Source organism: Pinus tabuliformis, chromosome 3_1, assembly GCF_031772625.1.
Source record: "Pinus tabuliformis cultivar Carrire ecotype Pingquan chromosome 3_1, CPIR1, whole genome shotgun sequence".
Taxonomy (NCBI): domain Eukaryota; kingdom Viridiplantae; phylum Streptophyta; class Pinopsida; order Pinales; family Pinaceae; genus Pinus; species Pinus tabuliformis.
In genome coordinates this window covers 859,998,826-860,070,914 of record NC_142301.1, presented here as the reverse complement: position 1 = coordinate 860,070,914, position 72,089 = coordinate 859,998,826, and positions in this window count along the sequence as shown.

Below are 72,089 nucleotides of genomic sequence, written 5' to 3'. Positions count from 1 at the left end.
TTAAGTAAAACTTAAAATAAAAAAATAAAAGTTGTATGCTGACACATGGAATGTGTGCATGCGGTTCCATTTCCAATGTTTGGTCTATTTAATAGAGGATGAGGAAGATGAGAGATCATTCCATCATTTCTTCCCCCATTCTTTGGGGAGGAGATCATTCCATCATTTCTTCCCCCATTCTTTGGGGAGGAAAGTGTTGTGAGACATAGGATTCCCTGACAGTAGTATGATTCATGGCTTGGGGTGGCCAGTTGTAGAAATATTATGTGCAGCTAAGTACGGTTGGGTGGAAATTCATCCCCAAAACTTTGTTGCAGTTGGCGAGATTCAAATAACAGAATATCATCCCTACAGGTAAGTTGTCTTTGCTCATATTTGTCAAAAATTCTATGCTAATTAGTTGAATATAAGTGTTTTGATTGTAAATAGCAATAATTGATCTAATTAATTGAATATAGGTATTTTGATTGTAAATCGCATAATTGATCTAATTAGTTGCATATTTTAATTTGGCGATTGTTATGCAAGTTTCCACTCCAAATAACTTCAAAATAAAATTTGAAAAAATTACTTCATTAAATTTGTCAATAATTTTGTTTCCCATAGCATAAGAATTTAATCAAAATAGATTTAAAAATAAATACAATTTCTGTCTACAATAATCATTAGATAAAGTATTAAATTTCTTTTAAAATAAAATATATTTTTTTTTTATTTAAATCAATAAATATAAAACTGTGATTACTTTTAGTTTGCATGCAATGGTATGTATGAACATGCTATTAGCACTTATTATCTTTTTAAAGAATAAGTTATATTAAAAATAAACTTTACACCCCCTTTGTTTCCATTCATCATAAGTGTTTATAACATATTTATTTTAACATCATAAATATGGTATCATAAATATTTCTGTTACTTGGATTAAACACATGTGGGTGGAAAATATTTTGAATTGTTAAGACAATAACTTTGTACGGCCTTGGGAAAATATGGTGCATGTATCACCACTATTTATGGAATCGAACCAAGCGTAATTAAAAGCCACGGCTCTACTTTCTTACATGAAAACGGGAGATAAGGAAGGTTCCCGTAAAATAGAGATGTAAGACTACGGTAAGATTAAAATTGCTATTATTTTTAAATAAATAATAAGAGTTCGCGTAAATTATGCTTGAGAACTTATGAAAGATAGATATGAATTAGAGAATGCATAAGAGGTGGTTGCACTTTATTATTGGTTGGTACATAAAATGTAAAAAAAAAATAAGCAAGGTTATATAGCTAGTGTTTTCGGTTAGTTTAATTATTGAATTTTGAAATGTATGAGTTAACTATTGTATTTGAACAAGGGCTACTTTGTAGATATTCTTGCTTATTTTAAGTATCTTTAAATTAGAGTAAGAAACAAATAAGACATACATGAAGGAATAAAGTGTTTTTAGTAGCCATGAAATACTACTAATGGCCTGAGACTTACTTGAACGTTGAAACCAAAATTCTAGAACCATACTTCCAAACAAAAAAATGTTTTTACCAAAAGTGGTAAAAAAATTCTAAAACTATACTTCCAAACGAAAAAATGTTTCTACCAAAAATAGTAAAAAAAATTATTGTTATCTTGCGTTGGAAATCTGCTAACTAAATTAAAAAAATATTGATGTTGTAATGTTTTTTGTAATAAAGACACAATTACCTTATTAATTTTAGGTGATATAATTTTTAACAAAATTATGATATATATTTTTTTAATAATGTGTTCTTGAATGCATAATAATTTAAAGATATTTCAATTAATTTTTATTTGATTTTACGCAAAATTCACTAGTGACAATTTGACCATGGCTTACATAACTAGATTCCAATGTATTGTAAAAAATATAAAAGATTTACATTTGCATTAATTACCTTATGACATTTCAAAATGAATAAAGTATTTGACAAAACTCATATTAAAAATGTCATTTAAACAATATAAAACTATAATTTCACTAACCATTGTATCAAAGGTTTTGAAAATAAATATGATTAAAAACTTCCTTAGTGAAAAATAGGTATTTCAAGGTGTATTCCAAAAACCAATAGATTAAAAGTTATGTAATCTAAATATTGTAAAAAAATAATTTAGCTAACTATATTTCTCAAAATGAAATATATTATTTATTATTTGATAGTTTATTTTTTATATGATGTAATTTGTTATTTTATATGATGTCATATGTTATTTGATAATACATATGGCAATTTTATATCATTTTAGAAATTGAAATTTAATATAAATTTTAAAAAGCAAAACAATTATATAAAAATTCGAAAATACAAAATAATTAAATATATCAAAAACTAAAAATATAAGACATTAAAAATAAAAAATTCCAAAATATTTCACATGAATTTGAAAAAACACTTTAGCCCATTGCACTTTAGCCCATTGCACTTTAAACTCACGTGGGAAATCTAGTGAGTGTATCCAAAACTATGCAAAGACAAGGTTGACGAGAGAATTAATGGAGACCTTGGGTGAAATAACCAAAGTACGGTCAGACCACATTGAAAATGTTGATCTCAGAAACATTCATCGGAAACACCAAATACCTACTAGGTTGCCTCAATGGCAACCTAGGTATTCTGGATATTTATAAATTATGAATTAGGCCGACAGGCTTAGTCGAGGTTTTAATTTTTTTTATATTTTGAAAAGTCAAAGAAGCATGAAAATAAATAACACGGAAACAGATCTTAAAAGCAAACGTATATAATAAGTGTTGGAGTAAGTCCGGAGGCCGTAATGCATGGAAGTTCCTATTTCGTATCCTATAGCATAGTAAATGCCCCCTGACATGGGGCCGATATAACACCATATAACACGCCGCGCGGTGATGAGAGAGAAAAAAATGCGCGGCGTGTTATATGGTGTTATATCGGCCCCATGTCAGGGGGCATTTACTATGCTATATGATACGAAATAGGGACCGCCGTAATGCATTTCACTTCCAGTTCTCCATGTTAAACCAGCTCCTATTGTTAGATATCAATATCAATTAATTCCACGCTTTTGATCTCTAAATGGTTCCACGTACTCCCACCTCCGCTTGTTGTACATGGCCATTAATATGTTAAAGTACATATTGCTCTAAACAATTTAGCCAATCAGAATTTAAAAAAAATAGATTTAAAAATAAAAATAAAAATATTTCTAAAGTAAACATTAGATAAGATCATTTAATTTTTGGTAAATTTAAAATTAATGTCAACGTCATTGTTTTTTTAATAAGTTATTACCCTGCTATGGCAGGAAAAGGAATAATAAAATAAAGGTAATGTTAATGGAGATAAAAATTAAAGTAATAATTATTATAATTAATTTTGTAAGTGTTTTTCATATTTTATTATGTTTTACGTTTAAGTCATTATATATGAAAAACTATAAGTGATTTTATTTTCTTATCTTGAGAAAATATTTTATTATTTATTTAAATTGTTAGGATGGACTTTTTTATTTAAAAAAAAAAAAACAAAACAAAAAATATTGCAATATTGTAGATACATGAAGCACACCAATCATTCTCTAAACAAATTGAGGTACAAGTTAATTTTTATTTAGTTTTTTCATAAGTTGACCCATAATAATCATAAGAAAAACTTAGAACAACTTTAGTCGTAGGTGGATTAAGCATGACAAAAGACTTAAACAAGGCTGACCGAGTGTATGTGTGCCATTGGATAAGCAGAATATGTATAGTGACCATGGAATTTTAATTTCATATTGATGATTTAAAGAATGGTTGTACAACCAGTAATATCTTAACAATGAATTTCACTAAAATTTCCTTGAGGAAGGAATAATACATGATGAGAGATTATGGCTCCAAATGATGAGGCTCATTTAAAATTTAATGATGTACTTAAAATGAGTATACCTATGGTGTAAATGGTCAACTTAGTTGTTGGAAAAAGTGGAAATGATTATAAAAAAGTAATCAATATCTTGATGAAAACATGGCACTAATAAGATTGGTGAGATAACCTAGATCCTAGGGAGACATTGAATAATATTATTTCATAGTTGGTATTCATTGTTTATATAAGGAAATGGAATTGATTATGATAAGAATGATTATACTGTATTATTGTTCTATATTTTATGTTTATTGAGATGATTTTCATATTCATGGTGTTGGAATGAGGTTTCATGATACGATGGTATGAGGATAATGATGCACATATGGTTCTTATTTATTTAGTTGTTATGATAATGATGTTGTATGCTCGTGATTAATATGATATGCATAGGGATTATGATGTTATGATATGAGGTATATTGACATGTGGTTCATTTATTATGTGATGATATGTCTTTGATGTTGATATGTCAATGTTACAACTTATGAGGATATTACGATGTGAAGCATGTGGTAATTACATGTAGATTTTATGACATGCAAGAGTTGGCATATGGATTATTTTCTATAACTAATGCATTGGTTGCATTTTGAGATGTGGTATTTGACAGGAAATCCACGAATGGGCCGAGAGGGCTAGTTTATTTTATGATCTTGTGTGAGCCCATACCTGCAAGGGAGAATAATATGTAACACCATATGGGCTAGGGACAAACTCAATCAACACTACATATGTCAGTGGTTCCTTTGTCTTGTATAGCTCTTGAGGGGTTATGGGACCATCTTGAGGAGGCCAAGTGTCTAATATTGTAGGCTAGATGCCTGGTATTGGATTGGGATGCCAAAGTCTGGTGGGGGTGTAAGGATTTCGATGCTTGGGGTTGTGCACCTTAGTAGGTGTGGAGGGAGCGGGCCAACCTTGCGAGATGCCCAGAGTCATTGAGTACTGGGACTGGATGCTAGCCTTGGGACAGATAAGGTCTGAGCCAAGCGCGAGCCTTAGGCTAGGATACAGACCGATGAGGCTTATGTCTAGTTCCGAAAGTGGGAAAAATGACAGAGATTCCTTGAGATTTCTCGAGTGTTGTGAAAAATTTCGATGCCTGCTGGTTATACTAGTTCAACAGAGGGTGTAGAGCAAACATGAAATAATAAATAAATAAATAAATAAAATGTTAAATGATTCAATTTAACTTCGAGACGAAGTTCCTTAAAGAGGGGGAGTATATTGTAACGTCCCCTAATAATAATAATAATATAATATTAAAATATAAGCAAATAAATAATAAAGAAAAGATAATAATAGTAAATAGATAATAAATAATTAAGAAATATAATAATAACAAATAAATAAGATAGTAAATAACAATACTAGAGCTCTAAATAAGTATATATAAAAGTAAACTATAAAATAGTAACAATAAGTAAAGTTAACAAAAAGTAACGTAAAATAAGAAAGAGTTAGCTAAGAGAACTATAAAAATAATAAAAATAAGTAAAGTTATCAAAAAGTAAAAATGAATAAAATAAGAAATAAATAAATTAAGAGAAAATTTAACTTAAGTAAAACTTAAAATAAAATAAAAAACAAAAGTTGCATGTTGACACATGGAATGTGTGCATGTGGTTCCCTTTCCAATGTTTGGTCTATTTAATAGACGATGAGGAAGATGAGAGATCATTCCATCATTCCTTCCCCCATTCTTTGGGGAGAAAAATGTTGTGAGATAAAGGATTCCCTGGAAGTGGTACGTTGATTAAGGTCTTGTGGGTGGCCAGCTGTAGAAAGAGTATTTGCAGTTGAGCCTACAGTTGGGTGGAGAGTCGTACTCAAAACTTTGCTGCAGTTAGCGAGATTCAAATAATGTTCAACTCTAAAATTACAGGTAAGGAATAACGTCGCTACAGGTAAGTTGTCTTTGCTCCTATTTGTCAAAAATTCTATGCTAATTAGTTGAATAGAGGTGTCACTACAACAAAACAGGCAATTTGCGCCAGATTTAGCACCAGATTCTAGTGCATTTTTTTCTCAATTGGGATGAGCAAGCTGGCGCTAAATCTGGCTCTATTGTACAATTTTTAAAGCGCCCTTTTTTGCACAAAATTTTGCATCTTTTTTACGCCAAATTTTCCATCATTTTCTGCATCATATTTTGCACCAAGATTTTCATTTGGTTTTACAACAGGTTTTGCTTCTAGTTTTGTGCCTTTTTTTGCATCTATTTTTGCATCATTTTTTGCTTCTTCTTTTGCGGAATTCTTTGCTTCTATTTTTGTGTCATAATTTGCATCGATTTTTACACCATCTTTGACATCTTATTTAGCGCCTTTTTTTACATCCAATTTGTGCCAATTTTTGCATCTGGTCTTATGCCATCTTTTGCTTCTAATTTTGTACTTATTTTTACATCTATTTTTGTGCCTTTTTTTACACCATCTTTTCCATCCAATTTTGCACCATATGTTGAATCTGATTTAGTGCCAAATTTCACATGCATTTTTGCACCATTTTTTGCATCCACTTTTGCATTTTATTTATCTCCCTTTTTTGCATCCTATTTTGCACCATATTTTGCATTTAATTTTGCATCATTTGTTGCATCCAATTTAGCATCATTTTTAACACCATTTCTTGCATCCAATTTTTCATCCTTTTCAGCATCTAAATTTGCATTCTATGTTGAACCATATATTGCATCCACCTTTGCATCCCATTTTGTGTCTATTGTTACGTTCACTTTTGAGCCATTTTTCGTCTACTTTTGCATTTGTTTTTGCACCAAGTTTTGAATGATTTGTTGCATCATTTTACATCCAATGTTGCATCTCAATTTGCATCCAAAATTGAGCCATTTTTATGCCCATTTTTGCACCATTTTTTCTTCTTTTGTGTCCAATTTTGCACCATTTTTTATGTCCAAATTTGCATCCTTTTTGGTATCTAGTTTTTCATCCTTTTTGGCTTCCAAATTTGCATCCTTTTTTCTGCCACATTTTGTGTCCACATTTGCATCTCATTTTGCACCTAGATTTTAGTTGGAATTTTCATCTAGTTATGCATCATCTTTGACATCCTTGTTTTCACCATTTTTTAGTCCCATTTTGCATCTTGTTTTGTGTCTTTTCTTACATCCTTTTTGCATCCTAATTTTACACCATTCTTTGCATCCTCATTTTGGTGTCCATTTTTGCATCCTTGTTTGCACCCAATTCGGTATCCTTTCATATGCCCTATTTTGTTCCCTTCTTTGTGTCTAGTGTTGCACCCTTTTTTAATTTTACTTTAAAAACCTTTTTGTGTCATTGTTTGCATATTGTTTTGATGGCTAGTTTAACATCCAATTCTACTCCCAATTTTTCATCCATGGTTAAATCCACTTTTGGCTTCTTGTTTAGAGTTTTACTTTTATTTCCATTTATGACCACCTCTATGGGTTCATTTTACTAAGTTCATTTACATAGTGAAATATATTAAATTTTCTAAATATCATTTTGCTGTAGGATTTAATGCATGGTTAGATGAAAACAAAACCCTCTCAATTTATCTCAGAAACCTAGGACAAACCAATTAAGAGAAAGGTTGTTCTAAGGCTTAGGATTCTTAGTAGATCAAGACGTAGAGTATAGATTAAGAAAAACAGAATGAATTCTTGTGAGTCCTCGCATGCAGGTCTTCTTGGAGTTTTTCGTATAGCCAAGAAGCGCTCCTAGCTAGCTCCAAAGCTTGGTCCTACGCATAAGAGAGAGAATAAAGCAACCTTCACAACATAATATCTTAATAATCAAAACTATAAAAAACATATAAATATTATTGAATAAATAAATATAAACCAAAAACCCATGCATACATTAGTTAAATAGAAGAAGTAAAGAATGAATAGAAACATATGGAAGGAAGAACAAATGATCTATATGAATAAAGGAGTTGGAGGAAAGTTACAACAATCAGATATAGTTGCAACATCACCTCCCCCAACTCATAGCTCCAAAACTCTCCCTCTCAAGACAGATCTCAAGAGCGTGACAATACAAAATTCCCATCATTTTTTCAATGGCCAAGCCTCTAATATATAGGAAAGTGGAGGCTATGAAGATTTCCAAAATTCCTCATTAGTTCAATTTGGGAAAAATCTTTTGGGTGAATAATGTTTCCTCATATAAAAAAGGAATTTTCCACTTTTTAGATGCTTTTGTGCTTAGGAAAAAGCTTCCCCATGCTTTATGGCTCTTTCCCACTTTTGTATGCTTTTATTTTTTAGGAAAAAGCTAAAGATGAGGATAAAGAGATTACATTCCACCATATGTTTCCGAAAGTGACCAAGAATGTCAAATTCAAATTCTAGTTTGCTTATGTTTTAGTTTTTTTTTTAAATATATATTTAGTTTTAGTATTTTTGTTTTCTAGAAAAATATATTTAGTTTTTGGTATATTTTTCTATAAGAAAAATTATATTTTGTTTTTATAAAAATGGATTTTAAACATTCCATTCATGCTAAATTTGTGATTTTATGATAGGAGTTTAAATTATATATAGTAAAGTAACTTAATGTCATGTGTCGTGTTGCTGAGATGGGTGTTATACATCTCTTTCTTGCTAAGTTATAGAATGTGCTTGGGTTTTCTTAATGCAATAAAACTAATTATGTTCTTCATGATATCTTGAAATGTTCATCTTGAACCAAGCTAATAAAACAATAAAGTTAAAATAGGTTTTCCTTTGTCCTTTATAGATCTTTGTCCCCATTAATCTTGGTCTTAATAGATTAATTGTCTTGTGGTGGCCTTGAGTGGTCACTTCCATTAGTTGCATGCTTTGTAGTTTTCAGTTAGTGACATTTTTTAGGCTTGATAATATGTTATTTAATTTATCAAAATGTGTTATTGTCCATATTATTGTTAAATATTAATATTAAATATGTTGATTTTTAAGCATGTTTTAGCAAAACTTTCCCAAAATGTTTAGAGATTGTATTTTATAATGCAATTATTCTTTGCTTGATGAAATTGTTTTGGATATTTTTTTTAATGATTCATTGATTGATGAAATTGTTATGGATATTTTTTTTAGTATATTAAATTGTATGTGATAAAGTCAAAAATCACCTCTTTTTTAGATTTTCATTGATCAATTTCCCTTAAGGCCATCAAGTTCACCATTTGGTCCCAGGTTAAGGAAATATAGGAGTCATGAAGTGGAATTGTCCAAGCACTTAAATCTTGAGACATGTTTCTTTTTAGTCACTTTATACTTTCTTTCTATGTAAATTTTTGATGAAAATAGTCTTGGAACATGAGGGGCGTCAATAGTAAGCGAAAACAAACTCCTAAAAGAAAAATGGTATGCCAAGCACCCATAAATAATGTTGATATAAGAAGCAAAAATATTAAGTGAGGTTCAACCTCATATAATTAGAAAATGGGGGAGGAATTTCCAAGTAGTAGTGATTGATGCTTAGAGATACTTGGGTGGAATGGTTATTATTTGAAATGATTAAGACATCAAGGTTACCAATATGTTTACCTCTTTTCACATTATGGCAATACAATTTTAGTTAATTGACATTGAGGACTACTACCATGTATCCAATGTCTATGACTCCAATATCGCAAATGGAAAACCTCTATTTCTCAATTCTATTTCTAGCACAAGTAATTTATACTCCCCATCTCCATGGATTGTTGGGAGTGACTTCAATATTATAAGTGTCTCGAGGAAAAGAAAGAATGAATCGAAATGTTTAACAAGATATTTTGTAAGCTATACCATTAAAGCCACAAAGTAGTCTCCATTAAAGTTGTCAAGAAATGAGTCTCCAACCCACACATGTGGATCAATGAGATGTAATACATGTGTGTGTGGTTATGAACTCAATACACCTCTATAATAACTCCACAAACTTATGTATTTCACTCTGTCACATAAATTGACAGTAGTGTGACATAAGTAAACCAAGAGTAAGCCCCAAGAGTTAGCTCAATCGATCAAATCAAGTGCCTCGCCAATGGGAGGTCACAAGGTCGAATCCCGAAAGCTCTTGGGGTTAGGTCAGTAAATAGGCCGAGGGGTGTTGATGCCCTTCGGGTGGCGTCCACTCAGTGTTTAAAACCCTGGACGTAGCGGCTACCCACTGACCCGGGTATCCGTGAACCAGTAAGTGAAAAAAAAAAGTAAACCAAGAGTAGACATGAAAGCCTTAGGAAACAAACATTCCTTAGATCCTCAATTAGGTGCTTAAATGATGAAGTGAAAATGCAAGGAGAAAAGAAGAATTCATGATTTAACCATCACATACATGTGATCAAGTGTGACTAGGAGTGTATATATTCATATATTTTCCAAAGAGGGAGTGAATACATGAGTTACCATTTATTGGCCCTTATTTTTCTTTCTTTTTCATTTTCTTATATATAGGACTTAGGGAATAAGGTTTTCATAAGTTTGGCACAACTCATAGATATAAGATTTACATGAATTTTCACTTCAACCTTAGAGTTTAGACTTAGATAAATCAATATAGTGTATGTTTAATGATTTTGGCTTTCACTTTTTTATTGTATTCCATCACAAATACAAAAGGGGAAATATTTTGCCACAAATCTATGAATGCTTAATCATAAAGTCGTCATGTGATGAAAACAAATTAATGATGTTATTCTCTACGAAAGTGATGGGTATTCTTGAGAAAATCTTATGCTTGTGGATGTTTCCTCCCTGGTTGAGAGGGAGTGAGGGTAGACACCATGTTATCCATGTGTCATGTACTATGGCTAGGATTAACAATCGTAAGCCTAGTAAAGGCACTAGTAGGGATAATGGTGGATTGGATAAACATCTGGGACCAATATTCTTTGAGAATTTGGACATTGACTAGGACTAATCGCCATAAGTCAAGTACATTAATCCAAGATAAGAATAGTCATGAGGATTGACATTTTCTGGTGTCAAATATTATGATAGTGGATTAGGAAATGATCATGTGAGGACACACCTGGTAAACATCTTGGTGGGGTAAGTGCCTTGAAAGGCAGTGGTGTCCAAATTTATGCCTCCCAACATTGTGCTCTGATCTAATGGAGAGATAAACTTGTTAGTCAAGGCCTTACTATTTTGAAAATTTTGGCTATGATGATGTAAATCATCATTGATGCTTATCAATCTAGATCCCTTCTTATATGAATATTTCAACTTGAGAGTACTTTTTTGTCTCATTATGAGTACCTCGCTAGTTTAGAGGGAGGGTCATCATCTTCACTATTGCCATCATCACCACCATCAATGTGATCATTATTGTCATCATTTCATTATCATCATAATCACAATTCATGTCTTCTTCATGATCATCATCATCATCATCATGATTTTGTATATTGTCGTCAATTGTTCATAATTATAGGTATCATAAGAAATATCACCAACCTTAGGACACATGATATATGAAAGAAAAATAACCACTTTATTTTTTAGAAATGATTGATGATCATCAACATCACTACCATTATCATCGTTATTATAATTGTCATCATCCCCGTCATCATAACTAATATAAGTTTTATCATAATTTTTGTCATCTTCATCATGAACATCATAATCATCATTCATGCCATTATTGTTCTTGATTATGACCAAGATGAAAATAATGATAATGATGATCAGATGATGATGACTTGGAAGATGACGCCAAAGATAATTATTATGATTTTTACCATGATAACATTTAAAAATTGGGAGGAATGGCCAAGGTCATTAGCATCATCATCATTGTCATTGTAACTCCCATCGTCTTTATCATCATTGTCATTATCATAACAATCGCAATTCATGTCATCGTCATCATCTTCATTATCATCATCGTTATAATTATTGACATTGTCATCAGTTGTTCATAATTTTCAATGTCATAAGAAATATAATCAATGCAAAAGATATGATGTGTGTTGGAAAATGGATGCAAAAGTAAACAAAAAAATGGGGGTAAAAATAGACGTAAATTTGGATGAAGAGTGGACACAACATAAGTAGATGCAGAACAAGACAGAAAAATTGAACAAAAGTGGATGAAAAAGTAGATGCAATAGTTCATACAAACTTGAACACAAAATAGGACTCAAACATGGATGAAAAAGTGGAAGAAAACATGGGCACAATAGTAGGCATAAAACTTAGCATGAATTGTGGTGAAACAAATGTGGATACTCCAATGAATGTAAAAAAAAAGGGACACAAACTTGAATGCAAAAAGGAGGAAAACTTGGATGAAAAAAGGGATGTAAACATGGGCCAAACATGGGTGCAATAGTGAACACAAAATTAGTTGCAAAACTAGACAAATCAAAAGTGGATGTAAAAGTAAATTCGAAATGGGATGCAAAAAACATAAACAATATTTGATGCAAACTTGGACACAAAAGAGGATGCAAATATGGATGCAATAGTGGAAGAAAATGTGGGTTGCAATGATAGGCATAAGATATGGCACAAATAATAGCACAAAAAAGGTGGATGTAATAATAGACAAAAAAAATATGCAAACTTAGATGCAAGACAAGATGCTATAAGGGATGTAAAAGTGGATGCAAACACGGGTGCAACATGAGAAACAAAATTGGATGCAAAATATGGATGAAATGGAGGTACATGCAAAAGAAGATACAAAATGAGATGCAAAACCCAACACAAAAGTGGATGCAAAAATAGATGAAATATTTTATGCAAAAGAGGATGTGAAGATGGATGCAAAATTGGAAGCAAACGTGGGTACAACAGTATGTGCAAAACATGGAACAAATTTTGTCACAACAAAAGTAGATGTAATGATAGATGCAAAAAAAGAAGCAAATGAAGATGAAAAATAGGATGCAAAAAGGGATGTAAAAGTGGGTGTAAACATGGGTGCAACAATGGATGTAAAATAGCTTTTGCAACTTATTTGAAAGAGCAATTTTGTCCCAACAATTAGACTTGTAGCATAAAGAACATGGTTAATACATATGATTCGACCAAAAACTAGTTACTACCAAAATTCAACCAAAAAAAATATTACTGCATAAAAATAGAATTAAAAACAAAAAAAATAAAAACAAAAATTTCCCAAATTAAAAATAAATAAATGATAAACTTTTTTTTACCAAAATTTAGTGATTTTTTTAGTGCTAATACTAACATCACCATTACAACAAGATATTTTTTTAGTGCTAATACTGCCATTACAACAAGATATAAGAGGGATATAATGCAAAAAGTTTAATAATAATATGTATGTAGAAGATGGTCTTCAGACTGGTGAATTCATGATAATCAATGGGACTACAGTCAAAATAATTGGATGTTATTTACTTTTTTACATAGATTGTCAAAATAATTGCATAAATCGATTTTTTTTAACCAAAATTTAACAAAAACTTTGCTAGTGCTAACATTAGAACCACCATTACAACAAGATATCTTTCTAGTGTTGACAACACCATTATAGTAAGATACCTCAAGAGAGACAGAAAATTTAAAAAGTATGATAGTAATATGTATCCAGAAGATGGTAGTGAAACTAGTAATTGTTCATTCTCATTATCATAATCATTGTCATCATCATCACCATCATCCTTGTCATCGTTATTGCCATCATTACATTATCATCCTAATCACCATTCATGCCATCATCATCAGCTCCATCATCATCATCATTATGGACATTGTTTGCAATTGTTTATAATTATAGACGTTGTAAGAAATATCATCAACCCAAAAAATGAGATCAGTGCTAGAAAAGGGTTGTTTAGGACACATTGATATACGTAAGAGAAATAACAACTCTATTTTTGAGAGATGATCGATGATCATCATCATCACCACCATTATCATTGTCATTGTCATTTTAATCATCCCCATCATCATCATTAATGTAATTTCTATCAACATTGTTGTAATCATCATCATCATTCATGCCATTATTGTTTTTGATGATGACCTAGATGAAAATGATGATGATGACACCAAAGATAATGCTTATGATTATGACAATGACAACATCTAAAATTGGGAAGATTCGCCAAGGTCATTAGCATCGTCATCATCATAATCATTGCCATCATCATCATTAATGTCATTGTAACCACTATCGTCTTTATCATCATAATCACAATTCATGTCATCGCCATCATCTTCATTTTCATCATTATCAATATTATTGACATTGTCATCAATTGTTCATAATTGTCAATGCCATAAGGAATATCATCAATGCAGAAAATATGATGAGTGTTGGAAAAGGGATGCAAAAGCGAACATAGAAATGGGGGCAACAATAGAAGTAAAATTGGATGAAAAGTGGATACAACATAAGTAGATGCACAACAACATGAAAAACCTAACACAAAAGTGGATGCAAAAGTAGATGCAGTTGTCAATGCAAACTTGGATGCAAACATGAAGGCAAAAGTGGAAGCAAACATGGGTCCAATGGTAGGTGTAAAACTTGGCACAAATTGTGGTGAAACAAATGTGGATGCAACAACAGACACAAAAGTAGATGCAAAAATGGATGAAACAAAAGTGGATACAATAGGGGATGCAAAAACATACACAATATCTGATGCAAACTTGAACACAAAAGAGGATGCAAATGTGGATGCAAACGTGGAAGCAAATGTGGTTGCAATGGTAGGCGCAAGATATGGTGCAACAAAAGTGGATGTAACAATAGACAAAAAATATGCAAAATAAGATGCAAAAATGGATGTAAAAGTGGAAGCAAACATTGATGCAACAGGCAAAACAAAATTGGATGAAAAAAATGGATACAATGGAAGTAGATGCAAAAGTAGATACAAAACGAGATGCAAAACCCAATGCATAAACCTGACACAAAAGTGGATGCAAAAATAGATGCAATATTTGATGCAAAAGAGGATGTGAACATGGATGCAAAATTGGAAGCAAACGTGGATACAATAGTGAGTGCAAAACATGGTGCAAATTATGGCATAACAAAAGTGGATGTAATGATAGATGAAAAATAATAATCAAAGTATGATGCAAATGAAGATGTAAAAAGGGATGCAAAAAGTGAAATTTAAAATGGGTGCAATAGTGGATGCAAAATTGTATGCAAAAGTGGATGCAATAGAAGTCGATGCAAAAGTAAATGCAAAACGAGACACAAAACCGATGCAAATCGTGGTCCAAAATTGGATAGAAAAAGGGATGCAAAAATAGATGTAGTAGTTGATCAAAACCTAGATGCAAATGAGGATGCAAACGTGGATGCAAAATTATAATCAAAAGTGGGTGCAAAAGGAGGTGCCGAACTAGGTGCCAATTGTGGCACAAAAATATTAGATGCAATAGTGGGTACAATAATAGATGCAAAAGAGGATGTAAATATGGATGCCAAACAAGATGGAAAAGTGGATGCAACAAAAGTAGATGCAAAATTATATGCAAAACTAGACACAAAACTCGATGTAAAACTTGGCGCAAAAGTGATGCACAAATGGATGAAAAAATGGATGCAAAAAATGATTTGAAAAAGGATGCTAAAAAAGGATGCAAAAGTCGATGCAAAAGTTGATGCAAGTGTAGGTGCAAAAAGTGGATGCAAATGAGGATGCAAAAGTATGTCAAACAAAAATAGATGCCAAAATTGATGCAAAACCTGGAACAAAACCTGGTGCAAAGGATGACACAAAACTTGGCATAAAATTTGGTGCAAAACGTGGTGCAAAACCTATCGCAATACCTGGTGCTAAACTTGGTGTAATATTTGGTGCAAAACTTGATGCAAATTTTGTGTCAAGTTTTGCACCATATTTGATAAATGGATGCAAATAGCACCAAAAATGGGCTCTAGATGCAAAAAAAGAAGTAAAAAGGGACGCTAATCACTGGTTTTGTTGTAGTGTGTTTTGACTGTAAATCGCATAATTGATCTAATTAGTTGCACATTTTAATTTCGCGGTTGTTACACTCTTGGGGGTAAAAACCTACATTCCTCTATGTCTCTCTGCACTCCCTCTGCTCTCTTGCTTCATCTATTCCTTCTTGTAAGCCTAGCAGCAAGGGTGTACTGATCTTGAGTCCTACACATGATTTTCATCCTCTGCATGATCCTTTTGTACAATGGTGTTCTCTCCAAGGCATTCCTTAGCCTTTCAGGAGAGTGATATTCTCTGCTATGTAGACTGTGGGGTAAGGCATGCCATCTCCTCTAGCAAGATTGCATACTTTTTGTTCCCAACATCCTGAATGTGTCTTCGAAGTCTAGAATGGCTTTCTCTTGGGTAGAAATGTATTTGGGTGCTAGAGCAACATCATTGGAGATGAGCCCATGATTGCTAATGGCAGCCTTTGGGCTCACTAGCTCTACCATGATATACAATGGTTTATTTTCCTCCTTTACCATTACCATTTTCACTTCTTCATCTCTTGTCTCCTCATGAGTCATCCAGGATGCTAAATATATCAGCTACATATCTCCCAATCTTGAATTGGGATCCCAAAAATTCATATTTGTCAAAGTGAGGTTGTGCATGTAAAATTCAACCAATTTTTCTCTGTCTTCCATGTTAGTTTGGCTGCAAAATTCAATGAACTGCCTGTAGTCTTGAAAAGGAAGAGATCCATATTGTGCCAAAGTTTTGATTTGGAACTGCAGCCACTGTTCTTTGAGAAAGAGGGCATAAGACTTTGATGGTTGTCTGCATTGCAGTGCTTCCATGGAGAGACTTGCCATGGTGGAAATTTATGTTTCTTTCTCCCGCAACCTCTCTCTCAACCTCATGTTTTCTTCCTGTACTTTCTCCTTCATTATAGACTCTCTCATTCTCAACTCATTTAATTCGTTTCTCATTTAAATGACATTTTCTTCCATGATGCCTACATCCTCTACCTTCTTAAATTTAGCAATTTGCATTCACCTGTGGGTTCTACCTCTCTCTATCTCCAGCTCATAAAGGAGTGGGATTGAAAATTTTTCGGGGATAATCCTTCCTCCTTCAATGAATTTGTAGTAGGAGTTCAAGCTAGGTTGTGGGCTAGGTTCTTGGATCCATTGTAGGTCTTTTCCAACAATATTTGAGGTGGTGGCTGTTGAAAATGGGAACAAGAAATTGCTAAAAATAGAAGTGCTAAAAATAGCAGTTTGGGTACTAGTGCTGGATTGGGCAACATGGAATGAAAAAATGGAAGTGCTAAAAATAAAAGTTCTATTTTTAGCAGTTTAGGATGGATTCCTATTTTTAGTCAGTCCCTGGACTAAAATAGGAAGTAAAATTCGAATTTGATATTAACAGCAGTTTGTAAATTAATTAATTAATTCATCTTGAGTTAATTAGTTAAGGAAAAACAAACTTGAAGTCTATGTGAGGACATGCAACAGTTTATCTATTAATTGAGGAATTTATCCATCAGTTAAAGAGATAAGGATGAGTTCTAATTAGTTGGCTCAGTTAATTGAGTTAAGTCCAGTTAGATTAATTTAACAAGTTGTTAAATTAATGAAATTCAATTTGTTAATGCTTGCATGCATGTAACAACTGGTATTTTCAGATAACTGAAGATTCACTCATGGATAACTCATACATGTCAGTTCAGACAAAGACCCAGTTGAGATCAGATGGAGGGACAGTGTATTATCAGTTGCTAGGATATTCCTTGTGAATATTCCTTGCATGCAGAAGGAATATTATTCCTTATGAATTGCGTAGTTGGACCTGAGGTTACAGTAGGTATGATGTGGCCAATTCACACATGTTATGACATTGGACCCCAATCAAAACTGCAAAAGGAAATAGGAGCTTGGAGGACTTGTGTAGCCTATATATTCAGGCCTAGGTAGTCCATGAGCTTGATTATCAAAGTACAGAGAGAGCAGGATAGCTTTTGAGTTGATTCTTTTTGTATGTTGTTGAGGATTTCCACTTGATTGATAATACAGTGTTGGGGTTTTATGCTGGTGCTTTCCCCAGTGATATACTCTGTGTTATGTGTGATTGATTCCTTCTTATCAGTTATATGTGTTCATGCTTGACGTTGCTCATGGTTGATTAAGCTTCCACAAAGTTTATGGTAGATGTAGATCTAGTATTATGCTTTAGTACATTTCATATATCAGTTTGATCTGCAGGTGAAATTTCTACATGATATCAGTGAGCTAGTTGATTTGTAGAGAAAATTCTACATGGTATCGGAGTTAGCTGATTTGTAGAAAAATTCTACATGGTATCAGAGCACAGGTGATCAAGGAAGAATAATATACAATAAGGGAGAATTTGAAGTTTGTGGTTTCTGAATATTGAATTGAGTTCTTATCACATCTATTTCATCGATGGCGTTCTATGGTTAGAGACTCGAATATGCCCTTGATGGCAATTCGAATTATATAGCCTGGAAGGATCGCATGGAGGAAGTATTAGAAGATAATGGCCTTAAGGACTTCATTGATCAAGAAGTCCCGAAGCTGACTGATGCTACTCAATTGGCGGAATGGAAGAAGTGTGTGGCTAGAGCAAGGAGAATCCTTCTTGAGGGAGTTCGAGATCACATTGTCTCGAGCCTCCATGGGAAGGAGACTTCGTTTTGATGTGGAAAACATTGAAAGATCTTTATCAGAATAGCAGTGATTAGAGGAAGCTGGCACTGAAGGACAAACATTGAAATATCAAGTGTGAAAAGGATGACACGATCTCTATGTATCTGAACAAGCTCACCTCATGTAGGGATGAGCTTGGAAGTGTAGGGATCGTGACAACTGATGATGACATGGTGAGTCTTGCACTCCTTGGTCTTCCTAAGAGCTGGCATAGCTACCAGGACACAGTTAATGAAAGAGAGAAATTTCCAGATTGGGAACGACTTTGGTTGGATTTGATGCAGGAGGAGATAAGAAGAAGCACCAGAGATGGTTCTTCATCCATGGATAATGAAGAAAACTGTGCCTTAGCGAGTAAGGCGAAGAAGGGGAAGGAGAAGGTTTCTCTTTCTGAGTCGAGTTCTTCCCATGGTGGGAAGAAGTTTGACAAATCGAAAGTGCGATGCTTTCGTTGTCATGAGGTGGGCCATTTTGTTACAAATTGTCCACTGAGGAAATCCAAGAAGGGATCTGGGGAAGGATCTGAAGGTGAGGCACTTGCTTCATAGTTCGAGTTGGATTTCACACTCTTCGCATGCATGGTTTCATCCATGGTGGGAAGTGGTTGGTTTCTTGACAGTGGAGCTTCTTTCCACATGGATGGCGATAAGAGTTTGTTCAGTAATTTGGAGGAGAAATATCTCCAGATACTCATAGTGATGGGTAGTGATGAAAAGTATAGTGTCTCAGGTGAAGGCACGATTATTTTTCAGAGGGAGAATGGAGCTCGCCTTACATTGACCGATGTCAAGTATGTACCAGGACTGAAGAGAAACTTGGTGTTGATCACGATGCTGGAAGACAGAGGCTATGATGCAGTCTTCAGTAAGGGAAAGGTTTTCCTTAGACACATCATCACTAGATAGGTGAAGCAGATTTGTTCACGAGTCAAGAACCTGTATGCTCTTGAGGTTCAAGATGCATGCAAAGCCTTGAGCAGCAATGCAACTGATGGAGACTTGGTGGTTGAGAGGGAGAGTATATTACCTCTCAACATGTGACGCTAGAAGAAGTCTCAGATGATTGTGGAGGAGCCACGATTGGTGCAGCAACTTCAGGAGGTTGTGGAGCAACCACAATAGGGGAAGCTGAGAGGAGATCGAGTAGAGACATCTACTCATGCAGAGACCTCCAGTAGGGGGAAACTTTGAGCCAGGTGGGCAGAGGGATCACATGCAGCCATACCTCCAGGTAGGAGGTGGGGTGATGTGGAGTGATCGTCCCAAGGAGGAGGGGCAGGATCCTTGAGGTACCCAACCTCTTTGATTCGACTTTGCTACGAGAGCCCGATGAGGAGTAGCAGAACTGACTGATTGGGTAGAGACAGATGCAGATGGAGCAACAGAGAGAGCTACAGTGCAGGGAATCCCAGGACAACGCAGAGCTAGCAGGCTGCAACAATGCGAGAGGCACAAGTGTGTTGCACCAGTGCAGGGTAGCACAGAGAGGTGTGCAACGGTGCGAGATGCATGGAGATGTTGCAGTAGCGTAGAGGTTAGAGAGGGAGCACTTGTTAGCAGAGCTTCAGCATCAAAGTATGTTTCTAGCCCAACAGAGAGCTCAGTTGGGAGTTTTTTTTTTTGTTCTGAGAGTTGCTGGAGCAACCACACTTGGTAGAAGTGTTGCATGCAGAACATTCCAGAGGTACAGGATCGGGTTCGAGAGGAAGCCTTTCTTGTTGAGAGGGAGTGTTGAAAATGGCAACAAGAAATTGCTAAAGATAGAAATGCTAAAAATAGCAGTTTGGGTATCAGTGCTGGATTGGGCAACATGGAAAGAAAAAATGGAAGTGCTAAAAATAGAAGTTCTATTTTTAGCAGTTCAGGATGGATTCCTATTTTTAGTTAGTCCCTGGACTAAAATAGGAAGTAAAATTCGAATTTGATATTAACAGCAGTTTGTAAATTAATTAATTAATTCATCTTGAGTTAATTAGTTAAGGAAAAACAACCTTGAAGTCTATGTGAGGACATGCAACAATTTATCTATTAATTGAGGAATTTATCCATGAGTTAAAGAGATAATGATGAGTTCTAATATTGAGTTGTAATTAGTTGGCTCAGTTAACTGAGTCAAGTCCAGTTAGATTAATTTAACAAGTTGTTAAATTAATGAGATTCAGTTTGTTAATGCTTGCATGCATGTAACAACTAGTATTTTCAGATAACTGAAGATTCACTCATGGATAACTCATGTATGTCAGTTCAGACAAAGACCCACTTGAGATCAGATGGAGGGACAGTGTACTATCAGTTGCTAGGATATTCCTTGTGAATATTCCTTGCATACAGAAGGAATATTATTCCTTATGGATTGCGTAGTTGGACCTGAGGTTACAACAGGTATGATGTGGCCAATTCACACATGTTATGACATTGGACCCCAATCAAAACTGCGCAAGGAAATAGGAGCTTGGAGGACTTGTGTAGCCTATATATTCAGACCTAGGTAGTCCATGAGCTTGATCATCAGAATACAGAGAGAGCAGGATAGCTTTTGATCTGATTCTTTTTATATGTTGTTGAGGATTTCCACTTGATTGATAATACAGTGTTGGGGTTTTATGCTGGTGCTTTCCCCAGTGATATATTCTGTGTTATGTGTGATTGATTCCTTCTTACAAGTTATATGTGTTCATGCTTGATGTTTCTCATGGTTGATTAAGCTTCCACCAAGTTTATGGTAGATGTAGATCTAGTATTATGCTTTAGTACATTGTATATATCAGTTTGATTTGTAGGTGAAATTTCTACATGATATCGTGAGCTAGCTTATTTGTAGAGAGAATTCTACATGGTATCGTAGCTAGCTGATTTGTAGAGAAAATTCTACATGGTATCAGAGCTAGCTGATTTGTAGAAAAATTCTGCAGTGGCTTCCTCTTGTGAGTCTTTCTTGTGCTCTTGTAGCTTCCCCTCCTATAGCAAACCATGTCTCTCATGTAGCAAACATCGATCCTCCTGTAGATTCTCTTTTGCTCTTCCCCAAAGGCAGATTGTGTCCTTGTCTTCTTGAAGGTGAATGATTTAGTGGTAGGCATACTCACGGGTGTTATGGGTGACTTGGATTTGGTTTTAGGAGTGACCTCCTCAATTTTTCCCTCACTAGTTCCTATTTATTCCTTTTTGCTTGGTGACTCATAAATATTTATAGGAACCCTTGTAGGAGTTTGTGGCTTCCCTTGTCTAATTCTAATGCTCTTCCTAGTTCTGAAATACATCTGAATTGGTCTTGATTGCTTCCTCTTGGCCTTGACAGGAGTGCCCAATGTTTCTAAGCTTGCAGCTACTTCTTGTTCAATGTCTTATGCTCCTTGGGGTCGAGGAGTCTCCTGAGGGCTTATTCTTTCTTCTCCTTTCTCCTCCTCCTCTTCTCCTTTCATCTATGCTTCTCCTTCCTCTATATTTGTTGCCTCTTTTTCCTTTGTTTGTCTTTCTTATTCTTCTGTTCTTGCTACCTCTTCCTCTTCTATCTTTGCTCCTTCTTCTTCCTATGTTTTTTCTTCTCTTCCTCCAACACTAGAGGTTGGAGTCTCTCCTGGTGTGAGGGCTTGTGTTTCTATGAAAGTCTCCCTATCCATGTCCACAAATTTGTTCCATATGACAGGGAATCTCGAGTGGTTCATAGCATCTACCACTATCAATTTTATGAGGCTGCGGTGAGCTAAATGTTGGTGTTTTCCTTCCCTTAGCTTCTGACTCATCTCCATGATTGATTGTAGAAGGAAATGAGGGACACCAAGTCTTTGAGAAAGGGGTAATTCTGCCTTGAATCTCAGCTCTTGGAGAAACCTGAAGTGATAGGCATAAACCACACTTAATAACCCTTCAAAAGATATATATTTAAGTACATGGTAAGCTACCTCATCCCAAGGATAAGGCAAACTTTCTCTTCTCACTCCATTCTTTTCTTCTACAAGATTCTCTTTTGAAAGGAAGAATTTTTTCCTAGTTGTGACACTTTCTTGTCTTCTTTGCTCCATGTAATTCTTAGAGGCAAGGTGGTCACTCTACCGATGGTTTTAGGACTGAGAGAGATGGCCAAACCTCTGACAACAGTGCTGGCACTGTCTTCCTCATGAGAGTGTAATGCCGTGGAAAATTCACGGGAAATATCATCATCATACCCCTTTAGCATCTCAAAGAAACCCAACCATTGGTGGTTTCTGAAGATGTCAACTATAGGAGGGTGTTGGTATATTATCCTGGTGTCTGAGGGTTCCCTTATGTTAAATCACCCCCCACCCCCCCCCCAATGTCTTCTCTATTAATCCTTGATGCTATGTAGGTGTGGAATTCAAGAAAATTCAAACAGTCTCAGTGGTAAAATAGTGGCACAAAAAGGGGTGAAACAATGGCACGGTGCTCGGTAATAATGAGGAAGAAGGGTGCTTCAATTGCTATCAACCAAACTATTTTGTTTTTTCTTATTCACAGAAAACTTCCAAAAGGATCCCCTACTGATCAATTGACTATTATAAGATCTTAATTTCAAGTAGAGTGCTCATGAAATTGGGTGTAGAAACAAAGAAGGAGGGTATCACTTACTTCTTATCAGATCAATTTTGGGTGTGCACGAAGGTTTAAGAAAGTATCAAGCCACTGTGACTCCTTTTTCTCATCCCAACTCCTCATGTAGATCCTCTCGACCCTCCTATAGCAATTGCAAGCTTGCCTGTAGCTTTCTCTTGTACCACTTTGCAGGCAAGGTTCGAACCTCTTCGGTGGAACTCTAGGCTGATCGATGCACTAGCTTGTCTGTCTTCTACCTATTTTTGGAATGAGTGATGGTGCAAATGAAGTCGAGCCAACACATAATATCAATTTTTGGTTAAAATCTTGGAGCGCTACAGTGACTTTGCATTAACACGAGTTTCCTCTTTTGGACTGTTGTCCCCACTAATTGTAATCATTTGGTGTCCAAGTTCACTAGCCACCTCCAACCTATTAAAACACATTTTCTCATTTAAAACACATTTTTGTCATTTTTATCCAGAGAGAGGAGGTTAAGGTTTCCATAACTGAGCCTACCTGTGGATCAATTGCTATAGAGGTTTGCATGATGGAGCTGGGCCATATATCATTATGATCAAGGGAGTTGAACTCTTTGACTTATTTCCTGTGCATGTCTTTAATTTTATGCTACCTTGACTGTTGCTTTTGTTGTGTGTTTGCAGGTGCCTCTTATGATATTCAAGTTGTTGCTGCTGGTGGAAAGCCTCCCTGAGAATGAGGTGTCTCTTCATAGTTACAAAAAAAGCTTGATCATCCCTTCTGGTGGTGGAAAAGAACATAATATCAATGATTATTGTGTGGTTACATAGGTTGCTACAGGAGGAGTTTCTTCTTGTAGTAGACTTTCGTTCTACCCTTGAAGTATTCAATTTGCATGAGGTGGATGAGGGAGATGATGATAAGCTATGAGGATAGAGTTAGAGTGATGGAGGAGTAGTACAAACACTGTAGAGATAGAAAATAATAGCTTATTTTTTTTCTTTTCTTAAGGTAAGACATAATGGAGATTTTGAGAATTTTTTTTGTGAAATGAGTGGATGGATGATTGAAAATTCATAGGAGGACATTCTTTATATTTTCTTAGAGTCAGAATGGTCTTTTGGATTTTTCTCCTCCTTGGATCTCCCTCCTATAGTTCCACAGGCTCCTCCTGTAGCATTACAGGACCTTCCTGTAGCAATACAGGTCCTTGTAGCATCAAAAACAGGACATGAAATTTGGATTTCTTGATGATGAGATGGTGGAGAGAGATAGTAATATGAATGGAGAGGATGGATATGAGGTGTATGGAGAGAGGCATGGATGATAGCATGTAGGTCTTGGCCTATAGACATGAAATCTGCCACTGTGTACAATTATGCAAAACAAAAGAAAGGTTAGCAAATATGATATAAGCTTATTCCTTGTTCTCTTTTTTTTTTTCTTGAGACACACAGACTACCTCAGAGGAGGTTTTCAACCTGCATGCCTGCCCTAGGTGCCTCAAGGGAGGTTTTTCACCTAGGGATCTTTATTTATTTTTGCTCCTGGGCTGCCTCAAAGAGGTTTTCAACCTTGGAGTTGGCCTCAAATGCCTCATAGAGGTTTTCATCTAGGCCTTTTATATATATATATATATATATATTTTAATTTCTAGGAATGGTGTGGATTGGAAGCTATGAAACTCCTAATCACATTCAATTCTTTGTTGATTGAACTAATAAATTCCTCCTTGGACAAAGTTCTTCTATATAAATTCAACCTGTAACCATTTACAAGCAAGGGAATGCCTTCCTCATCAATGGTTCTAATCTAGACAGATCCATTTTCATGACATTTTTCCACTAGGTATGTGCCCAACCATCTTGTCATTAGCTTCCCTTTAAAATATTTGAACCTAGAATCATATAACAGGGCCCAATCCCCTTCTTGAAAAGTATTTTCCTTGATATGCTTGTCATGCCAGACCTTCCTTTGTAGATGTATGATTTCATTGTGTAAGAGAGATTGCATTCTGAACTCATCTAAGTCATTCAGTTGGAGCATCCTTTCTTGTTGTGATGTGGTGACATCTAAGTCCAATTGAGCTGCCATTCTCAAAGTGTTATATTCAAACTCAATAGAAAGCAAAGCTTTCTTTCCATAAACCAAATCATATGGAGTGAATCCAGTGGTGGTTTTCCAAGTGGTATTGTAGGCCCAAGTGGCCTCTACTAGTCTCTCTACCCAATATTTCATGTTTCTGCCAACAACCTTGGTGAGGATGCTCTCTAGTGCTATGTTTGTGACCTCTACTTGCCCATTTTCTTGAGGATGATAGGCAGTGGATGTCTTGTGCTTGATATGGTGTTGCCTCATGAGATCTTCAATCAAATTGGATGTGAATTGTGCTCCTTGATCAATGACTACCTCCCTTGGATACCCAAACTTGTAGAAGATATTTTCTCTTAAAAATTATGCCACTTTTTGCTCAGTTGCTACTTTGACTACCTTTGTCTCAACACACTTTGTCAAGTAACTAGTGCACACAATGATGTACTTTTTATATCCTAATGGTGGATCAATTGGCCCAATGAAATCCATACCCCACTTTTCAAATGGCTCTAAGGCCACTTGATGTTGTAGGGGCATTTCATCCCTAGGTGTGGGTTTTCCCATCCTTTGGCATTGATCATATCTAGTGGTATATCTCCTTGCATCTTGATGTAATGTGGGCATATAGTAACCAACCTATAGAAATTTAAAGGTTGTCCTTTTTGCAGAAAAATGGTGTCCACAATGACCATCATGACAGGATGTCAAAGACCTCCTCCTCTCTTACACATATCCTCAAGGTTTGATCTAGTCCCAATCTAAAAATATTGCCCCCAATCCAAGTGAAAGGATAGTTTTTCCTTACAATCTTGTTTTTCTCCTTGGATGATAGATTAGGAGGGAACCTCCCAAAAACCAAGTAGTTTTCTATGTCAAAAAACCAAAGAGAAAGAACCGAGATGGAAAAGAGGTGCTCATCTGGCAGTTGATCATCCACCATCTCTTCATTACCTACAGGAAAGGTTAACCTGGACAAAAAATCTGCAACCACATTTTCTTTTCATGGTTTGTCAATAATAGTCAAATCAAACTATTGTAACAATAACAACCACCTAATTATCCTAGAATTAACATCAGAATTACTCATCAAATATTTAATGGTTGCATGATTAGCATGAACAAAAGTTTGGTACCCATTGATATAGTGCCTAAATTTGTTTAAAGAATGTACTACAACTAAGAGTTCTTTTTCAGTGATAGTGTAATTCAGCTCAACTTTAGACAAATTCTTACTAATGAAGTAAATAACATAAGGAAACTTATCCTCTACTTGTCCCAAGGCTCCCCCACAACTTTATTTGATGCATCAGTATGGATATGGAAAGGAAATTCCCAGTTGGGACCTCTTAGGATGGGTGCAATGGTAAAATTTTCTTTCAACACTTCAAGGGCCTCTTGACAACTGTTGGTCCAATAGAAATATGAATCTTTGGCCAGTAAACCAAACAAAGGTGAAGCCACTTTACTAAAGTCTTTGATGAATCTCCTATAATACCCAGCTAGTCCCAAGAAGCTCCTAACATCCCTTTGCTTCTATGGGGTAGGACCTTTTTGACGATGGTGTTGTCTAGGTAAATCCTCTCTGCAAACAAAGACGATCCCTCTAGCCCAATAAGTGCGACTAGCAACTGAAATGATAATCTACTAGAAACTTCTGTAAGTTGCAATTGAAAAGAGAGACGAAGAAGATGACCTACCTCGTTCTGATGCTATCTCGATCTCCTTTGTTGAAGACCTTGAATCACTCACGCCATGGGCTCGTTCTTGCTTCTTTCAGCCTTTATGCACCTGCACAAGAGATGAAGGCACAACAAGGCATGCAAATACAAATAGCATATCCAAAAGAAACCTAATTAACTGATCAAGGAATGTTAAGCTAAATGATACATGAGCATACACATTTAGGGAAAATGAACCAGCAGTTGTATATTAATAGAAAATAAGGGGAAGCATACAACCAAGCCTTGATGTTGATAGGCTCTCCTTGATTGAATATCCAAGTCCAAGCTAAGCTCTCCAAGCACTCCTTCTCCAAGCCAGATGAATAGTATATAGCCACAATCTTAGTATAAGGGCGCAAATAGGCATAGACCAACCATTTGGGAATGGGAGAAGATGAATATATAGGCTTGGAAAGGGATTTAGGACCTTTCCAAGGATAGAATTAGGCCCTTATCTCAAGGAGGTAGCTCATAGGGATAAGACCAAGAGGCCAATTTTGGAGAATTCGACCTCATCTATGCCAAACAACCTCTAGCTCGCCACTCTGGAAGCTTCTAGATCATGAAGCTTCTCATCCTCTTTAGGAAAGTTACCTTTTTGGGATCATCGTGGGTATACAAGTGAACAGAGTGATGCCATCACGGGTCAAGCATAGTGCAACGTGATATCATCACTATTTTGAGTCTCATAAGCGTGATGATGCTCAAATTAGGGTTTTAGATCTATTTCTTCTAGGGAAAGCTCAAGGCATTTTCCAATCAATGTCTTAGGAAGGATTTGAGTTGCATATATAGACGAATACACTGTATAATGGTCATCTTTCAGGCACTTCAGGGGATGTCACTGGGAAGTGCAGGAGGTGCGACAAAATACTGTGTAACAGATGCCCCCTAAAGCATGAAGGAAGAACATGGAGTGATGGTTGAGATGCTTTACGAGCTTTTATAAGGATGAAGACAATCACCATCAGGAGACCTGCAAATCAAGGACGTATATACATATACATATCTGATATTATGAATCCACTGTATGGATGCAACCATCCGGATGATAAGGACTATATGAAAATATCCATGATATGGGCGCAACCATCCAAATGAGAAGGATCATCTGTGAATATAAGATCCAAGGTATGGTCCCAGCTGCCTGATATAGAAGGATCACCATAAACGTAAAGTCCCATGGTATGGTCACAACCATTTGTATAATAGAAACATGTGTACAATCAAGAATAACATATAACTCCTCGCAACCTGAGTCATATCAGACAAAACTCAGGGTCTTGCGCTCCATCACGATCCGACCAAAGTATGAATTCTAACATGCGAATAAATGTGTTGAAGTCGAACATGCTAGAAAACCACCTGATTACCCGTCAATGATGTGGACCGTTAACAGGCACAGGAGAAACCACCAATAATGACAATGGATCTCAAGGTACGATAGTACAATCCATGAATGTGATAATGAAACTGAATTCGAACACTCGTGAAATCATCCAATCGAAGTCCAAAGATGAAGACCTGTCGTCGAATGTGAAGAACTTGCCATTAGGACATGCAAGCTCTAAGGTATTGAAAGGGAGTTTCTAAATCGTCTTCCTGGATAATGAGTTGAAGTCGACAGGCAGTGACCCATCGAAGGAGAGAAATGATGAATCCCTCATCATAGACACGAAACAAGGATGGAAGGAAATAAATAAGATCCAAGACTGTAACAATAGGTCAGACAATGTATAGGTAAATAACTGCAGATAGGACTACTCTTGAACAATGGCGACACAACTCCGTAGCATGGAAACATTTGACTCAACATAGGACTAAAGGTCATAATGACAAAATGGAATAGTCAAAGGAGAGCAAAATGGATCACCCAAACCCGGGAGGATAAGTCGCTGAGTGAGGATATCCCAAACCCGAAACGAAAGCAGAAGAGTGTTATGTTCAAGAGCGACATGTTGCCTATACAAAGGATTTTCATCTTCATTTTTCCCCTGCTATTTCTAGCGAGTACACCAATTGTTTTTATCACAAGCTTGCATGAGATAACATATGCTTGTCATGTAAGTTCATTATTCGAATGAATCCATCCTAGTAAGTTTTACGAGTCCTAGGAAGGAGAAGCTCAGTTTCATCATGGCGACGAGTCTTTCATCGTAAAATTTTAATGAGTTCGACGTAAGAATAAATCAGTGACTTTTTCATATTTAGAGAGTTTGAAAAAGAAATGAAAAAGAAAAATCGATCATGTAACTTTTCATAATTTTTCCATCGAATCCGAAAAGGTAGAAAACAATATTCGAGAGAACTTCTTGACCATATTGACCAAGGTGTACCTTTTTCGTAAATAATCAATCTTAGCCCAAAAAAGGGGTAAACGTATACTGAGATGACATCGATTCATTTAATTTAACGAGTTCAAAATGACAAGTACTCTGTTATCACCAAAAAATTGATCATCTAGACTAATTTACTAGATGGATCGAAGTACACCATGTAAAGCGAATTTTACCATAGTAAAATTGCTTTCACTGTGAGAAATTACTTAATAAACCACCTTTGTTAAGTAATTTATAGTTAAACCCATGAAGAATAATTAAATAAATCACTATTTATTTGATTTTCTTCTAGGAATAATTAATTAAACCATTGTTCAATTATTATTCTTTGTCATATTTGACCCAATCATGAAAAATAAACAGATAAATAATTAATTATCTTATTTTTCTCTAAGAATAATTAATTAATGACTAATTAATTATTATTCTTTGTCAAATTTGACTAAATCCCTTAGGAATAATTAAATAAATCCTTATTTGTTTATTATTTCTTAATTAATTCCTTGAGATGATAAATAAATAATTTATTTATTTATTATTTCTAAATAAAAGTTTAAATACTTTTTCCCTCCTAACCAAATATAATAAAATATTCCAAGTGGTTATTCCAAGAATGGGATCAATAATATTTTATTATTGCTCATTATTTGAGGATAACTCAATATTTTGTTAAAAATAGAAGGGTTTTCCATTCATTATTCACTTTTGATTATTTTCATTGTTGCACTCGCTGTTGTAACTCTTATTATTTTTATTGTTGCACACCATATTTTTGTTACACATTATAGAGGAGAGAGACTCTACACAAGCTGAAGACGTTTGAGGATATCCAAGAACCCATCCAATAGAGGGGGACTGGTAACATCTATTTGTTCCCTTCACATGTGTTATGATAAAAACTATTCTTTGTATATCTGGTTTCCATTGGATGATTTGAGTTATTACTCTTTCTTTTTGATTTTTAACTATGATTGTGGCATAGATCAAAATTTTGACAGGTTTTGTTTCTATCAATTGCCGGAGATCTACAATGTTTAGCAGCCATTTATATTGTTGAGATTGTTTTTCATCCACAATCTTAAGCAGGTTCTTTTCGTACATCTTTGAGAAGAAAACACTACAACATACTCGGTGATCTTTTTAGTTTTTGAGAGTCTGAAAAGGGCTTAAATGTGACTCCAAGGGGGTTCCTTTTTTGTTTATTTTTAACGAGTCTGAAAAAAAGATAAAACAAAAACTCGTGAAAAACAGTAAAAAATAATCACTATCCACCGAAAGCACCCGTAATTGCACAAATAAATGCACCCATCATTGACATCGAGAAATAATAATAATAAAATATTATTAAAATATTGACAAAAATGACTACAAAACTTATAAATAACCAAAAGTAACATTATTTTTTACCATTTTACCATAGTGAGTTCTCAAAGTGCATTTGTGCCCTAATTTTCTTGATTTTCAAGTAACCATTGCGGGAGATTTAGGGCGCCATTTCGCAAACCATTTGTAGCAGGTAAGAGGTCTGTCCTTGCTCTTGCATTTCATCACATTTTCATTCATTTTTAATGGATTTTTATATGCTAAAAGGGAGGATTTGCAATTTTTTGAGCGTCAGTGATCATCGCGGGTTTGGTCATTGGACCCACGATAATCGCTCTTGAGATAAAATACGCTCGCGATGACATCGCTCTGTTTGTAAAAACAGGGGAAATGGCGCTGAGGCAAATTTTTTTGAAGAAAAAACCCTTTTTAAAGCAAATTTTCTTGATTCCAATCCATGAAAAAGGTTCTAATTGATGTCAAATGAAGTTTTGCAGGAGATCATGGTTCTGGAATGGAAAGAAAGAGGCCATGGGGCCGAAGATCACCAAGCAGCCCAAAATCCAGAATGCATCAATGCCTTGAGAGATTATGGGTTGCTAAAGTTATTCAGGGCCACAAGATTGAGGTCTCAGATGGAATTGCTGCCTTATTTGATCAGTATTTGGGATGTGGATCGAGAGATCTTTATCATCAAAGGCCAAGAACTGGAAATAGAAGAATGAGACATCTATTTTATCACACGATTGGCTCGAAGAGGAAAAAGAGTCCAACCTTTCGGATCTTGCCCAGGGGGTGAGAGTACTAGCGCTTTGATTAGGAGGCATTTCCCAGGTGCAGAAATGACGAGGGGTGGGAAGGTGAAGATCACCACGATCATCAACAACTTTCCTTTACAAACCATCCTATTCACCATAACTCATGTATCTAGGATGCAAGCCCTGCATGAGAGTTCAAAATCCCAATTCTAGTATGGAGTTGAGTGTCTGATCCCCACCATATTCAATTGGTGTGGAGGCCTTTTGGCGAATATGAAAAGACAACTGACCAAAGGGAAGCAGGGAAACATGAGACAATTTGGGTTTGGCTCGATACTAGTGACTTTCTTCTTAGAGTGGGTGTCTCTATTTTGGTATCAATGGGTAGAGGTACCGGATCCTGCCCCCAGGACCCGAGGTTAGTGAGGTGGAGTCAACTCATGCCTCGAGAAGGGACAGGTCAATAGATGAACTACCCTCCACAATTTTTTACTTGGCTGCAGTGCCAATTGTTGAGCCTCAAACCTGCACCTTCCTATACACCCTCTCAGCCTTCTTTCTCCCACTTACTTCATCCATAAAGCTGTTAAATCATTGCATTATAGTCTAAAAATAGCTTTTGACATGGTTTTCTAACTATGCTTATGACTGTTGTTTGGTTTAGATTTTTGTTCAGGCAGCTGCAGAAACTTGTCAGTTTCCGCAGCTAGCATAGGTTTCCGCAGCCAGCACAGGATTCCGCAGCTATTTTGTTAAAAGCTATGCTACAGGTGTCCTATGAAGAAACGAGCCACATGGGCAAGCTACAGGTGACGGGTACATGGAACGTGTCCCTTCAGATCAACCAAATCATCCATAGAAGGTCACGGTCAACAAGGGTCAAAGGCGAAGCCAACCAAGGAATTTAGCGGTGGCACGTCTTTGTTTTGAGCATGTGAAAGTTTACGTGGCACAGTCCTCAACCCATGGAGACATCGGCACTCCTAGAGATCATCCCTGTAACCTGAATCCAACAGCTACCACTCCGAAGATTTATTAGACATGATGACAGTTACGCTAGATCTCGGCTAAGGAGATCTACGTGTCTTTGGCAACGCAGTTAATAGCATAGGATTCAGTTAGTTAGTTTCAACACTTTTTGATTATAAATAACGCGTTGATGAACGCTGTGTAGAAGCTTTTTGCAATGTAATTTTTGAACTGTTGCTATTATCACCCCACTGTACTCTGTTTTATATATGTTGCTGCTGCTTTAATACATGAGAAGACTACTTTCCTGAGTTCATTCTTGTGACTGTTCGTTGACTGGCTGAGGTGGCAGAGGGCCCCTGCGCACTAAAGCCCTGTATAGTTTTCATTTGATTTTATTATGTTTCTGTTTTCATAATCATTAACTTGTATATAACATGCTGTTTTGATGTTTTTAATTCACTGTTATTTACATTTTCACTTCTGTTTTCCTTATAGCTGTCAGCTGATCAATGTTTTTTTGCAGGTTTTCTTAGGCAGCCCGGGCAAATTTTCATCTTTTTGATAACTATTGACATATGAGATCATCTTGTCCTTCCTGCTAATTTCCATTTTCTGAAGTTTAATTCCAGCACTGTCCTTTTTCAAGTTGTGTTTTGCTTATTTATTTTCTGCTACTTAGACATCATACTACTCATTTGTTTATGGTTTCTTTCTATAGCCAAGTGACTCTATTAGTAAGGAATCAGAATATTACTTATTGTAGTGTGATTTAGTTATCATATTTCTTAAACTTATTCATGATTGCTTCCCATAAGGTAGATTGAGCTGAAGGGTAAAGGATCAGAAGAGTTGAAGTAGTGTGATTAGTTTCCTTTATGCAATTTAATTTCTTGCAATTTAGTTATCATATTGCTTAAACTTATTCATGATTGCTTCCCACAAGGTAGATTGAGCTGAAGGGTAAAGGATCAGAAGAGTTGAAGTAGTGTGATTAGTTTCCTTTATGCAATTTAATTTCTTGTCATTTAGATGTCATATTGCTTAACTTGTTCATGATTGCTTCCCACAAGGTAGATTGAGCTGAAGGGTAAAGGATCAGAAGAGTTGAAGTAGTGTGAAGTAGTGTGAATTAGTTGCTTTGTTTTGAGTTGCTTTAAGTTCAGTTTTTACTTTCTTTTCATTCAGCAGCAAGGATACTGGGCCATTGTCATTAGTTCACTGTTTGATACATTTACTTCTTCTTAAGAATTGATTTCATTACAGTTGTTTAAAGCTTTCTTTTTGAGCACTTTTAAGTTTGGGAAAATCACTGTAGAAATCACCATCACCATCCATACTTAACTTTCATTTTCGCCATCACACATTAGGGAAAGATAAATCCAAAAACAAACAAAAAAACTCAAAAACGATAAAATACTAAGGAAATGGTTATCTTGTACATATAGTACACTTCACTTCGTCAGTTTACGAATCCCGGATTGAAATTTTAAATAGCAATTTAGAACACACTAAATTGACCAAAAATTTTGGCGCCGTTGCCGGGAAGTGAAATTAGGTAGCCAATTTCTTAAAAAAAAAAACAAGAAAATTTCAAGGAAGGAAAATTGATAACCTCTCAAAGTATGCTCTCCTCTTGCACTTAGTGTGATCTAGAGGATCAGAAAAGAGAAAGTTATTGGTTTAATAGTTTCTTGAGTATGCTCTCTTCTTACACCTAGAGTGACCTGGAAGATCAGAAAGAGAATTATTAGCCCGACTTGAAGATAAATAAAAAATGACATGCATAGAGCAAGAGATTATAGGGGAAGGTTTTTAGCTAGAGCCAAGAGTTCGATTTTTACAACTCCTTCTACCTCAAGGAATAGACAAGAGACACCTCCATCATCTCCAACCTATACTCCTAGCCCTAGGATTCCTGGAATTCAAGAGACAGTAGTTGAGTTAGGAGACTCTTCCTCACCATCCATCGAATCTGAATTAAGAAAAGATCCTTTCTTTTCTTCTACTGGGAGACACATTGTAATTGAAGAAGTAGAATCACCTGAGGAAGAAGAGGGAGAAATTCCTCCTCGTTCACCATTAGTAGAAGAACCAGAGGACTTTCAAATCTCTGAGAAAACTACCATGACAGAAGAGGGAGTTAACGGATTTGGTAGAGGTAGAGGTAGAGGAGGGGGAGGAGGAAATAATGGAGGAGGTAGAGGTAACAATGGGGGAAATAGGGATGGAGATAACTCATTTTGATTTCCTATAGTCGATGAGGATTCTCGAGCAACAATGAAAAATATTTCACCATCTGTCCTCCCAAACTTTCATGGGTTAAGAAATGAAGATCCTGAAACATTTCTATTTGAGTTTGAAGTCGTGTGTCGAACCTATGATTATTGGGAAGACTCTCAAAAACTCAAATTATTTCCTTCAACATTGAAAGGAGCTGCTTTGAAATGGTTCATGGGATTACTCACTCAATCCATTAGGACTTGGAATGATATGAAACAAACATTTTTGGATAGATACATGGATTATTGTATGCCTACCAACCACAAGGATGAAGTATTTAAAATGGTACAAAAAGAAGATGAAAACTTGGAGGATTTACTTGAAAGATTCCAATACAATCTGAAAAGAGCAAAAATGAGTAACTTAGATGAGGAGACCTTGAAAGCCCTTCTATTAAAAGCCATTAGAGATGAATGGATAGATATTTTGAACATGATGGGAAAAGGAGACATATCTCAACTTCCACTTCATGACATAGTAGAACTGTGTGTCCATCTCTCAAGAGGAAAATCTAAAATTGGAAAAGGGCCTAGAGATCCTTCTCTCATTAGAGCAAACAAATATACAACCAGATCAGTAAGTAGGGCTGAGATTGGCAATATGCTTGATGAATTCAAAACTGATATCTTAGGGAGTCTTAGTGAGCAACTAGACACTCTTAAGATCCACAATAAGCAGAAAGTAGAGGCTGAAGCTTTAGCCATCTTTTGCCCAAAATGTAGAAAAAAACATGCTCCCAGGGAATGTCCCTTGGATGCAAAAGTTGTAGAAACATGTGTGATCTGTTCAGAGAATCATGAGACCAAGGATTGTCCTTCAATTCCTGGGCTCAAAGCTGTCTTTCAAGAAGATCCAAATACAATTGAGTCTCTCTGTTTGTTGCAAGGAGACCTTGGCAGGGGCAACAAAATCAAGGGTTTAACAACTCTATGAACTTTCAACCCCCACCAAATTGGAATCCTTGGCAACAACCTTGGTCTCAACCTCAAAATCCTTTTCAATCATGGGTACAAGGTATGCAAAATCCTTATGGGAGATTTGCTCAATTTTATCAATATCCTCCATCTTTTCAAAACCAACAGGTTCCACAACTTCCAAATCTAAACCCACAACTATCATTGCCATTTCAACAACAACAACCCTCTCAACAAAACCCAAATTCTCAACTCTTGCTTTCATTCCAACAGAAGTCAAATCAACTTCCTTCTCAGCCATTGCCAAACCCCAATAATAAAAACCCTCAAAATGCTTACATAATAGAAGGTCAACAATTTCCTGCCTATATGATTGTTCCTCTCAATGATGTACAACTCAGATCTGGTAGAGTTCTAGATAAACCTTCTATAGATGCCCAAAATCAAAGCATTTCTGAGGAAGAATCTCTTGAAGCCAATAAGGGTTCTGAAGCATCTCTTCAAAACCCAAACACTCAGAAAGAAAAAGAAAAAGAGCTAACCCCCACAACTCCTATAGTTGAGAAACCTGCATCTTCATCCACACCTCCTTTTCCTGAAAGATTACAAATTGACAAAGGGGTGGAAAAACAAATCTTGTTGCCTGACTATGATTTTCTAGATGAATTGAAGAATGTTTGTATCAAGATTCCCTTGTTACAAGCCATTAAAGAGATTCCTATTCTAGCAAAAACAATAAAGGAGTTGAGTCTTAAAAGACCAGGAAGGAAACCTAGAGACACAAGAAGAATCCACATGGTAGGGAAAATTGCAGACATCATGATGGGAAAAATTACTATGCAGAAGTATGTAGATCCCGGTAGTCCAATGGTCAAAACACATATCAATGGGGTTGAAATTCCAAATGCTTTGATTGATTTAGGGGCTGCTATCAACATTATGAGTAGACAGACTATGGAACAGCTGAAACTTCCTAATCTTCTCTTTACACCTACTTTACTGCAACTTGCAGATCGATCAATTATTAAACCAGATGGTGTATTAGAAGACATTTCAGTCTCCTTAGAATCTTGGGAATATCCAGTGGACTTCATGATTTTAACTCCCAAGAGTAATTTAGGAGGACATCCTCTCATCTTAGGAAGACCTTGGCTAGCCATAGTCGATGCTTTCATCAGTTGTAGGTCCGGGGATATGTATATTTCTGATGGTAATTCAACAAAGAAATTCAATCTGTATCCTCCAGCAAAAGCAATTACAGAAATAGGAGATAATGAGTGGATTGATGATGAAGATACTATACAACCTATCTTTACCATTTCTGAAGTTAGTGAAGATAGTCAAATTCTGAACACATTAAAATTTTTTGAAACATCTTCAGAATATGACCACACACAATTTCAGTTAGATTCTGACATTGAGTATCTATCATCTAGACAAATGTCTCTTTTCTCTATGGAACAATTTGATAGTTCCGCCATTGAGATATTTCCAGGAAAAACACTGAATATTAATTTTTTTCTGGAAAGATCACAACAGGAGGAACTAACCAAAATCTTGCAAAAACATTCTACTGCATTTGCATGGGAGTATACCGATATGAAAGGTATTGACCCTAAGACTTGCATTCATCACATATACATTGAGGAAAACAGTAGACCAATTAGACAACATCAGAGAAGGATGAATCCAAACCTTAGGGAGATAGTGAAAGAAGAGCTCCAAAAGTTACTTAATGTGAACTTCATTTATCCTATTTCAGATCGCCGATGGGTTTCTCCTTTGGTTATAGTACCTAAAAAGAATGGTAAATGGAGGGTGTGCATTGATTACAGAGAATTGAACAAAGCAACTTTGAAGGATCACTTTCCTTTACCCTTTATCGATCAGGTATTAGATACTTTAACAGGCAAAAAGTATTTTTCATTTTTGGATGGTTTTAGTGGTTACAATCAAATTCAGGTAGCACCTGAAGATTAGGACAAGACCACATTTACCTATCCATGGGGAACTTTTGCTTACCGAGTACTTCATTTTGGATTATGTAATGCACCCACAACATTTCAAAGGGCAGTACTAGAAATCTTTTTCGATATAATCCATGATTGTGTAGAGGTTTATATGGATGATTTTACAGTTTATGGTAATTTGTTTGAAGAGGCATTAGAGAATTTGGAAAATGTCCTTATAAGATGTAAAGAAACAAACCTATCATTAAGTCATGAAAAATGCTTTATGATGTTTACTGAAGGGATTGTTTTAGGACATCATATTTCAGGAGATGGGATTAAATTTGATCGATCAAAAGTTGAAGTCATCTCCAAGTTTCCTATTGCAAATTTTCAAAAGGATGTTAGAAGTTTTCTTGGATTTACTGGATACTATAGAAGATTTATTGAAAACTTCACCAAAATAGCATCTCCACTCTTCAAATTACTTACAAAATATTGTGAATTCAAATGGGATCCTAATTGTCAATTTGCATTTGAAACTTTGAAAACAAAAATATTTGAAGCACCCATTTTGAGAGGTCCGAATTGGAAACTTCCTTTCCATATTTCCACAGATGCTTCAGATACAGCTCTAGGAGCTGTGTTGGGAAAAAAGGATTTAGTTCCTTATGCCATTTACTACACCAGTAAAAATTTGACTCCCACTGAGTTAAACTATACTGTGACTGAGAAAGAGTTCTTAGTTGTTGTTCATGCAATCAATAAGTTTAGACACTATATAACCGGCTATGAAACTTTTGTCCATACTGATCATTCTGCAATTAGATATCTCATGAATAAACCTGTTACTAATGGCAGAGTTACAAGATGGCTCTTACTTTTACAAGAATTCAATATTACTGTGTTGGATAGACCAGGGAAACAAAATACAGTAGCTGATTTCTTGTCTAGAATCCAAAATACTAACGAAGATTCTCCTGTAGAGGATAAGTTTCTAGATGAATATTTGTTTGCAGTAACTACTAAGACTCTTTGGTATGCAAATATTGCTAACTATTTGGTTACAGGGAAGCTACCTCCACATCTATTTCCTGGTGAAAAAAGAAAAATTATTCAGGAGAGTTCAAGTTATTCATGGATTTCTAATGAATTGTTTAAAACAGGGCTAGATTGTGTGATCAGAAGATGTGTTCGGGAAGATAAAATGCCTGACATCCTCAAGGCATGTCATGATGAACCATGCGGTGGACACTTTGCTGACAAAAGGACGGCTTATAAAATCCTTTCTTTAGGATATTATTGGCCTTCCCTTTTCAAAGATGCAAAACAATATGTCAGAAGGTGTGACAGCTGCCAAAGAGTTGGGAGGCCGACTCTTTCAAATGAAATGCCATTACAACCACAGGTACTCATCGAACCCTTTGAAAAATGGGCTTTAGATTTCATTGGACCCATTAATCCACCATCTAAAAAAAAATAAATATATATTGGTATGCATTGATTATGTCACTAAATGGGTAGAAGCCAAAGTATTGCCTTCTACCACTGAAAATTTAGTTGTTCAATTTCTTTTTGAGGATATTTTTACGCGTTTTGGTGTCCCAAGAGAAATTGTGACAGATCAGGGAAGTCAATTTACATCTAACTTGATGGAGAAGCTGATGGAAGAATACAAAATCAAGCACAGAAAATCTACTCCTTACCATCCGCAAGCAAATGGCCAAGTGGAGTCTACAAACAAAGTTCTTGAAAGCATCATCACCAAAATTGTTCATCTACACAGAAAAGATTGGGCAGAAAGGCTTCCTGAAGCCTTATGGGCCTACAAAACTACATGGAGGAACACAACAAGACATTCTCCCTATGAACTTGTTTATGGGAAAGAGGTCCTGCTCCCCATTGAGTTTCAAGTCAAGACTTTCAAGATGGCAGTCCAGTTGGGGATGAATCTATCAAAAGCCCAAAAGCACAGAATGGAGCAGCTGAATGAGCTAGATGAGATCAGACAAGATGCAATTTTAAGGACTGATCTAGTTCAACATCAAAGAGCTAAGTGGCATGACAGATATATCAAAGAGAGAAAGTTTCAAGAGGAAGATTGGGCGTTACTGTTTGATTCCAAGTTTAAAGACTTCAAAGGAAAATTTTAGACTCATTGGCTTGGGCCATATGAGATTGACAAAGTCTTTAACAATGGAGCAGTAAGAATCAAGACTATTGATGAATTTCAAACTCCTCTCATTGTGAATGGCCACCGATTGAAAATTTATCATAAGCCACTCTCAAAAAAGGAATTTGTCAAAATGTTCCAGGAGATTTCTGCAATAAGGCTGGTGGAGAAGAATCCTTCTCCCCCATCAGCCTAGCCTTTGTTTCTTTCAGTGAAAAAAAAAAAATCATATAAGCCTGAAAACCAATCATAGATTGGCAGTCTTATACAGAAAATGTAGAGTGAAAATCAGGGACACCTGACACTCTATATTTTCCAAAAAAAAAATCTCCTCTCCTTCTCTTTCCATCTTCACTCCATCTCATTTGACATCTCACTTCACCTCCATCTCATTCTCATTTCCATTTCACTTCACTCCACCTCATTTTCATTTCATTCCACTCATTCCATTTCACTTCATCAATAAAAGTCCCTTTTAGGACTATTTTCATTCAGCTAGTTCTTTTCTAACTATCTTTGTGCAGTTAAGGGGGTGCTGTCTCAGTTTCCGCAGCTGAAAACTGTTTCCGCAGCCAGAAGCAGTTTCCGCAGCCAGAAACGATTTCCGCAGCCAACATCACTCTGTTTTCAAATTTACAGTCAACTGTTAGTGCCATAATCATGAAATGCAGGTGTAATTGAGCTAAAGACATGGGGCATCTCCAAAACATCAAGGAAGAGCAATTGGTTAGAAGCCTTGAGCAAGAAATGACAAAGTTTCCAAAGGTATGATAAAAAATCCTTATCAAATAACAATTCAAGTCATAATTACGCATAGTTATCAAACCATAACAAGTTCTACTATGTGCAATGATTTGATACGATAACTCCACTACCACTCCTATTCCACGATATCACTCCACACACCTTGCATTCATTTCTCCAACGGTCTCATGATTATTCTGAGTTTAAACTCAAGACTGACTGCACTTCCATTTATTACTCGTACTCTTGAGACGTGACCTATTGTGTTACGGTTCTTCTTAGCCGTAATTTCCGCAGCCGTCTGTTGAGACGTGCAAAAATTTCATATACAGTCATCCGGTTCCATTTGTTTACCACTCCACTAATACCATACTCCTCGCATGCATCCACATTTTATTTTGAACTTGTTCACTACTGCTCACCCTCTGTTCCTCCGGTAATTCGGGTACTTCCATTCCCTGTTCTCCATTTCCGACTGTAGCCACTACAGTTTGTTCTCCACTTCCGACTGCAGCCACTACAGTTTGTTCTCCATTTCTGACTGTAGCCACTACAGTTTGTTCTAAACCCCGACTGCAGTCACTACAGTCTATCCTAAACCCTGTAACAGAGCCATTTTTTCTGAACCCTCACATGCAGAAGAACTCTCAGTTGGAATTTAAAACAGAGGATGGGAAAATTACTGAGAGCCGAGCCAGAAGGACCGAAATACTTGGAGGGTTATCCTCAAACTAAGGAATTGCTGAAGAAAGCCAGATGGCTATGATTTATCCAAAAGTTTAAAGGCCATAACAAGGAGGTGACCAAAGCTTTTGCGCGGTCTTTTGATGGACAAACAGTGGAGATTGGAGACTTAAAGTTTACAGTGACTGAGGCCACAGTAGCAGCTGCCACAAGCCTACCTCAAGAAGGTGAAAGGTGGTTTAAAAATAGAAGTGTGGACGATCAGATATGGAGAATCATGCTACAAAACCAACGTATGGATACCACCGTATTTACAAGAGGCATCCCTGTTCGTGCACTAAAAGAGGAATGGTCTAGTCTACTGTTAGTCATCCAAAAATTTATCACGTGTGAAGGTCGTTTTGGTTCTATGTATATGTATCATGCTAGACTGATGATGAATTTCATAGAGGGTCACACTCTTAATTTGCCTCATTTTCTGCTATTAAGTTTGAAAAAGATGAGTTTTACTGTTCAAAAACACGTAGGCAACATTGAACCTCATCTCTACCATCATGGACTCATAAAAATTCTTATTGAGGACCAATTGAAGAAAACTAAGGATACTTGGGAGCAATTCTTGACAAGAAACTACTTCCAAGAGTCGTCTAAGGCCTCTGGAAGCAGTCCACCAAAGATTCCAAGGAAAAGTAGGAGGAAAGAAAAGAACATTACAGTCCAAGACTCCCCTACAATAGAAATTCAAGAAACTGTCCGAAAAGAAGAAGAAGATAGAGCTAAAAATAAGAAACAGAAGAAAGAAAAAGGCAAAAGAACCATTCAAGAAGTCTATCCATCCCCTGAGCAATCCATAGAGGAGGATTATCAACCTCTGTCAGAAAGATTAATACATCTTCAGGCTGCTGCTATAGTAAAGAAAAAGCAAAAAGGAAAACAGAGTGCACAAGAGAAGAGTACTAGTCCATACCTAACGAGGAGCACTAGGCTAAAAGGAAAGGTGAATAAAACCCAAGAAAAACAGCCTCACTTTATTGATTTAGGTGAAGAGACACTTGAGAAATCTCCAGCTCAGCCAAGCATTGAACCAAGTCCTCTACATGATGAAAGCCCTTTTCGGCCGGAAAGAGAGAGCAATCCTCCTCCTCCACCAGATTTTGAGCCAAGTCCGAGAAAAACACCTGAGGTAGATCCTAATCAGAAAGAGGTATATAACTACCTAGAATCCCTAGAACAATCAGCTGCAGGCCCAAGTACCACTCTGCCACTAGATGCACAAGTTCAGTCTTTGAAACATGAAGTATTTGAATTAGAAGTTCTAAATAAGCATATTAAACAAGAAAATGAAGCACTCAAAGAGCAGAGCAAGGTAGACAAGATTTTCCATGATAACACTATGCTCCATTTAGCACTGTGGTAAAAGAAAAATAGGAAGCTGAAGAAAAAGTGCAAAAAGTTAAGCAGAGCATTGATTAATCTCAAGTTCAAATGTCTAGTTAGGAAACCAAGGATGATGTTAGCATCAAAGAAGAAGAAAAGAGGGCTAGATGTCCTAGCAGAAGCCTCAGAACATATGGATTAGAGGGAAATAGCTAAATTTTGGTTGCATGAGGACATGCAACACCTTCACAGTGGGGGTATGTTGAGCCTTAAACCTGCACCTTCCTATACACCCTCTCAGCCTTCTTTTTCCCACTTACTTCATCCATCAAGCTGTTAAATCATTGCATTATAGTCTAAAAAGAGCTTCTGACATGGTTTTCTAACTATGCTTATGACTATTGTTTGGTTTAGATTTTTTTTCAGGCAGCTACGGAAACTTGTCAGTTTCCACAGCCAGCATAGGTTTCCGCAGCCAGCACAGGATTCCGCAGCTATTTTGTTAAAATCTATGCTACAGGTGTCCTATGAAGAAATGAGCCACATGGGCAAGCTACAGGTGACGGGTACATGGAACATGTCATTTCAGATCAGCCAAATCATCCATAGAAGGTCACGATTAACAAGGGTCAAAGGCAAAGCCAACCAAGGAATTTAGCGGTGGCACGTCTCTGTTTTGAGCACGTGAAAGTTTACGTGGCACAGTCCTAAGCCCACGGAGACATCGGCACACCTGGAGATCATCCCTGTAACCTGAATCCAATAGCTACCACTCCGAAGATTTAATAGACATAATGACAGTTACGCTAGATCTCGGCTGAGGAGATCTACGTGTCTTTGGCAACGCAGTTAATAGCATAGGATTCAATTAGTTAGTTTCAACACTTTTTCATTATAAATAACGCGTTGATGAACGCTGTGTAGAAGCTTTTTGCGATGTATTTTGAACTGTTGCTATTATCACCCCACTGTACTCTGTTTTATATATGTTGCTGCTGCTTTAATACATGAGAAGACTACTTTCCTGAGTTCATTCTTGTGACTGTTCGTTGACTGGCTGAGGTGGCAGAGGGCCCCTGCGCACTAAAGCCCTGTATAGTTTTAATTTGATTTTATTATGTTTCTGTTTTCATAATCATTAGCTTGTATATAACATGCTGTTTTGATGTTTTTAATTCACTGCTATTTACATTTTCACTTCTGTTTTCCTTATAGCTGTCAACTGATCAATGTTTTTAGGATTTATGGTTTATAAGGCTTTACTAAATGGTTTTAATCAAGGCTGAAATAAAACTTACAAAATTCATTTTAAAATGATATAAAATGCTTAGGGTTTAGTGTTTATGGTTTGGCCTTTGGGATTTAGGGTTTAGGTTTTATAAGACCTTAGTAAATTCTTTTAATAAAGAATTAAATAAAAGTTCCAAAAACTTTTTAAACTATTATAAAATGCACAGGGCTTAGGGTTTTGGGTTTTTGATTTTGGGTTTTAGGTTTAGGGTTTAGGTATTAGGGTTTATAATACTTTAGTAAATGCTTTTAGTAAACACCTAAATAAAAGTTACAAAATGGTTTTTAAAATGTTATAAAATGCTTAGGATTTATGGTTTACGCTTTAGGGTTTAGGGTTTTGGGCTTAGAGTTTAGGGTTTATAACACCTAAGTAGATGCTTTTAATAAACACTAAAATAAAAGTTATGGACTACTTTTTAAAATGTTATAAAATGCTTAGTGTTTATGGTTTAGAGTTAATGGTTTATGGATTTGAATTTAGGGTTTATAACACTTTCTTAAAATATGTTAATAAATACTTAAATAAAATCTACAAAACGCTTTTTAAAATTTTATAATATGCTTAGCTTTATGGTTTAGGGTTTAGGGTTTGGGGTTTAGGGTGTAGGGTTTAGGGTTTGGTGTTTAGGGTTTAGGGTTTAAGGTAGAGTGTTTAAGGTTTATAAAATGCTTAGGGTTTAGGATTCAGGGTTTTGTGGTTTATGGTTTTGGGGTTTAAGGTTTAAGTTTTAAGGTTTATAAAACTTTAATAAATGCTTTTAATAAATGCTTATGACTGTTGTTTGGTTTAGATTTTTTTTCAGGCAGCTACGGAAACTTGTCAGTTTCCACAGCCAGCATAGGTTTCCGCAGCCAGCACAGGATTCCGCAGCTATTTTGTTAAAATCTATGCTACAGGTGTCCTATGAAGAAATGAGCCACATGGGCAAGCTACAGGTGACGGGTACATGGAACATGTCCTTTCAGATCAGCCAAATCATCCATAGAAGGTCACGATTAACAAGGGTCAAAGGCAAAGCCAACCAAGGAATTTAGCGGTGGCACGTCTCTGTTTTGAGCACGTGAAAGTTTACGTGGCACAGTCCTAAGCCCACGGAGACATCGGCACACCTGGAGATCATCCCTGTAACCTGAATCCAATAGCTACCACTCCGAAGATTTAATAGACATGATGACAGTTACGCTAGATCTCGGCTGAGGAGATCTACGTGTCTTTGGCAACGCAGTTAATAGCATAGGATTCAATTAGTTAGTTTCAACACTTTTTCATTATAAATAACGCGTTGATGAACGCTGTGTAGAAGCTTTTTGCGATGTATTTTGAACTGTTGCTATTATCACCCCACTGTACTCTGTTTTATATATGTTGCTGCTGCTTTAATACATGAGAAGACTACTTTCCTGAGTTCATTCTTGTGACTGTTCGTTGACTGGCTGAGGTGGCAGAGGGCCCCTGCGCACTAAAGCCCTGTATAGTTTTAATTTGATTTTATTATGTTTCTGTTTTCATAATCATTAGCTTGTATATAACATGCTGTTTTGATGTTTTTAATTCACTGCTATTTACATTTTCACTTCTGTTTTCCTTATAGCTGTCAGCTGATCAATGTTTTTAGGATTTATGGTTTATAAGGCTTTACTAAATGGTTTTAATCAAGGCTTAAATAAAAGTTACAAAATTCTTTTTAAAATGATATAAAATGCTTAGGGTTTAGTGTTTATGGTTTGGCCTTTGGGATTTAGGGTTTAGGTTTTATAAGACCTTAGTAAATTCTTTTAATAAAGAATTAAATAAAAGTTCCAAAATGCTTTTTAAACTATTATAAAATGCATAGGGCTTAGGGTTTTGGGTTTTTGATTTTGGGTTTTAGGTTTAGGGTTTAGGTATTAGGGTTTATAAGACTTTAGTAAATGCTTTTAGTAAACACCTAAATAAAAGTTACAAAATGGTTTTTAAAATGTTATAAAATGCTTAGGATTTATGGTTTACGCTTTAGGGTTTTGGGTTTTGGGCTTAGAGTTTAGGGTTTATAACACCTAAGTAGATGCTTTTAATAAACACTAAAATAAAAGTTATGGACTACTTTTTAAAATGTTATAAAATGCTTAGTGTTTATGGTTTAGAGTTAATGGTTTATGGATTTGAATTTAGGGTTTATAACACTTTCTTAAAATATGTTAATAAATACTTAAATAAAATCTACAAAACGCTTTTTAAAATTTTATAATATGCTTAGCTTTATGGTTTAGGGTTTAGGGTTTGGGGTTTAGGGTGTAGGGTTTAGGGTTTGGTGTTTAGGGTTTAGGGTTTAAGGTAGAGTGTTTAAGGTTTATAAAATGCTTAGGGTTTAGGATTCAGGGTTTTGTGGTTTATGGTTTTGGGGTTTAAGGTTTAAGTTTTAAGGTTTATAAAACTTTAATAAATGCTTTTAGTAAACACTTAAATAAAAGATACAAAACACTTTTTAAAATGTTCTAAAATGATTAGGTTATAGGGTTTAGGCTATAGCGTTTAGGGTTTAGGGTTAGGCATTTGTAGTTTATGCTTTAGGGATTAGGGTTTACAGTTTAGGGTTTATAACACTTTATAAAATGCTTAGGTTTTAAGTTTTAAGGTTTTTGGTTTAGGGTTTAGGGTTTAGAGGTGGAGGTGGAGGTGGAGGTGGTAGTGGAGGAGGAGGTGCTAGAGGTGGAGTTGGAGGAGGTGGATATGGAGATGCAGGTGGATGTGGAGGAGTAGTAGGACGTGGTGGAGGTGGAGGTGGTCGAGGAGGAGGTGGAGGTGGTCGTGGTGCATAGTTATCCATAATAATATTTCCAAGAAATATAATACGAAATATTTTTTTGACAACATTGAGAACAAAGCTTAATTCCTACAGGTAAGTATTTAATGTGCTAACCTAAAATATCATTAACACTTGAATTAGTTATCCATATAAATCTAGTGATAAAAATGACTGAGCAGTGTAAGCATATTGAATAGAAAAAATTTCAAAGAAATATAATAAAATCTATAAATTAAAAAAATATATAAATATATAAATAATTAGTATAATTTATAGATGAAAAAGATTCTTCATAATCTAGGGATACAATTTGAAGAACGATTGTTATTTTTTGTTGTCTAAAATACATTTTTGAATGCATAAATGAATTGATCCCCTAAAAAAACCTTGGACAATCAAATTCTACAAATTAAGCAACTTAAACTCAAGCTTTTAAAAATCTCTCCTGAAATTTGGTTGAAATTAAAATTAAATAAAAAAATGATAGAGGAAAAACTCATTTCATATATAAGTTAGACTCTAAGTAAATGTAATAATGATATTAAAGGGATAATTAATATAATTCTTAAATATATATTCTTTAATAATATCATAATTTTAAACCAATGTAATATAAGAACACTAGAAAAATCTATCATTATTGGTGAAGATAATCATTTTTGGTTGTTAGCCATGAATGCAGTGGTATTATTCAAAGATAACTACTCCATCTCATTATTCAAGGATAACTACTCCATCTGGAATGACCTGTTAGTGGTCTACAAGTTATCAGATGCCTCATAGTCTTCGGTCATTAACATTCTTTCTATTTCCTTGTACCTTCGGAAGATGAGATCTTCACCAAGGAGAAGTAATTATGTTATATCCACGGTTTTAAAATAGTAATTGTAATGCTTAAAACTATATTAATGATAATTTTACATGTATTATAATACATTACTAGGAGTAGTTAATTTCATGAATATACATGTATTGTTTAGTTGATGTTTTAATACAATTTTGTGAAATTTTTATAGTGTCAAAAATATTTATCAATAAATTTCAATTTTAAGTAGTTATTATTTAGATAATAGCATTTATTTAAGAGTTTTAATAGTATGGTTTATGTTTTCAGATAGGCTTGTAATTAATATATTATTCCAATTAAAACCATATTTTTACTATATTGAATAAGAACAAAATGAAATATAGGGATGCAGATGTAATTGAGAATATATTCAAAGTATCACGAAGTATTTGTAGAGAATAAATATTATTAAATAGGAGATGCAATGATTAATCCTAAAACTATGTGACATTGAGATATTGGAAAGACATCTCTCATAAATATTCTTCATATGTGACGGTATTTCCTTACTAAGTAGATAGTCCAAGTCACGATTTTATTACAAATAAAATTTAGATATAATTGAGCATTCTTCGTTGTTAAAATACACTATGTGCCAAACCAAAAATTATTGGAACATTTCTAGATTTATGAAAATAATAGTATGTGAAATGTAAATAAGTTATTATCGTATATCAACATGTACTATCACCAAAGGGGTTTGAAGATACATTGGAAATAACCATTTTGGTACGAATGACAAAGGGCATGAAAATTATTGTGCTTTTAGGGTTTTAGCCACGTCAACAATACTGGTGTATTGATATGTTATCTGTTTGTGAGTGGTGTCCTTTGGCGTTCTGTCTAAGGAACTTACCCTATAAATTCCTACATAGTATTAGAGCTATTTGAGGGCCGCATCCATTGGTGATCCAAATCTGAACGCAGTAGAATTGCATCAGACTGTCATTTCCTAGATCTACTATTATTGACTGCTTTCAAGCTGAGAGGACTACTCTATTGTATTAGGAGCATTTTTTCCAGTGAGGAACCCCTTTCATTTGATGCGAAAAGGTTTCTGGTAGCCCTAGCTACGTCATTTTCAAGATATGGAGGTATACAATGTTTATTTGCAGTTTTTAGTTATTTTCTCTCTGTTTATTTTGGTTTATTCAGCTCTTTATTTTTTTTATTACTGGATCTATACCTTTCATTTATACATATGCTCTTTTCCCCGCCACTCTGTGCAATTTCGTCAAATCAGAAAGAAAAATGTAGGATTTTTTTCATGTGTATGCTCTTTTCCATCGTGCCTTAGTGTGATCTCAGAAAATCAGAAACATTTAGGAAAATATTTAGTTTCTGGTTAAAGCTAACTTCAAGCCGTAAGGTTTTTTTTTCTTGTATGTCTGCATTGGGTTTAATGTTTTTTGTTTTGTAGGAAAAAAAACAGGTTTCTCATGTAACCACGCACCCCAAATCTTCAGTGACAAAAAAAGAAAAAAACCCCTTCCTCTTTTCCAAAAATTACTAACCTGTTAATCTAGCTCACTTGGTCCAAAGCTACTTAATGAGAATAGAGGTCTTGAGTTCAAGTCTTTCTTTTTTGAGCTAATTAGATTATGTTTGGAAAGGGGGTGTATTTTTTTAAATATAACATTATCATTCATTTCTGCACATTCCCGCACTTCGTCAGCATCTTCAACAACTTTTCTTCAAAAAGCCATAACTTTTTCATCCGGAAGCCTTTTTCAAAGCCGATTTTTTTTAATCAGCCTAATTTTTTGAGATCTTGCGAATGGAACACTTAGTTTCAGCATTTATATCTTTAGATTCTATTAAAATGGAAAGTCCATGCCAAGTTATTCTTGACAGCACCAACTGCTTCCAATGGTGGTCCCACATTGTGGATTTACTTAGATATAAACCAAGAAACCAAACCGAAAGATGAAGATAAGGCAACCAAATTGGAAAATAGGCAAGATTAAGCACATGGGTTGATAGGGATGCCTATTTCTCCTTACCTTAGATTCCATATCATAGAACCTGATACTCCTAATGAAGTAGCGAAACAGATCACTAATTTTTTTGGAATTAAAAATGAACTTGGAGCCCATCAACTCGAAAATGAGTTGCTTACATTGGACCCCAATAATTTTTCTTCCATTGAATATCTTTTGTCCAAGTTCAAGACCCTTAGATTTCTCTTGGAAGGTGTTAAGGGTAAGAAAGAAGAAGGTAACCTTATCTATTCCATCCTTACTAGGTTTGGACCAGCCTACTCTATGTTTGTTTTCACCTTCCACCCTACAAGAGAAGCATTCATTTCTCAAGGACAAGACTACAAGTCCCCTTCCTTTGATGTCTTATGTGATTCATTAATAAGAGAACAAGAAAAACTCTTATGTCATGGTCTTCTTAATTTTTGAAACTCTTGTAAGAAAGCCTTAGCTACCCAGCAGCAACCTAATTCAAAGAATCCTAAGAAGCCATGTTCTAGCATTGACAAATCATCTTCTTTCACAGCTTTAGTATTATAAAGCATGTTCTTACTTGAAGAGTAGAATTGCCCATTCTTGAATTTTTGGGTTGAAACTCCTTCCCCAACTACTGAAACAAAATGCATTGATTTCATAGAAAAAACCATTCTTGACCAATTGCAATGTGCACTGCACCAAGGGAAAATGAAAACTGCATTCTGAATGTTTGCTTCAAAGGACACACTCCTACGATTTGAAAAAATATACTCAGATTTTGACAAAACATGAGCTTCATTATTCTCAAAACCATTTAGAGAACTAAGAACCAGGTCTAAGTGGGACTGAAAGGATGCCAGCACATCAAAAATTTCAGATAGATTCTCCAAGAGATTCACATCATAAACAAATTCAAATGGTTGAATTATAGCCCTGACTGAAAAATCAAAATTGGAGCTCTGTGGAAGCATCTCAATTTCAATTGTGACAAATTCTTTATATGAGTTACAAGAGGGAGCTTGTGATAGTAAAAAGCCATCAGAGCATACATTGTCCTTATTTCGTAGAACAAATGAGAATGGAAGATAATCGCTAGAAGGGTTAACCACCTCCAAAGAATTTAGGATGATAGAGACACTTGCAGAATCTTTCCAAAAATTAGAATTCAGGTTTGCCCCATGGATAGTCGTGCAAATTATTGTCATGTTTTTTCTCGTGCTATTTAATGTTACAATGACCTGCTGGGCATTAATGCCTATTGACAACAAGTAACTATGGCCCTTTGAAACCATTCCACTTTCCATAGATGATGCTGGATTGTACTCTGTAGCCTCGTAGATGTCCTTGATCACTTCATCTGAGATAACACTTGCAAACTGACTGGAATCGGTTGTTCCCCCTGCCCCGAGCATGCCCAGTGATAACCAATTTAACCATCCTCGAGGTTTGTTGGATGTTTTCTCTCCACTGTGTTGTTTTTCTAACATGGTGTCCTTGCTATTTGATTCTGAATCATGACCATTAGCCATCGGACACAGATCCACTAGCTGCAACTGACATTCAGCGAGAGACCTATAATTGAGAATCTCATCCATCTCAAGCTCCTTATCCATCTCCTCTAGTTCATGGAAGCTAGCATCATCAAGATGTTGATCCTGTTGCAGACACTCCAACTTCAGTCTATATAGTTTGATGTATTTTCTTCGAGCATTCAGTCGTGATCCAAAGTAAATCCAAGAAGTGCGACACAACTTTCTGCGCACATCAGCCAGGACTGCATTTATAGCATACCGCCACCACATTCTTTGCTAGCCAACACCAGTTCTAGCCAAAATATATTGAGTCCAAGGTCGAAACCGGCCCTGCTTTTCCCGCAATCTGAAAACAGAAACGTAATCCCATAGCATCAACATTTGATATATTTGGATGCCATCCATAGTCAAAACCAAGTCATTAAGGTCTAAATTAACATCATATTTAGGAGTGCCACTCTCAAATCTTCCTGATTTGCTCACCATCAGAGACAGAGTTGCACTTAATGGCTTGAGAATGTAATTGAATTCCCCATCGTCTAAAGTAGTGTACCTAAATGACTTAACTCCATGCATGTCCTCTGTGGCTACTTCATTTGAATATATTTCTCTTGAGTTCCAATATAAGCCCATATCATGAATCTGTAATAGTTTATTCACCTGACCACCTTTCAGCCTTCCACCTTTCAGCCTTCCACCTGCAGAATTTACTGGAGGTGGAGGTGGTCGTGGTGCATAGTTATCCATAATAATATTTCCAAGAAATATAATACGAAATATTTTTTTGACAACATTGAGAACAAAGCTCAATTCCTACAGGTAAGTATTTAATGTGCTAACCTAAAATATCATTAACACTTGAATTAGTTATCCATATAAATCTAGTGATAAAAATGACTGAGCAGTGTAAGCATATTGAATAGAAAAAATTTCAAAGAAATATAATAAAATCTATAAATTAAAAAAATATATAAATATATAAATAATTAGTATAATTTATAGATGAAAAAGATTCTTCATAATCTAGGGATACAATTTGAAGAACGATTGTTATTTTTTGTTGTCTAAAATACATTTTTGAATGCATAAATGAATTGATCCCCTAAAAAAACCTTGGACAATCAAATTCTACAAATTAAGCAACTTAAACTCAAGCTTTTAAAAATCTCTCCTGAAATTTGGTTGAAATTAAAATTAAATAAAAAAATGATAGAGGAAAAACTCATTTCATATATAAGTTAGACTCTAAGTAAATGTAATAATGATATTAAAGGGATAATTAATATAATTCTTAAATATATATTCTTTAATAATATCATAATTTTAAACCAATGTAATATAAGAACACTAGAAAAATCTATCATTATTGGTGAAGATAATCATTTTTGGTTGTTAGCCATGAATGCAGTGGTATTATTCAAAGATAACTACTCCATCTCATTATTCAAGGATAACTACTCCATCTGGAATGACCTGTTAGTGGTCTACAAGTTATCAGATGCCTCATAGTCTTCGGTCATTAACATTCTTTCTATTTCCTTGTACCTTCGGAAGATGAGATCTTCACCAAGGAGAAGTAATTATGTTATATCCACGGTTTTAAAATAGTAATTGTAATGCTTAAAACTATATTAATGATAATTTTACATGTATTATAATACATTACTAGGAGTAGTTAATTTCATGAATATACATGTATTGTTTAGTTGATGTTTTAATACAATTTTGTGAAATTTTTATAGTGTCAAAAATATTTATCAATAAATTTCAATTGTAAGTAGTTATTATTTAGATAATAGCATTTATTTAAGAGTTTTAATAGTATGGTTTATGTTTTCAGATAGGCTTGTAATTAATATATTATTCCAATTAAAACCATATTTTTACTATATTGAATAAGAACAAAATGAAATATAGGGATGCAGATGTAATTGAGAATATATTCAAAGTATCACGAAGTATTTGTAGAGAATAAATATTATTAAATAGGAGATGCAATGATTAATCCTAAAACTATGTGACATTGAGATATTGGAAAGACATCTCTCATAAATATTCTTCATATGTGAGGGTATTTTCTTACTAAGTAGATAGTCCAAGTCACGATTTTATTACAAATAAAATTTAGATATAATTGAGCATTCTTCGTTGTTAAAATACACTATGTGCCAAACCAAAAATTATTGGAACATTTCTAGATTTATGAAAATAATAGTATGTGAAATGTAAATAAGTTATTATCGTATATCAACATGTACTATCACCAAAGGGGTTTGAAGATACATTGGAAATAACCATTTTGGTACGAATGACAAAGGGCATGAAAATTATTGTGCTTTTAGGGTTTTAGCCACGTCAACAATACTGGTGTATTGATATGTTATCTGTTTGTGAGTGGTGTCCTTTGGCGTTCTGTCTAAGGAACTTACCCTATAAATTCCTACATAGTATTAGAGCTATTTGAGGGCCGCATCCATTGGTGATCCAAATCTGAACGCAGTAGAATTGCATCAGACTGTCATTTCCTAGATCTACTATTATTGACTGCTTTCAAGCTGAGAGGACTACTCTATTGTATTAGGAGCATTTTTTCCAGTGAGGAACCCCTTTCATTTGATGCGAAAAGGTTTCTGGTAGCCCTAGCTACGTCATTTTCAAGATATGGAGGTATACAATGTTTATTTGCAGTTTTTAGTTATTTTCTCTCTGTTTATTTTGGTTTATTCAGCTCTTTATTTTTTTTATTACTGGATCTATACCTTTCATTTATACATATGCTCTTTTCCCCGCCACTCTGTGCAATTTCGTCAAATCAGAAAGAAAAATGTAGGATTTTTTTCATGTGTATGCTCTTTTCCATCGTGCCTTAGTGTGATCTCAGAAAATCAGAAACATTTAGGAAAATATTTAGTTTCTGGTTAAAGCTAACTTCAAGCCGTAAGGTTTTTTTTTCTTGTATGTCTGCATTGGGTTTAATGTTTTTTGTTTTGTAGGAAAAAAAACAGGTTTCTCATGTAACCACGCACCCCAAATCTTCAGTGACAAAAAAAGAAAAAAACCCCTTCCTCTTTTCCAAAAATTACTAACCTGTTAATCTAGCTCACTTGGTCCAAAGCTACTTAATGAGAATAGAGGTCTTGAGTTCAAGTCTTTCTTTTTTGAGCTAATTAGATTATGTTTGGAAAGGGGGTGTATTTTTTTAAATATAACATTATCATTCATTTCTGCACATTCCCGCACTTCGTCAGCATCTTCAACAACTTTTCTTCAAAAAGCCATAACTTTTTCATCCGGAAGCCTTTTTCAAAGCCGATTTTTTTTAATCAGCCTAATTTTTTGAGATCTTGCGAATGGAACACTTAGTTTCAGCATTTATATCTTTAGATTCTATTAAAATGGAAAGTCCATGCCAAGTTATTCTTGACAGCACCAACTGCTTCCAATGGTGGTCCCACATTGTGGATTTACTTAGATATAAACCAAGAAACCAAACCGAAAGATGAAGATAAGGCAACCAAATTGGAAAATAGGCAAGATTAAGCACATGGGTTGATAGGGATGCCTATTTCTCCTTACCTTAGATTCCATATCATAGAACCTGATACTCCTAATGAAGTAGCGAAACAGATCACTAATTTTTTTGGAATTAAAAATGAACTTGGAGCCCATCAACTCGAAAATGAGTTGCTTACATTGGACCCCAATAATTTTTCTTCCATTGAATATCTTTTGTCCAAGTTCAAGACCCTTAGATTTCTCTTGGAAGGTGTTAAGGGTAAGAAAGAAGAAGGTAACCTTATCTATTCCATCCTTACTAGGTTTGGACCAGCCTACTCTATGTTTGTTTTCACCTTCCACCCTACAAGAGAAGCATTCATTTCTCAAGGACAAGACTACAAGTCCCCTTCCTTTGATGTCTTATGTGATTCATTAATAAGAGAACAAGAAAAACTCTTATGTCATGGTCTTCTTAATTTTTGAAACTCTTGTAAGAAAGCCTTAGCTACCCAGCAGCAACCTAATTCAAAGAATCCTAAGAAGCCATGTTCTAGCATTGACAAATCATCTTCTTTCACAGCTTTAGTATTATAAAGCATGTTCTTACTTGAAGAGTAGAATTGCCCATTCTTGAATTTTTGGGTTGAAACTCCTTCCCCAACTACTGAAACAAAATGCATTGATTTCATAGAAAAAACCATTCTTGACCAATTGCAATGTGCACTGCACCAAGGGAAAATGAAAACTGCATTCTGAATGTTTGCTTCAAAGGACACACTCCTACGATTTGAAAAAATATACTCAGATTTTGACAAAACATGAGCTTCATTATTCTCAAAACCATTTAGAGAACTAAGAACCAGGTCTAAGTGGGACTGAAAGGATGCCAGCACATCAAAAATTTCAGATAGATTCTCCAAGAGATTCACATCATAAACAAATTCAAATGGTTGAATTATAGCCCTGACTGAAAAATCAAAATTGGAGCTCTGTGGAAGCATCTCAATTTCAATTGTGACAAATTCTTTATATGAGTTACAAGAGGGAGCTTGTGATAGTAAAAAGCCATCAGAGCATACATTGTCCTTATTTCGTAGAACAAATGAGAATGGAAGATAATCGCTAGAAGGGTTAACCACCTCCAAAGAATTTAGGATGATAGAGACACTTGCAGAATCTTTCCAAAAATTAGAATTCAGGTTTGCCCCATGGATAGTCGTGCAAATTATTGTCATGTTTTTTCTCGTGCTATTTAATGTTACAATGACCTGCTGGGCATTAATGCCTATTGACAACAAGTAACTATGGCCCTTTGAAACCATTCCACTTTCCATAGATGATGCTGGATTGTACTCTGTAGCCTCGTAGATGTCCTTGATCACTTCATCTGAGATAACACTTGCAAACTGACTGGAATCGGTTGTTCCCCCTGCCCCGAGCATGCCCAGTGATAACCAATTTAACCATCCTCGAGGTTTGTTGGATGTTTTCTCTCCACTGTGTTGTTTTTCTAACATGGTGTCCTTGCTATTTGATTCTGAATCATGACCATTAGCCATCGGACACAGATCCACTAGCTGCAACTGACATTCAGCGAGAGACCTATAATTGAGAATCTCATCCATCTCAAGCTCCTTATCCATCTCCTCTAGTTCATGGAAGCTAGCATCATCAAGATGTTGATCCTGTTGCAGACACTCCAACTTCAGTCTATATAGTTTGATGTATTTTCTTCGAGCATTCAGTCGTGATCCAAAGTAAATCCAAGAAGTGCGACACAACTTTCTGCGCACATCAGCCAGGACTGCATTTATAGCATACCGCCACCACATTCTTTGCTAGCCAACACCAGTTCTAGCCAAAATATATTGAGTCCAAGGTCGAAACCGGCCCTGCTTTTCCCGCAATCTGAAAACAGAAACGTAATCCCATAGCATCAACATTTGATATATTTGGATGCCATCCATAGTCAAAACCAAGTCATTAAGGTCTAAATTAACATCATATTTAGGAGTGCCACTCTCAAATCTTCCTGATTTGCTCACCATCAGAGACAGAGTTGCACTTAATGGCTTGAGAATGTAATTGAATTCCCCATCGTCTAAAGTAGTGTACCTAAATGACTTAACTCCATGCATGTCCTCTGTGGCTACTTCATTTGAATATATTTCTCTTGAGTTCCAATATAAGCCCATATCATGAATCTGTAATAGTTTATTCACCTGACCACCTTTCAGCCTTCCACCTTTCAGCCTTCCACCTGCAGAATTTACTGGAGGTGGAGGTGGTCGTGGTGCATAGTTATCCATAATAATATTTCCAAGAAATATAATACGAAATATTTTTTTGACAACATTGAGAACAAAGCTCAATTCCTACAGGTAAGTATTTAATGTGCTAACCTAAAATATCATTAACACTTGAATTAGTTATCCATATAAATCTAGTGATAAAAATGACTGAGCAGTGTAAGCATATTGAATAGAAAAAATTTCAAAGAAATATAATAAAATCTATAAATTAAAAAAATATATAAATATATAAATAATTAGTATAATTTATAGATGAAAAAGATTCTTCATAATCTAGGGATACAATTTGAAGAACGATTGTTATTTTTTGTTGTCTAAAATACATTTTTGAATGCATAAATGAATTGATCCCCTAAAAAAACCTTGGACAATCAAATTCTACAAATTAAGCAACTTAAACTCAAGCTTTTAAAAATCTCTCCTGAAATTTGGTTGAAATTAAAATTAAATAAAAAAATGATAGAGGAAAAACTCATTTCATATATAAGTTAGACTCTAAGTAAATGTAATAATGATATTAAAGGGATAATTAATACAATTTTAAATATATATTCTTTAATAATATCATAATTTTAAACCAATGTAATATAAGAACACTAGAAAAATCTATCATTATTGGCGAAGATAATCATTTTTGGTTGTTAGCCATGAATGCAGTGGTATTATTCAAAGATAACTACTCCATCTCATTATTCAAGGATAACTACTCCATCTGGAATGACCTGTTAGTGGTCTACAAGTTATCAGATGCCTCATAGTCTTCGGTCATTAACATTCTTTCTATTTCCTTGTACCTTCGGAAGATGAGATCTTCACCAAGGAGAAGTAATTATGTTATATCCACGGTTTTAGAATAATAATTGTAATGCTTAAAACTATATTAATGATAATTTTACATGTATTATAATACATTACTAGGAGTAGTTAATTTCATGAATATACATGTATTGTTTAGTTGATGTTTTAATACAATTTTGTGAAATTTTTATAGTGTCAAAAATATTTATCAATAAATTTCAATTGTAAGTAGTTATTATTTAGATAATAGCATTTATTTAAGAGTTTTAATAGTATGGTTTATGTTTTCAGATAGGCTTGTAATTAATATATTATTCCAATTAAAACCATATTTTTACTACATTGAATAAGAACAAAATGAAATATAGGGATGCAGATGTAATTGAGAATATATTCAAAGTATCACGAAGTATTTGTAGAGAATAAATATTATTAAATAGGAGATGCAATGATTAATCCTAAAACTATGTGACATTGAGATATTGGAAAGACATCTCTCATAAATATTCTTCATATGTGAGGGTATTTTCTTACTAAGTAGATAGTCCAAGTCACGATTTTATTACAAATAAAATTTAGATATAATTGAGCATTCTTCGTTGTTAAAATACACTATGTGCCAAACCAAAAATTATTGGAACATTTCTAGATTTATGAAAATAATAGTATGTGAAATGTAAATAAGTTATTATCGTATATCAACATGTACTATCACCAAAGGGGTTTGAAGATACATTGGAAATAACCATTTTGGTACGAATGACAAAGGGCATGAAAATTATTGTGCTTTTAGGGTTTTAGCCACGTCAACAATACTGGTGTATTGATATGTTATCTGTTTGTGAGTGGTGTCCTTTGGCGTTCTGTCTAAGGAACTTACCCTATAAATTCCTACATAGTATTAGAGCTATTTGAGGGCCGCATCCATTGGTGATCCAAATCTGAACGCAGTAGAATTGCATCAGACTGTCATTTCCTAGATCTACTATTATTGACTGCTTTCAAGCTGAGAGGACTACTCTATTGTATTAGGAGCATTTTTTCCAGTGAGGAACCCCTTTCATTTGATGCGAAAAGGTTTCTGGTAGCCCTAGCTACGTCATTTTCAAGATATGGAGGTATACAATGTTTATTTGCAGTTTTTAGTTATTTTCTCTCTGTTTATTTTGGTTTATTCAGCTCTTTATTTTTTTTATTACTGGATCTATACCTTTCATTTATACATATGCTCTTTTCCCCGCCACTCTGTGCAATTTCGTCAAATCAGAAAGAAAAATGTAGGATTTTTTTCATGTGTATGCTCTTTTCCATCGTGCCTTAGTGTGATCTCAGAAAATCAGAAACATTTAGGAAAATATTTAGTTTTTGGTTAAAGCTAACTTCAAGCCGTAAGGTTTTTTTTTCTTGTATGTCTGCATTGGGTTTAATGTTTTTTGTTTTGTAGGAAAAAAAATAGGTTTCTCATGTAACCACGCACCCCAAATCTTCAGTGACAAAAAAAGAAAAAAACCCCTTCCTCTTTTCCAAAAATTACTAACCTGTTAATCTAGCTCACTTGGTCCAAAGCTACTTAATGAGAATAGAGGTCTTGAGTTCAAGTCTTTCTTTTTTGAGCTAATTAGATTATGTTTGGAAAGGGGGTGTATTTTTTTAAATATAACATTATCATTCATTTCTGCACATTCCCGCACTTCGTCAGCATCTTCAACAACTTTTCTTCAAAAAGCCATAACTTTTTCATCCGGAAGCCTTTTTCAAAGCCGATTTTTTTTAATCAGCCTAATTTTTTGAGATCTTGCGAATGGAACACTTAGTTTCAGCATTTATATCTTTAGATTCTATTAAAATGGAAAGTCCATGCCAAGTTATTCTTGACAGCACTAACTGCTTCCAATGGTGGTCCCACATTGTGGATTTACTTAGATATAAACCAAGAAACCAAACCGAAAGATGAAGATAAGGCAACCAAATTGGAAAATAGGCAAGATTAAGCACATGGGTTGATAGGGATGCCTATTTCTCCTTACCTTAGATTCCATATCATAGAACCTGATACTCCTAATGAAGTAGCGAAACAGATCACTAAATTTTTTGGAATTAAAAATGAACTTGGAGCCCATCAACTCGAAAATGAGTTGCTTACATTGGACCCCAATAATTTTTCTTCCATTGAATATCTTTTGTCCAAGTTCAAGACCCTTAGATTTCTCTTGGAAGGTGTTAAGGGTAAGAAAGAAGAAGGTAACCTTATCTATTCCATCCTTACTAGGTTTGGACCAGCCTACTCTATGTTTGTTTTCACCTTCCACCCTACAAGAGAAGCATTCATTTCTCAAGGACAAGACTACAAGTCCCCTTCCTTTGATGTCTTATGTGATTCATTAATAAGAGAACAAGAAAAACTCTTATGTCATGGTCTTCTTAATTTTTGAAACTCTTGTAAGAAAGCCTTAGCTACCCAGCAGCAACCTAATTCAAAGAATCCTAAGAAGCCATGTTCTAGCATTGACAAATCATCTTCTTTCACAGCTTTAGTATTATAAAGCATGTTCTTACTTGAAGAGTAGAATTGCCCATTCTTGAATTTTTGGGTTGAAACTCCTTCCCCAACTACTGAAACAAAATGCATTGATTTCATAGAAAAAACCATTCTTGACCAATTGCAATGTGCACTGCACCAAGGGAAAATGAAAACTGCATTCTGAATGTTTGCTTCAAAGGACACACTCCTACGATTTGAAAAAATATACTCAGATTTTGACAAAACATGAGCTTCATTATTCTCAAAACCATTTAGAGAACTAAGAACCAGGTCTAAGTGGGACTGAAAGGATGCCAGCACATCAAAAATTTCAGATAGATTCTCCAAGAGATTCACATCATAAACAAATTCAAATGGTTGAATTATAGCCCTGACTGAAAAATCAAAATTGGAGCTCTGTGGAAGCATCTCAATTTCAATTGTGACAAATTCTTTATATGAGTTACAAGAGGGAGCTTGTGATAGTAAAAAGCCATCAGAGCATACATTGTCCTTATTTCGTAGAACAAATGAGAATGGAAGATAATCGCTAGAAGGGTTAACCACCTCCAAAGAATTTAGGATGATAGAGACACTTGCAGAATCTTTCCAAAAATTAGAATTCAGGTTTGCCCCATGGATAGTCGTGCAAATTATTGTCATGTTTTTTCTCGTGCTATTTAATGTTACAATGACCTGCTGGGCATTAATGCCTATTGACAACAAGTAACTATGGCCCTTTGAAACCATTCCACTTTCCATAGATGATGCTGGATTGTACTCTGTAGCCTCGTAGATGTCCTTGATCACTTCATCTGAGATAACACCTGCAAACTGACTGGAATCGGTTGTTCCCCCTGCCCCGAGCATGCCCAGTGATAACCAATTTAACCATCCTCGAGGGAGGGTGAGGAGCAAGGAGAAACAGAAGAGATGGAAAGGGTGGAGGAGGAGGGTGAGGCAGAGTCAGATGGCGCGGCGGAGGGGGAGGAATTAGAGGAGGGATGAAGGGGCAGAGGAGGAGGAGGAGGAAAAGGAAGTTAAGGAGGAGGAGGAGAGCTAAGAGTCAGAAGAGGCAGAGGCGTAAGAGGTGGAGGAGGAGGTGGATTGGGAACGGGGCATAGACAAGGGGGGACAGACGAGGTGAAAGGGGTGGCAAAGGGGAATGGGGAGAAGGCAAGGGGAGGTAGTGAGGAGGAAGAAGAGGTGGGGGTTGGGGGGGTAGGGCGTTTGGAGGAGGGCTAAGGGGAGGAAGAAACATAGGGGAAGAGGTGAATGAGGATAGGTAGGAGGAGGCGGGGGAGGTTAAGGCGGAGGAGGTGTGAGGGGGAGGAGTGGGAGGAGGGGGGAGGAGGTGGAAGAAAAGGAGGAGGAGGATGACAACTAGATGAAGATTCAGAATCAAATAGCAAGGACACCATGACCATAGCCAAAGTGCTAAATATGTAACCATTTCATGCATTGCAGAATTTTCATGAAAACTAATTTAGGGATATTTTAACCAAAATTCCTACTCGTTGGGTTATTTCAAACAACTAAAAATCAAAATAAGTACCATCAGGTAAGACATACTAAGGTGGTTTTGTTTTCATTAGTTTTTACCTTGTTTTGAATTTCCCGTTGGGCATAACTAGAGGGCTCAACATGTAAACATTTCTTCTATTTTGCGAGAAAAAATATTTTGTTCTTGTTTCCAAAAGGGAGTATAAGGTGCTAAGGAAAACAACTCAGAAATAAAAAAGAACCTAAAAGAAGAAAATAAAGGATGCATCTAAAGATGCCGAGAACTACTTGTATAGACCATGCGAAAAGATATTTATGATTACCATACGTTGTAAGTAGAAGTAGTTGTGACAATTTAGAATAGGTTCTCTTCAACTCAGTGTCAAATTGGATGGTGAAATTATTAGACAAATAAAATCAAAAGATATACCATGTATGCAACTCTAGACAAAACAAAAGAACATTTTATCATTTTGCTTCATTGCAACACATTAACTTTTGAAGATGACAAGATAACAAAAGTCCAAATGAATGATTCCAAGTTATGCCATGTAAGGGATATATGTAGTCATGACATAGAAATGTTTGCTACAGGTAATTAATGATGAACGATAAAAGTTGTTGTGTGAAATTACTAACCATTGTATTTTATCTACATAGCAAAAGGTTTGAAATTATTTGTAATCTATCATGCCTCAATCTTGTGGAGTACCAACCTAATAACAGTTTATGCAATGATATTTGTTATTATGACTTTTTATAAATTATAAGCGAAATAATTAATTATTGAAAGATGTTGTGTTAGGCTAATAATGTAGCTTAGTTGTTCATTTTTGTTCAAAATTAGATACTCAAAATAGCATTTTGAATTAATGAATCTGCCAAAAAATAGGAAAATACTATGAAACAAGACATTGACCACCATCCCCCCAAAAATAGGAAAATATTATCAAACAAGACATTGACCACCATCCAACATGGTCACCCATACACAGGGCTTGCCGTTACCAAAATCGGATATATCAAACAAGACACTGACCACCATCCCTCCAAAAATAGGAAAATACTATCAAACAAGACATTGACCACCATCCAACATGGTCACGCATACACAGGGCTTACCATTACCAAAATTGGATCTAGATCCATAATATATACGAACACCAACAATCTTCCTATAGCCAAAGTTGCTCAATTCCTTGACATCAATGTCTATAACGAACATTGAGTATTAGAATAGTTTGCATGAATATTAAATAGGAACATCCAATCAAGCAAATTTAATTTGATTTTAATTTAAGCACTTGTAATGCTGATGGTGAAATACATACTCCAAGAAAACCATTAAGCACATATGATTGAATAAAAAAGTGGGTAGGAAAAAAAATCATAAATTTCAAAAGCCATATCAAATTGAGACATTGAGAATAGTAGCCATGCAAAAGAGGAAAAGCACTGAAATCTTGCTTGGCTACTAAAAATTTGTTCAAGCCTTCTGTAGTGTGCATATCTTGTTAGGAAATTAAGAAAAAAAAGAAAATGTTTCTCATTGGACTAACTATAAAAATAAAAAAACAGTGATAATTGAAAAATATAAATACTAAATAATAATTAACTAATATATATATATATATATATATATATATATATATACTTCTTTATTGGCAAGATGCTTGTTTGAGAAAAGAATTAATGGAAAGAGAAAAACAAACCAAAAAAGAACGCACGAACCCATCATTTTCCAATATAGAAAGTGCAAGAAATGAAATTTAAAAAAAGCAAAAGCATCAACCCATCCTTTTCCCCAAAAAGAGAAAAGCGCACGAATTGAGATTTAGAAAGAAAGCATGAACTCTTAATTGAATGGAAGAGAAAGTAGAGATTTTCTCAATGATTCTAGAGGAAGTATATGTCAGAAAAATCCATAGTTGTTGAAGGAAGTTGGGGAATTGAATTTATATATATATATATATAGAGAGAGAGAGAGAGAGAGTCTTATCATTTGTGAAGATCCTCCTCCTCTGTCCATATCTATATTTTTATTTTTTATTGTTTTTTGAGAGACTATATAATATGTCTGTCAACATAAATTTATTAATACTTAAAGAATTTTAGGCTAAAAGTATATTCCGGCCACTCATTTAAGATGAGTTACTAGTTCCAAAATTTATTAATATTTACAAACTTTTAGTGTAATAACAAACATTTATATAATTTTTCCTTAACAAATATTTATATAATTTTTCCTTAGGTTCAGCTTCCAGAACAAGTATAAACTGATTTTTTCATATTAGTATAAAATCCATATTAGTATAAACTCATTTTTCCATGTTAGGAGGAGGAGGCGAAGATGAAGGAGGGGGAGGAGGAAGATGCAGCAGGGGAGGAGGTGTAGACGGAAGAGGGGTAGAGGTAGTGGAAGAAAGGGGAGGAGCAGTAGGCAGTGGCAGAGGGACGGGGAGGAGGCGGGGGGAGAGGCAGGGGAGGCAGGGAGGCGAGGTGGCAACAAAGGAAGAGGCGAAGCGAGTAGGAGGGGGAGGGGGTGGGCACACACTAAGAGAGGAAGAGTGGAGGGGGAGGAGGCACAGGGAGCTAGGGGAGGCACCAGAAGAGACAGAGTGGAGGGCGAGGAAGGGGACAAGGCAAAGGGTGGTGGGGGAGATGCTAGAAATGGAAGAGTGGAGGGGGAGGAGGGGGAGGATGAGGAAGAAGAGGATGTGGGGGTAGTGGAGTGGGAGGAGGGTTGGGGCAGGGAGGAGGCAGAGGAGGAATAGGAGGAGGACGGGGAGGGTGAGGAGCAAGGAGAAACATAAGAGATGGAAAGGGTGGAGGAGGAGGGTGAGGCAGAGTCAGATGGTGCGGCGGAGGGGGAGGAATTAGAGGAGGGATGAAGGGGCAGAGGAGGAGGAGGAGGAAAAGGAAGTTAAGGAGGAGGAGGAGAGCTAAGAGTCAGAAGAGGCAGAGGAGGGGGAAGAGGTGAAGATGAAGGAGGGGGAGGAGGAAGATGCAGCAGGGGAGGAGGTGTAGACGGAAGAGGGGTAGAGGTAGTGGAAGAAAGGGGAGGAGCAGTAGGCAGTGGCAGAGGGACGGGGAGGAGGCGGGGGAGAGGCAGGGGAGGCAGGGAGGCGAGGTGGCAACAAAGGAAGAGGCGAAGCGAGTAGGAGGGGGAGGGGGTGGGCACACACTAAGAGAGGAAGAGTGGAGGGGGAGGAGGCACAGGGAGCTAGGGGAGGCACCAGAAGAGACAGAGTGGAGGGCGAGGAAGGGGACAAGGCAAAGGGTGGTGGGGGAGATGCTAGAAATGGAAGAGTGGAGGGGGAGGAGGGGGAGGATGAGGAAGAAGAGGATGTGGGGGTAGTGGAGTGGGAGGAGGGTTGGGGCAGGGAGGAGGCAGAGGAGGAATAGGAGGAGGACGGGGAGGGTGAGGAGCAAGGAGAAACAGAAGAGATGGAAAGGGTGGAGGAGGAGGGTGAGGCAGAGTCAGATGGCGCGGTGGAGGGGGAGGAATTAGAGGAGGGATGAAGGGGCAGAGGAGGAGGAGGAGGAAAAGGAAGTTAAGGAGGAGGAGGAGAGCTAAGAGTCAGAAGAGGCAGAGGCGTAAGAGGTGGAGGAGGAGGTGGATTGGGAACGGGGCATAGACAAGGGGGGACAGACGAGGTGAAAGGGGTGGCAAAGGGGAATGGGGAGAAGGCAAGGGGAGGTAGTGAGGAGGAAGAAGAGGTGGGGGTTGGGGGGGTAGGGCGTTTGGAGGAGGGCTAAGGGGAGGAAGAAACATAGGGGAAGAGGTGAATGAGGATAGGTAGGAGGAGGCGGGGGAGGTTAAGGCGGAGGAGGTGTGAGGGGGGGGAGTGGGAGGAGGGGGGAGGAGGTGGAAGAAAAGGAGGAGGAGGATGACAACCAGATGAAGATGATTTGATTGAACACATACTCCAAAGTCCAACTCCCGACACCTTATCCTTAGAGGAAGTAGTAAAGGAAACCAAGAGTAACCATCAGATTAAACTATGCTTAGTTGATTCAAACTGTGCTCATGAAGGTTGTATAAACACCTCCTCCTCCTCATTACGGTAAAAATCAGCATGCACGAAAGAGAGAAGATTAATCTTGCCTGATCAAAGTGGCTTCCTTCATTGTTCAAGGCGGACAACAGATCTACTGCTGGTCATCAAGGATGGAAACCGCTATCACGCTCAGGACGATGGCGTTTCTGCTGCTAACGCCATGCCGTTGCCTCTGTATCTTTCACCACCAACCGAGGGGAGAGTTGCTATTCTCTTTGCCTATTCCAAATTGGTTTCAGGTACTCTGTTTATTTCCTTCCTCTGTGTTTATTTAAATTAAATTTAATGTAATTTGTTCTTCTCATAAAGTCTCTATTTCATTTTCTTTAACTAGTTTAACCTCCCTTTCCTTCACCTTAGTTTAGTTGATTTTGATAATTAGTTTATCATGTTCCATCTAGGTTTCATTTCTATCTTGGCATTCAAATTTGTGTTGGTTGGTTGCAAGAAAAATCAGAGGGTCTCCCTTAAGTTCGGATTCTAGAACAAGTATAAACTCATCTTTCCATATTAGTATAAAATCCATTGAGTTCTTGTTGCTGCTGCTACGCAAACGCTTTCTCTTTATTTCAGGTACTCTGTTTATTTCGTGTGTTTATTTAATTTTAATGTAATTTGTTCTTATCATGAAGTCTCCGTTTCATTTTCTTTAATTAGTTTAACCTGCCTCGCCTTAAAAAGTTTAGTTGATTCTGTTAATTAGTTTATCATGTTCGATCTAGGTTTCATTTCCATCTTGGCTTTTAAATTTGTGTTGGTTGCAAGAACAAGTATAAACTCATTTTTCCATATTAGTGTTAAATCCATTGACTTCTTGATACTAATTTCAACCAGCCGACCTCTGATACTAATTTCAATTACTTGAATACTATCCTTCATTGCCATTTTCGATAGATGGTGGCCCAGCGTGTATAATAATAATAATAATAATAATAATAATAATAATTATTATTATTATTATTACCACCGTCTAGATTTTGTGAAGTTTTGTTGTGTTTTGTGTGTATGTTAATTATATTTAGGGGTTTACATATTTTAGGTTTATGGTAATTGTGGTTGTGGTTTATTTTATTTTTTTAAAGAATTTATGTAATTAATTTATTGATTTTAAATAGTTCTAGATATTGAGAATAAACATTGACTTCGATGCGATCGCTCTCAAGAGCATTTCATATTATTTATATGAATATTACAAAAATTTATTAATTAAATTGTTGGTCTCATAATTACTTATTTATATTGTATTTTTTTTTACATATTATTTGTTACATTATCACGTATATATTGATATCTGAATTATCACAGTAAAGAATGAATCAATAAGTATTATAAATAAAGAGAATGAAATGATATGCAATTTCAATTTATTATTTTTTTGTTTTTTGAGGAGGAGGAAGAGATAATGACTCAATAAGTATTTATAAATAAAGAGAATGAAATGATATGAAATTTTGATATTTTTTTTTAAGTTTTCAAAGGAGGCGGAGGAGGCAAAGGCTAAGGCGCACGAAGAGGAGGTGGAGGAGGAAGTGGTGATGGAGGAGGAGTAGGAGCAGCAGGAGGTGATGGTGGCGGTGGTGGTGGTGGAAGTGGAAGAGGAGGAGGTGGAGGTGGAAGAGGTGGTGGAGGATGTGGTGGAGACAGAGGAGGAGGAGGAGGAGGAAGGGGAGGGGGAGGAGGAGGTGCAGGCGGGGGAGAGGGAGGGGGAGGGGGAGAAGGAGGTGCAGGCAGGGGAGAGGGAGGCGGAGGGGGAGAAGGAGGTGCAGGTGGGGGAGAGGGAGGGGGAGGGGGAGAAGCAGGTGGTGCAGGTGGGGGAGGGGATGAGGAGGCAGAGGTGGTGGAGGAGGACACAGAGGAGGAATGGGGTGGAGGGTGCGGCATTGGAGGTGGAGGTGGTGGAGGAGGTGGAGTTGGTAGTGGAAGTGGTGGAGGTGGAGGTGGATGTGGTGGAGGAGGAGCTCGAGGTGGAGGTAGAGGAGGAGGAGGAGTTGCAGGTGGAGTGGGAGGAAATGGAGGTGGAGGTGGAGGAGGTGATGTTGGGGGTGGAAGAGGCTGAGGAGGAGGTGGAGGTGGAGGTGGTAGAGGAGCTGGAGATGGAGTTGGAGGAAAAGGAGGTGCTGGAGGAGGATGAGGAGGAAGCGGAAGAGGAGGTGGATGTGGAGTTGGGGGTGGAGGTGAAGGAGGAGGAGGAGGAGGTCGAGGTTATGGAGGGGATGGTGGAAGTGGAGGTGGAGGAGATGGTAGAGGGATGAGAAGGAGGTGGAGGTGGAGGAGGAGGATGTGGAGGAGAGGAGGAGGTGGTGCAAGAGGAGGAAGATGTGAAGGAGGAGGACGAGGAGGAGGATGTGGGGGTCAAGGTGGAGGAGATGGAGGTTGGGGTGGAGGTGGAGGAGAAGGAGGAGGTGTAGGCAGCAACAGAGGTGGTGGAGAAGGTGGAGGTCGAGGAAGAGGAGGTGGTGGAGGAGGATGAGGAGGAAGCAGAGGAGGTGGTGGAGGTGGAGGTGGAGGTGGTAGAGGAGGTAGAGGTGGTGGTGGAGGTGGAGGAAAAGGAGGTGCTGGAGGAGGATGAGGAGGAAGCAGAAGAGGAGGTGGATGTGGAGTTGGGGGTGGAGGTGAAGGAGGAGGAGGAGGAGGTCGAGGTTATGGAGGGGATGGTGGAAGTGGAGGTGGAGGAGATGGTGGAGGGATGAGAAGGAGGTGGAGGTGGAGGAGGAGGATGTGGATGTGGATGTGGAGGAGAGGAGGAGGTGGTGGATGTGGAGGAGGTGGTGCAGGAGGAGGACGAGGAGGAGGATGTGGGGGTCAAGGTGGAGGAGATGGAGGTTGGGGTGGAGGTGGAGGAGAAGGAGGAGGTGTAGGCAGCAACAGAGGTGGTGGAGAAGGTTGAGGTCGAGGAAGAGGAGGTGGTGGAGGTGGAGGTGGAGGTGGTAGAGGAGGTGGAGGTGGAGGTGGAGGAAAAATAGGTGCTGGAGGAGGATGAGGAGGAAGCGAAAGAGGAGGTGGATGTGGAGTTAGGGGTGGAGGTGAAGGAGGAGGAGGAGGAGGTCGAGGTTATGGAGGGGATAGTGGAGGTGGAGGAGATGGTGGAGGGATAAGAAGGAAGTGGAGGTGGAGGAGGAGGATGTGGATGTGGATGTGGAGGAGAGGAGGAGGTAGTGGACGTGGAGGAGGTGGTGCAGGAGGAGGAAGAGGTGAAGGAAGAGGACGAGGAGGAGGATGTGGGGGTCAAGGTGGAGGAGATAGAGGTTGGGGTGGAGGTGGAGGAGAAGGAGTAGGCGTAGGCAGCGGCAGAGGTGGTTGAGAAGGTGGAGGTGGAGGAAGAGGAGGTGGTGGAGGAGGATTAGGAGGAAGCAGAGGAGGTGGTGGAGGTGGAGGTGGATGAGGATGAGGATGAGGGGGTGGAGGATGAGGTTGTGGACAGCATGGTGGAGATGGAGGACAAGGAGATGGAGGAGGAGGTGGAGGTGGTGGCGGTAATGGAGGGGGAGGAGGAGGAGGAAGAGGAGGGGTTGGAGATTGAGATGGTGGAGGTGTAGGAGGGGGTGGGGGTTGAGGTGGTGCAGGAGGAGGATGAGGAGGCTGAGGAGGAGTAGGTGGTGGAGGTGGAGGTGGTTGAGGAGGAGGTGGAAGTGGGGGTGGAGGAGGAGTTGGAGATGGAGATGGAGATGGAGGAGGAGGAGGATGAGGAGGAGGAGGCTGAGGAGGAGTAGGTGGTGGAGGTGGATGTGGTGGAGGAGGACGTGGAAGTGGGGGTGGAGTAGGAGGTGGAGAGGGAGATGGATATCGAGGAGGAGGTGAAGGTGAAGGTGGAGGAGTAGGAGGAGGAGGAGGAGGTCGAAGAGGACTAGGTGGTGAAGGTGGAGGAGTGGGTGGAGGTTGAGTTGGTGGAGATAGAGGTGTAGGAAGAGGAGGTGGTGGAGGAGGATGAGGAGGAGGAGAAGGAGGAGGATGAGTTGGAAGCAAAGGAGGAGGAGGAGGGGGTGGTGGCACACGAGGTGGAGGTGAAGGTGAAGGAGGAGAGGTTGGAGGTGATGGTGGAGGTGGAGGAGGTGGAGGAGGCGGGGTAGGGGGTTGGAGGTTGAGGTGGATAAGGTGGTGGGGGGATTTGGAGGTTGAGGTGGTGGAGGATGTGAAGGTTGAGGTGGTGGTGGAGGAGGAGGTGATGGAGGTGGAGGTGGTGGAGGAGGAGGAGCTGGAGGAGTAGGATGAGTAGGAGGAGGTGGAGAATACTGTCATCCTAGACATAGTTGATATGTGTAGTATTTCACAACAACCTTGCTATTAAATTTAATAAGGGTTATCATTAGTTAGAAAATAAAAATTCTAGGGGAGTGAGGAGGTGGTGGAGGAGGAAGAGGAGGTGGAGGACAGGGTCGAGGTTGAGGTGGAGGTGGTGGGGGATGGCATGGAGGTTGAGGTTGTGGAGGTGGTGGAGATGGTGGAGGTGGAGGTTGTGTTGGAGGAGGTGGTGGAGGTGGAGGTGGAGGTGATGGAGGAGGAGGTGGAGATGTAGGTGGAGGTGGAGGAGTAGGAGGATTTGGCGAAGGTGAAGGTGGTCGAGGAGGATGTGGAGGTGTAGGTGGAGGTGGAGGAGTAGGAGGAGTTGGTGGAGGTGGAGCTGGTCGATGAGGAGGTGGAGGTGGAGGAGGAAAAGGAGGTGGAGGTGGAGGCATAGGTGGTGCAAGAGGTGGAGGTGGATGAAGAGTAGGTGGTGGAGGAGGAGGAGGATGAGGAGGAAGCGGAGGAGAAGGAGAAGGTGGACATGGCGATGGAGGAGGAGGAGGAGTTTGTGGATGTGGTGGGGGATGACGTGGAGGTTTAGGTTGTGGAGAAGTTGGAGGTGGAGGTGGAGGAGGTAGTGGATGAGGAGATGGAGGTGGAGATGGTGGAGGAGGTGGAGGTGGAGGAGTAGGAGGACATGGTGGAGGTGGAGGTGGTCGAGGAGGAAATGGAGGTGGAGGTGGAGGAGGAGGAGGAAATGGAGGTGGAGGTGGAGGCAAAGTTGGAGGAGGAGGTGGAGGTGGAGGAAGAGTAGGTGGTGGAAGAACCCAGTGAAGAACCCAGTCGAAGCATTCCTCGTGCATGTAAGCGATGCTCCTCGCCATCCCCAAGGCGATAGCGTATCGTTGATACCACTTGAGCACATTCTTATCCTCTACAATGGCTATGGCGGTGAGGATTCTGACTGAAATATTCCAGAGTCGGTTTATGTTGGGCTCTCAGGGCTCCACAGGAGGAGGAGAGGGCGGCTTGCAGGTCAGATCGGATGGAGAAAGCGAGGCTTGTTTGGAAGATTTGGAAAGCGTGGCATCTAGAATGTCATACAGATATCCTTGCAGTTTTCCAATGTGGAAGAGGCCTTGTATGTATCGAGATCATTACGGTAAAAATCAACATGCACGAAAGAGAGAAGATTAATCTTGCCTGATCAAAGTGGCTTCCTTCATTGTTCAAGGCGGACAACAGATCTACTGCTGGTCATCAAGGATGGAAACCGCTATCACGCTCAGGACGATGGCGTTTCTGTTGCTAACGCCATGCCGTTGCCTCTGTATCTTTCACCACCAACCGAGGGGAGAGTTGCTATTCTCTTTGCCTATTCCAAATTGGTTTCAGGTACTCTGTTTATTTCCTTCCTCTGTGTTTATTTAAATTAAATTTAATGTAATTTGTTCTTCTCATAAAGTCTCTATTTCATTTTCTTTAACTAGTTTAACCTCCCTTGCCTTCACCTTAGTTTAGTTGATTTTGATAATTAGTTTATCATGTTCGATCTAGGTTTCATTTCTATCTTGGCATTCAAATTTGTGTTGGTTGGTTGCAAGAAAAATCAGAGGGTCTCCCTTAAGTTCGGATTCTAGAACAAGTATAAACTCATCTTTCCATATTAGTATAAAATCCATTGAGTTGTTGTTGTTGCTGCTACGCAAACGCTTTCTCTTTATTTCAGGTACTCTGTTTATTTCGTGTGTTTATTTAATTTTAATGTAATTTGTTCTTATCATGAAGTCTTTGTTTCATTTTCTTTAATTAGTTTAACCTGCCTCGCCTTAAAAAGTTTAGTTGATTCTGTTAATTAGTTTATCATGTTCGATCTAGGTTTCATTTCCGTCTTGGCTTTCAAATTTGTGTTGGTTGCAAGAACAAGTATAAACTCATTTTTCCATATTAGTGTTAAATCCACTGACTTCTTGATACTAATTTAAACCAGCCGACCTCTGATACTAATTTCAATTACTTGAATACTATCCTTCATTGCCATTTTCGATAGATGGTGGCCCAGCGTGTATAATAATAATAATAATAATAATAATAATAATAATTATTATTATTATTATTATTACCACCGTCTAGATTTTGTGAAGTTTTGTTGTGTTTTGTGTGTATGTTAATTATATTTAGGGGTTTACATATTTTAGGTTTATGGTAATTGTGGTTGTGGTTTATTTTATTTTTTTAAAGAATTTATGTAATTAATTTATTGATTTTAAATAGTTCTAGATATTGAGAATAAACATTGACTTCGATGCGATCGCTCTCAAGAGCATTTCATATTATTTATATGAATATTACAAAAATTTATTAATTAAATTGTTGTTCTCATAATTACTTATTTATATTGTATTTTTTTTTACATA